The sequence below is a fragment of the Calypte anna genome, chromosome 3 (genome assembly GCF_003957555.1).
Source record: "Calypte anna isolate BGI_N300 chromosome 3, bCalAnn1_v1.p, whole genome shotgun sequence".
In the NCBI taxonomy this organism is placed as follows: domain Eukaryota; kingdom Metazoa; phylum Chordata; class Aves; order Apodiformes; family Trochilidae; genus Calypte; species Calypte anna.
The window spans coordinates 66886369-66957176 of NC_044246.1; the positions used below are offsets into that span (position 1 = coordinate 66886369).

General features: G+C 39.2%; 5 protein-coding genes across 10 annotated transcripts in view; 3 read left to right on the forward strand and 2 right to left on the reverse strand.

The window, feature by feature from the left end:
• Nucleotides 1-321: 321 nt before the first annotated feature.
• On the forward strand, nt 322-6398 carry FAM162B (family with sequence similarity 162 member B). The gene is made up of 4 exons (XM_030446960.1): nt 322-505; nt 1087-1198; nt 4485-4593; nt 4819-6398. The coding sequence occupies exons 1-4, from the start codon at nt 388-390 to the stop codon at nt 4915-4917; spliced, it is 438 nt and encodes a 145-aa protein (XP_030302820.1). The 5' UTR covers nt 322-387; the 3' UTR covers nt 4918-6398.
• On the reverse strand, nt 5739-25582 carry KPNA5 (karyopherin subunit alpha 5). Its single transcript, XM_030446956.1, has 14 exons — nt 25466-25582; nt 23249-23382; nt 21621-21722; nt 21446-21545; nt 20583-20677; nt 19673-19804; nt 18681-18769; nt 17477-17576; nt 15723-15886; nt 14717-14795; nt 13639-13764; nt 12355-12482; nt 10638-10816; nt 5739-9501 (listed from the first exon to the last, which is right to left on the reverse strand). Exons 1-14 carry the CDS (start codon nt 25467-25469, stop codon nt 9314-9316), a joined length of 1620 nt encoding a protein of 539 aa, XP_030302816.1. The 5' UTR covers nt 25470-25582; the 3' UTR covers nt 5739-9313.
• Nucleotides 25583-25778: 196 nt separating this feature from the next.
• On the forward strand, nt 25779-34888 carry ZUP1 (zinc finger containing ubiquitin peptidase 1). Of its 2 annotated transcripts, none has more exons than XM_030446959.1 (9): nt 25779-26063; nt 28477-28593; nt 29513-29622; nt 30394-30562; nt 30933-31121; nt 31467-31635; nt 32212-32363; nt 32736-32956; nt 34056-34888. In XM_030446959.1, exons 2-9 carry the CDS (start codon nt 28512-28514, stop codon nt 34101-34103), a joined length of 1140 nt encoding a protein of 379 aa, XP_030302819.1. In that variant the 5' UTR covers nt 25779-26063; nt 28477-28511; the 3' UTR covers nt 34104-34888. The 2 variants fall into 2 exon arrangements, with proteins under 2 accessions (XP_030302819.1, XP_030302818.1); XM_030446958.1 differs by lacking the exon at nt 25779-26063 and adding an exon at nt 26761-26920.
• A 9456-nt stretch (nt 34889-44344) lies between these two features.
• LOC103531664 (amine sulfotransferase) lies at nt 44345-57663 on the forward strand. 2 transcript variants are annotated; one of them, XM_030448415.1, is made up of 7 exons: nt 44345-44424; nt 47887-48056; nt 52374-52582; nt 54802-54928; nt 55522-55616; nt 56360-56540; nt 57324-57663. In XM_030448415.1, exons 2-7 carry the CDS (start codon nt 47918-47920, stop codon nt 57443-57445), a joined length of 873 nt encoding a protein of 290 aa, XP_030304275.1. In that variant the 5' UTR covers nt 44345-44424; nt 47887-47917; the 3' UTR covers nt 57446-57663. The 2 variants fall into 2 exon arrangements, with proteins under 2 accessions (XP_030304275.1, XP_008495569.1); XM_008497347.2 differs by having other exon boundaries at nt 44351-44428.
• Nucleotides 57664-59226: 1563 nt separating this feature from the next.
• The window catches only part of RWDD1 (RWD domain containing 1), a 12050-nt gene continuing 468 nt past the window's right edge, over nt 59227-70808 (reverse strand). For 2 of the 4 annotated variants that reach the window (XM_030448048.1, XM_030448050.1), the window contains exons 2-7: nt 69289-69354; nt 67582-67712; nt 66476-66619; nt 65390-65522; nt 63784-63846; nt 59227-61659 (exon numbers count right to left, since the gene is read on the reverse strand). In XM_030448048.1, coding sequence (XP_030303908.1) covers nt 61547-61659; nt 63784-63846; nt 65390-65522; nt 66476-66619; nt 67582-67712; nt 69289-69354 — 650 coding nt within the window. In that variant the 3' untranslated portion in view covers nt 59227-61546. The remainder of the gene's footprint in view (nt 61660-63783; nt 63847-65389; nt 65523-66475; nt 66620-67581; nt 67713-69288; nt 69355-70808) is intronic. The other 2 variants (XM_030448051.1, XM_030448052.1) reach the window with 1 other exon arrangement.

Sequence of the window (70808 nt, forward strand, 5' to 3'; positions counted from 1 at the left end):
AGCTGAACTAAACAGAAAATTAAAACATCTGAGCCTCCTGGAAAAGGCAAAATGACCAAAACACCGATGCCGGCAGGGTCTGTTTGTGCCCATCTTGCGCTGACTCCTGATGCTGAACCCCCCGCCAATGCTTCTTTAACCGAGTTTCGACTTTCACGTTGAAATTTCTAGGCTAGGGACGTGACACATCAGTGCTGTAGGTGAGCAGGACAATTCCTCAGGACAATCGGTCCCCCTTTTCAGGCTGCCGCCCCTCCCCGTCTTCCCTCCGGGCGCGGCTAGAATGGGTAGGCGGGGCGGGGGCGGTGCCGGTGCCTGCCCGGGACCGAAGCAGGGACCGGGGTCCTTTACCTCCGAGGTAGAGGGTTCCTACGTGCTGCCCTCACCATGCTGCCGTCGCGAATCCACCCTGGGCGGTTTCTGTCCGCCGCCCCGCTCCGCCGCCCCACGCGTGGAGCCGCTGCTGCAGCCGGGGAGCCCGCACGGGGCCCGGGCACCGCCCGCGGTAAGGGGGGATGCGGAGGGGATGGGATCCGAGGCAGCGGCTGGGGGCGGCGGCAGAGGGAGGCTGGGGGTCCCCAGGGCGGCCCGCGAGTGGGACGGCAGCTCGGGTGGTTCCGTGCGTTTCCCCGCTGGCTTGGGTGCCCACACCTGTAGGATGCGGGGAGGTCGAACCAGAGCCCCGAGACACTGATTGCGTGAGGGAGTGTTGCAGAGAAAGCATGGAGGTAACTCTGCCTGGCGGAGACGTGGATGTTTAGTTCTTGAGTTAGTCTTCCAGAGACTGGGGTGGGCAGGGCGTCTCCCCTTCCACTGTTAGAATTATAGAATAATTTTGATTGGAAAAGACCTTTAAGATCATCAGGTCCAACCATTAACCCAGTACTGCCATGTCCCCACTAACTCATGTCCCTAAGCACCATATTTACATGGCTTCTAAAGACCTCCAGGCGTCCTGACTCAACCACTTAGTTCCCCACACAGCCTGTCCCAGCGCCTGACAACCCTTCCTACCACCCATCGATCTCTCTTAGTGCATGGTTTGACCAAGTGTTTGGTTGTTTTTTTTTTTCCCTAATCTTTAAGCTGAGCAGGCTCACAAAGTGGTTGCAAGCTACAAACCTTCAAAGTTTGACAAAAAAATTCTCCTCTGGACTGGACGTTTCAAGACAGAAGAAGAGATTCCTCTAAGGATCCCGTAAGTGTGCTGCTCATGTCCAAGGGGAACATGGAGCTGAAGGGAAAGCGGTGGCGTGATTCTGATCTAAAACTTTTCCACACACTTTGAACCCATCAGCTTTTCAAAACTGAAAACTTGGAACAAATTAAAGGGCAAAGAGTTTCCTGTCCTGGTTAGAGGTTAAGATGAAAAAATGTTCCTTCCTGGGGTCCCCAGAGTCTGAAATTAAGAACTGGATCCATCTGAGGAGATAGCCTTGGTTACATTTATGTACTGAGTTGTTTATTTTGCTTATTCCTGAGTGTAATCAGAGAAGGATGTTACTGATGAATAATATTTTTTTGTTTATAGCTACCACAAACTGTTCTGAGGGGGCTGTAACTGAATGATTGCATCCAACATATTGATTTAATAATTAATTTGAGAAAAAAATAGAGATGGAGGTTATGAGAGAAATATCCCCCACTAAGGAAAACCAAATGTTTGACATAGCCTTAGTGTCCCATTTTCATTGACCCACTGGACCAGATGGTCTTTGAAGGTCCCTTCCCACCCAAACCACACTGATTCTATGGCTCTGTGACTTGCTGAAAGATAGCATCTCCCAAGGTAGTCAGTCACTGAACACATGAAACCCTTGTAATTTTAATTGCTGCATATTTCTTAGGCTGTTTGATAGTGTCTTAAGAGATCTCTCTCCAGGACACTACTTTTCATCATCACAGTTTATCCCTGTCTTGAGTAGTGCATTGAGTGTAAGCAGTGGATAGAGCCATGTGAAGCAACACATACATCCTCAGCTTGTTCCTGTTCATTCCTGACGGTATCATTGGTGTTTGCTGAGCTGGACAGTAGCTTTCCACTGTCTGCCCATCTTCCCTTTGGAAAGGTTCAGACAAGTATCAGAAGCTATAAAGGCTCTTCAAGCCATCAGGAGGAGTTTATAAAGACACATTTTTCAGTCTATATACGTACATGCACACAAATTGCTTGTTTCTATGCAGGAGTTGGCTTGCCACGTGCATGTCACCACTTTTTTGCTTTCTGGATGAGCAAAGTCTTTTGCTCAGAATTGTAAGATCATAAACAGTAATATATTACAATAATTTAATTGAGAAACAATGGAACTTAACTGTGTCTCTGCTTTAATTATTAAAAAAAAATTGCAAGACATAGCTTCTTGTGAACACATTCTAGCTGCTGAAGGTAGATTGTACTAAGGGTCAAATCTGCAATCCATATTCAAGGTTCCCGGTGCCTTGTGGTTTTTTTCTTGAAACAGCTGTTGTTGACTGCAGGAAAGGCTTACCAAAGAGTCCTGATTAAGGATTGAGTAGCTAAGGCCCTAATGTGTAATTAGGGAAGAACATAATCAGGTCTGTTTTTCTTAAAGCAGAGGCAGAAAGCAAGGAGAAAGTGAAAATCTGCTTGAGGAGACTTTTGATAAGTGCATTGTGAAATATGATTAGGCTAATAAGCCAGACTAATAACATTAATGGTGTTGCTTTTGTTGCTACAAATGGATTAGTGGATTAATGATTTTATGTGCTAGCCTGATGTGCGGTGTATTTTAGAAATGATGTTTACTGCTGTAAAAGCAAAAGCAGTTACTTGGTACTGCAGGTGTTGTCATCTACAAGAAACGTGGCAGGTTCAACATGTGCATGTTGGCAGAGAAAGGGGTAATATGGCACAGCTGTCCATCAAACTTGCCCTCTTCTGTTGCATTAAGCCTTCACAAGAAGCACTGCAGCCCTCAAGCCCTCAGCCTTGAAGCCGGCTTCCAAGGGCAGAACTTTCACTATAAAACCCAAGCTCTGCCCCACACCACCACCACTCATCCTCTTTAAAGATAAAGGTGTTTTTTTGAAGAGAAATAATGACAAGATCTTTATTCACTACAAAAAAATCAACTCTTTTTCCAACTCTCTTTTTTATACATCTATCTTTTAAACCATTCTTTTTATTATCATAGAATTATCATATTTGAAAGGAACTTCTAGAGATCATCTAGTCCAACTCTCCCCTGCTTACACCCACATTTTAGATAGACATTGATAAGATCTCCTCCTGCCCAGGTTGAATAGTCCCACTTCTCCCAACCTTTTCTTGTAAGAGAGATGCTCCAGTCCCCGAGTCATCTTTCTTGCCCTCTGTTGGACTCTTTCCAGCAGTTCTGTGTCTCTCTTGAACTGGGAAGCCCAAAACTGGACACAGTATTCCAAATGGGACCTCACTAGAGTAGAATAGAGGGGGCCTACTGGCCACACTTTTCCTAATGCATCCTAGGATATATCCTTGTTGGTAATAAGGGCAGAATGCTGGCTCATGGTAACTTATTGTTGAGAAGGCTCCAAGGTCTCCCATTATATTTATATTCTGTATCTTATGAGTAGATATATTTACCCATACAAATCATTCCCACGTGATGTATGAAAGGAAAATAATGCACAGCCAACATTGTAATGAACATCGTAAAAACAGTACTCCCAAGTATAATTATCTGACTCAGAAAATTTTGTCTCAAGGTTTTGAGAGTATTTTAGAGATTTCTTACCCTCCTGGTCTGCAGGAGGGCACAACTTCCTGCTCCTTTCTCAGACTGGAGAATGTGAACAGGAGGCACGCCAAGGCAGCTTGCCAGGCCATAGGGTGCCTCTCTTGTAACATTATTGCCAGGCATCAGACAGCTTTCCTAGGATGCATCCAAGGAGCTTTTGCCTTGGATGACCAGCAAAAATCAGTGTAGATTGTTCTTGTTTAGGTATGTTTCTGTAATAGTGAAAAGGCTGACATCAGCTGCATACTTTAAATAAAGATGCTGCTTCTCTAAAGAAGTAAAAACTCCAGCAGTACAAACTGTTTCCATCATCTGTCCAAGTATGGGAAGTCCCTATCCTACAGCATCCTACCTTCCATGCTATCTGAACAGGTTAGACATGAATAAAGTTTATTTCAAATTAAAGGAATTTGTTTTCACCCATATCTGGTTGACACCACATACATTTCTCCATCCGTTTAAAACAGATAAACTTCCTTAAATTTCTGGAGCTGAAGGTGTGACTTCTAGTATATTTACCCTGAGTATTTAAGTGCAACAACCATCTTAAATTCATTAAATGTTGCTTTTCCACTGTAATTGGATTAGGGCTAGGATACATGAAGTTCTTGGGTGCTACATAGCCAATCATAGGATGATTGAGAAGCAAATTCTATTATTTTTCAATGTTGATATTAATCTGTGATGCTTTGAAGAGACACTTCACAGTTTTGTAACAGTTCAATTCAATTATTTTAATTGCAGGCCAGAGATGCTAGACAGGGCAAGAAACAAAGCTCGAGTTAAAGCTTGTTACATCATGATTGGACTCTCAATCGTTGCCTGTTTTGCAGTGATTGCCTCAGCTAAGAAGGTAAGTACAGCACTAGTCAGTACCCAGCTTACTTAAAAATGATGGAATTCTGTGAAAAGCACACAAACCTTAGCAGCAGTTACTTACTAGTGCCCTATTTCTACCTAACCCACATTGTTCCTCTCACCCCCAACATTCAGGTAGTTCCTGAGACTGGGTAGTTTTCCTCACAGTGTTTCCCCACTCCTACTATGCTGCTCTAAAGAACTTGTTTTACTTCCACAGGCTGCTGCTCGGCATGAGTCCTTAACAAGCTGGAACATGGCAAAGAAAGCCAAGTGGCGGAAAGAGGCGGCGATAGCAGCGGAGTCGAAGGCAAAGTAACTGCATGAGATGCCAAACATCTCCGTAGGAGCAAATATTAACTTGCTGCGAGGGCTTAGTGAGCTTATTCACCAATAAATAGAACAACTGTAGTATTGCACATGCTGAAGCCAATAAAGGTAGGCACAGGATCACAAAAAGAAAGTGAGGGTCTCTATTATTAGAGAGACACTCAAGGTACTCGTTGCTAATTATTAATGTTTTGCACCTAATTAAAAGCAGTAATTAACATCAAAGGAGATGAGGTACTTTCCTCAAAACGTCAGCTATGGGGGGAGCCAAGTTTCCACTATTTGTCTTTAAAACTTTCTTCCAGGCGTATCTTGAGCTGTTACACAGAGCCGTATGGAAAAGGTAGCTGTATTTTTCAATGAGAGCTTAAATGCAGGGAAGACAAAGCAGCAATGAAGGTGTGAAAGCTGCACAAATAACTAGACTTATCCAATTAATTTTTGCAGTTCTAAATAAGGAACAGTAATCAGTCAAAATATTACAGATCTATGAGAAGAGCTTTGGAGAAGTGAGGAAAGGGGAAATGGCCTGATAATCTCAGATTCTCAAGTCCTTACAAATTTCATAGGAATACCCAAAGAAATGGTCAGTTCTTCATGCAAGATTGAGATTATCACACAAGCGTATGTTTGGCAAGATATTGACAAAACACATAAATTCAGAAAGTTTTCTGTCTGGTGACAGTTCCTAGTTTTACAATGCACAAATCAGCCAGCTTGAATTCATCTGCCTTAACACTATATTCAAAATGGCATTAGTGTTTTCTTGTTTAAGAAGCCACACTTACTGAAACACTAAAAAAAATACAATTAGCCTCTGTAAAATAACTTTTATTGGTTTCTGCATGGTATTCCAAGATTTAACATTCCATAATATTGCATACTACTCATATGTGTTCTGTTACAGTAACAGGCCTTTAGCCTGAATTTAAAGATGCACTATTACTATCTGGAGTTAGTGTAGATATTTTAGTTTCCACACATTATATAAAGATTTTGTGCCATGAATAACTGAAATTTCTCATTCCAGATTTCAGTGAACTTTTGAGGTCACAGTTGAACTTCACATATAATTGGCAGACCTATTACAAAAATCCTCAGCAATACAATTTAGTAAATTTAAAGCAACTGAGAACTAACCACGAAGGAGAGACAATAGTGCATCTTTTAAAAAATTTTATTGAAGACAGACCTGACAATAAATATTTTCCAGTTACAAACTTGTTCTACAGCTAACTTATATCTGTGCCAACATTATTACTATTTTCTGATTGCTTCTAGCAACAACGTTTAAAGCAAATACTAGAAAATGAAAAAAGCTGTATGAACCAGTCCTCAGACAAAAGTGCAACAATGATAAAATTGGATATGATTCAGTGTATTGAGTAGGGAACTAAAAAAAACAAAACCAAACAAAAATCTTATGTTTGCATAGTTGCATAGATTAGCTAGTTAGTACTCACATTTAAGCAGAACAAACTTACCCTCTTAATCAAAACCAAAACCACAAACCCGAAGCCCCTGTATTTTTAACCATACTGTGTAACTGACGGGGCACTTCAGACTCCATATACAATACCAAACTTGAGAGATTTTCTTCTTACAGGTTGGGGTTTTTTTGGTGGTTGTTTTTGTTGCTGTTGTGGGGGTTTTTCGGTGTTTTTTGTTTGTTTGTATTTTCCAGTACACACAGGTTTCATCTCTTTAGGCATTATCACCATATTCATACCCTACCTGCAAATGACTACACCAGAGCTGACCTTAAGTCATCATCTCTGGTTTTATTTTGCTCATTTATGTGCTTTTAACAAAGCACGGTGTAAACCCAGTGATAAAATAGGAGAGGCCATCCTGTATGTTTATCCTTTAAAGAAGAATTTTCACTATTATTTTTAAACAATTTTAGGGTAATCCAAATGTTGAGTTTAAATAAGCCCATTCATTTTAATTCCCTTTTAAACTGTTACATTTAAATGTATCAGAGGCATGAAATCTACTTTACCTAAACCCATAAAGTGCAGTCACTTAACTGTTCACATATACAGAATAGTATATCCACAAAACTGAAGACATTCTTTCAAAAACAAATACAATATTGTAAATGTCCCCTCTTTTCTTCATTTTCAAACCTTTTAATTAAGATTTTTATAATTCAGATTTGGTTTAAATTAGAGGGACTTAAAAATGCAGTTTTTACAGGGTTCTCCAAACAAGAAGCAGGCACAGCTGGTTATGTTATCAAAACAAGGTTGTCAGAAACAATGGAATACCCTGTTACCTGAATAATTTTCTTACACTAGAAGAACATTTAAATTCAGCATTTGCTAGTAATCCTGGTAGCTTTCCATGACTGTTACCCTGTACTTTGAACAGACTGGGGGGAAGGAAGGTTGGTGTAAGAAAACCTAGAACTATGAGAGTAAAAAGGGCACAAATACAATCTTCTAATATTGTATGAAAATTTGGCAGCTGTACTCAGTATCATCACACTAATCAAAACTGTTGTATGCTGTACAAATCTAGGTTTAAAGTGTCGTTTGCTAAAATATCTCATTATTCAGAGTCCATAAAGTAACAGCACTCCTATATACACTTCTTACACTTCTGTCTTCCACTAAAGAGACTTCAGAAAGGTTTCTTCCCTCCCAGTTACATTTTAGTCAAAACTGACCATTAATCTCAGAAAATCCACTTCAAGTCCAACATTCAATTACAATATAGTATATATTGCTGTAAAATCAAAGTGTAACATCTCAGAATCTTAAATTGCACATTAAAAAAACCTTCTAAATATAAAATGGTACTGTAAATGATACCATCTTTAACCTGTATTTTCCAGTGCATTAAGATATTGTTTAGTGACAAGCACAGTGCCATGGGGAAAGTAATTTGAAGTTTAAATTGCAGCTTTTTATGAAGCATGAAATGCTCTCATAACCCAGGAGTTTGATGTTAATACATTAATTACAGGTTAAAAAAATATCATACTTTGGCATTAACCCAAAGTATAAATTTCTCCAAATGAGATATATCACTAATATGCCAGAGACACTACTTAATATGCAAGTCCAAGCAGAGCATACATTATTCTGTATTCAAAACTGTTAACGTAAATATTAGAATTCTATTTCTTCTAGTGTTTAACAGCAAACACTGTATATTGTAAAGCCTATATATTTAGATGACAGTAACTTCTAGTTAGTTTTGGTGTTCACATACTTAATGCTATTTACAGTACAACAAACTGTTCCTCCATCTGGAAAGAAGTGATCCACTATTCGTTCTTCACTGCAGTATTTTTATTGTCTTACCAAAAGAAAACAGTTCTTTAGCTTAAAAAGTAATTCAAGTGGTGGTAGCATGTTTGGTCAAAAAAACCCAAAATAAAACAAAACACAAAAATCATCCACCTACTTTCTAAACTTTTAAGAAGCTATTGTACTAGAAAGGCAAACATTGCAATGTATCTCAAACTAAGGTGGTGTTACCATATTTTGATAGGAGACAGACATAAACCATCTGCTTGGTGATTTACACAAATGACCATGTCTGTCTTTCAGAATCACACCATTCATGTGGTAACTATAGCAACTGCTTCCACAGCAAAATATTGTATTTGTGGCTGACTTTTAATGCCATTTAGCAGCTTTAATTACAGCCAGCATCAAATGACCAGCAAGCTCTCTGCTGATTTAAATTTGAAAACCTCTAAAAGTCCTCTTTCCACATAATTCAGAAAGCTTTTTCATATATTCAATATTATATTAGCATTATATATGTATATTTATTATGTCTTTAAATACATTTTATAAATAAATTCCAACAATGTGTTGTAAAGCAATTAATGCATTAAAGTTTCACAATTTTAAATAAATATTTTTCACATTCCAATTCAGCTTCTTACAAGCTCATCTTTATTTCATGCCTTAGTTCTGAAGCAATGTTTCTGCTTCAGTACAAGAGGTAGATTTGATAGACTGGGCAAGTCAAGCCTACTGCCAAAAATGCAACTGTCAGTAACTGTATTGCTGATATGCAGTTTGAGACTACATGAAAAATTCAGAAACACTACCAAAGATCCTACCAAGTTTTAACTTAACAGTTCTTGTTAAATCACAATTAATGCTTTACTCTAGACATGATTACTCAGTCGTTTTCTGTACATATGAGATAATGAAAAACACAAATACAAAACCAAGAACAGTTGTATCTAACACAGTAGATAAAAAGTGCATGAGCTGCTTCTTCATCTATTTTTGCAAAACATATCCAACTTTTCCTCTAACTTTGGCCATAACAAAAAGACCTCTGGGGGGGGGGGGGGGGGAAACAAACCCAAAACCCTACAAGCATTTACATTTTCTGCTCATCTTCACTTCAGTAGTTTACAGCTGAAACCCATCCATTGGAGCCTCCTGCTGTTGAAACACAAACTGCTGCTGACTTTCATCCACCTGAGGTGCAATACTGGAGTCCTCTTCTTCAACGCCAAAGTAATGTTCTATGAGTTCAAAAGCCTTTTGGTAGATCTCTTGGTTTTCGTGCCTCTGAAGAAATTCAATTTTATCAAGTCCTAAAACCAAAACAAAATATATTCAAAATCTAGTTGCTTAAAATGATGACAAATTCAAAGGAAAACAGCTTATAATATGAGAACTTAGTGGTGCTTAAGATAAAAAAATGCAACCCCGGATCATTCTCAATTTAGTATCACCAATTCTTAATTTCTTAATTCATCATTTCCTAACCTATAGTCTTCATATTCTGAAGCATTTTCTGCTGCAGTGAACAAATTTTAAAACTGTGGTAAAAGAATACAACTCAAGTAAGGATGAGGCTGTAGGATCTACAAAGCAAAATGCCATGCACACAAAAAAAATTGATCTGTATAGAAGTAGGAGAGGATTAAACTATTTGCTATAGCAATTTCCAGTATCACTGTTTTCTTTTCTTTCACTCTTTCAGTCTTCCCCAACTCTAAATTCTGTCCCTATGATAGAGTCATCATTGGGCACAGTCTGGTATCTTTTTTTTTTTCAAATTTAATTTTACTATTTGAAGACATTAGCTTTTCAAAGGCTTGCAATGTGCAAGGTAGAGGACATAACCTCTGCAGAATGAAGTGCTTAGCAGACAGGTTGATTCAAAACTCCTAATTGTTTAAGATAATCAGTTTTCACTTCAGTTGCAGTGGGAAGACCTCAAATTAACCATTCTGGTGACTACTGATGCCAAAAGCCATGGGCATGATATGTTCAGCTGCTTCCCCTGCTGAACTTCTGCTCTACAGCTTCAGCAGCCTATGCTTTACTGGCCATAGAAAAGAAGAACTTAGATAGTTAAAACTGTGAACAGACTCAAATAGAAAGACTACACATTAAAGTGATAAAACTACATGTAATTGACTGATGAACTTATGCAAACCACAGCTCCAACACACTAGGACATTTGTGTGTTAACTACTTCTGAGAATATTTTTCTTGAGGCATATTTTCACAAACTGACCACAGACAAAAACATCCACAGGTTTTTCACGTGTAACCACTTTTCCCACCATGTTGCATTACTTAATTTATGATGCCTTTATGTCCACTTATGACCGAAGTAAAAACTCTAATATTAAACTTGCCAACAAATGATTCACAATGGTTTTGATTTTACAGCCTGAAACAAGGAACTGATGGTATGGAGATTACAAGAATTTCTTACCATATGCTTCCTCTATAAGGGCACAATAAGGATTAATGCCCAATCCATTTTGCTTAGATTCTTGTTCTCCAAGACGCAGAATATTTTCAAGTCCATTTAAAGCCACCTGTACTATTTTTGAATCCATCACAGTCAGGAGGTCACAGAGAGGCTTGGTACAACCTAGTGCTACCAAATACCTTTATAACAGCAGAAAAACAGAAGGGGGTGAGTAGAAAAGAGACTGATAATCCAGCAGTTTATTCTGACATGCCCCTCTATCAGCTCTTAATTTTGCTAAAAGTAGCTGAAACAACGAGTCCTAAAACAGAGTGCAAAGATGACCTTAGTCTGAAACAATAAATGTTCTAATTTATGCTAGTGAAAAAATTTAATGCATGTATTCCTAACTGCAGTTTGGAATTTATAGTCTTCTTAACTCCTTTTCACTTACGATCTTCAGATGGGTTTAATCAAATAGAAGGTATTTGAAATTTTGTAGTGGCAAAACCATCAAGTGAGCATGTCAGAAACAGACAAGAACACTGGACACTGCTCTATACTAACAGAATACACAACAGTAGACCATTATGATATTAGCATTACCTACTGTAATTACTGGACATAATTGTGAATACAAAACAAACAGTATTGGGATTTTGAGTGTGTGCAATCAAAATGAAGATAGTAACATTTGCTAGCATCAAAAGGTCACTTAACTATAGTTTATTTAGTAGTTTTAAGTTATCCTGCAGTTAGTACCATGAGGACATTTAAGGGACTAAAATTTAATGACACAGAATATAAGCTGTGTTTTGTGACAATAAACTGTCTCTGTGGTATCACATGCACATTTACTATTTAAAGAGCCTGAATTAAAATTTATTTAAAATAGACTAGATTTTAAGATGTTACATTATGCAAGCAATCAAAATAATAGCAAAAAAAAAACCCCTGAAAAACCACCAATAAACTTTCCATACCTCTGATAATAAACATTTGATGGTTATAAGAAAACCAGATAGTTTACATTTTAAATATATCAACATGCACTAACTGCAACAGATCTCCCAAATGTTATAACCAAAGTTATCACGACACACTCATTTCTTGGTTTCAAATAATAAACTGTACTTTTAAAATCCATTTATCAACTACTGATTCAAGCTGACCACTATGCTGACAGTATTCAGAGAAATCAGAGAGCATTTTCTTCTAGTTATTCCAGAAGTCCAGTCTTTGCCATGCATAAATAGCTGCTAACATGAACTGCAATCAAACTCAATTTTGAAAGGAAGTTTAGGTATCTGCTTTAATATCATAATGCAGTGAGTTTAAAATACACGATGAAAACACTAAATTCCTGACGTCTCTCCACAAAGAGATGCAATCCCATTGCATACTTTTTCTAAACAACTCTCCCCAAATTTTCCATTTCCAAATACTGAAACTGTTAAATAACTCTTGCACTTATGGTTGAAAACATAGTATCAACTGTACCACATAATCCTGTGAAAGCTTTAAGTGCAATACCACTGAAACAAAGCAGTATCAGCCAATTTCTATTAAGCATGTATTTCACTTATTTTCCTGAATTTCTACATGTAGAGTCAAAATTTTAAGGAATCACTGCTGTGTTTAGGATTTCTGTAGCTGTTTGTCAGTATCCAAATGCCGAAATAAAAATGCCTCACAGAAGATACTTAGGCAGAAAAACCAGTAATGTTAACAAGCTCACCTAATCTGTTCAGGGGTTCCTCCTGATGTTGCATTAGTTATAGCCCACGCTGCTTCTTTTCTGGTGCGAAATTCAGCTTTTTGAAGAATTTCAATTAATATTGGAAAAATATTTCCATCTATAACAGCCTACAAGAGGAAATTACAGTATTTTATGATAATGAATAAAGATTTAGTATACACACAGAAAGAACATTAATAGCCTTCACTACAAGGGTCAGTGATGCCTGCTGGTATCAAAGCCATGTTTGTTAGAACACACACCATTAACTAGAACTTTAAAACCAAATTTCACAAATATTCCAACATAGCACTGCAGCAGCCAGAGCACCATCTTTGTTGATTTCTCTGTCCCACCTGCACAGAATACTGCTTACTGGATAGGCCCATTTAAAAATCACATGACACAATCACTAAACCTGAGGACAAGCCCCATAGCAAAACTCCACTTTGACCATTTTATTCAACTTTGGGACCTCCAAAGAAAGAACATGTCTATAAGTGGAAACTATATTATATACATATTTAAATATATATTTATATTATGTGCTATATAGTATTTATAATACACATCCATTTAAGTCAAGAAGCTGTATTTTCATCCTGGCTGAAGTATAGGGAAAAATATCACACTAAAACTTGTATTCTGCTTCAGAATTTTCATTTTTGTCAAACAGAACATTTTCAGGTAACTCTAGAAACCTGGACTAATAGTCAGCATTTAGTAGTCTCCACAACAATAAAACTCAGTATTGATGACATCATGCAGGCTTTTTATACAAGCAGAACATTCAACACTTCCAAAATGGTAGAATTGTTCACTTTTCACTGGACTAATATGTGCAAGATGTTTTGTTTCAACTTTAAAAAAAAAATGCTTATTACTTTAGAGATGTATATTACAATGCAGAAAATCTTGAAAAGAATATTCCAGATGATGCTTCCACAGCAGAAAGTAATAACTGTTAGTATCAGTTCTAAAAGAATATTTTAAGTATCTTTCAATTTGTTTTATATCCATCAACCAAATCCCTTTCAGAGAAATTAATCAGTTTCTTCAGTACAAATTGTGACAGTTATGCTTAAGGTATCATTTGATGAAGTTATTTATAACAGTATTTCAAAATTCAGAAGAAAACATTTAAGTTAGTTCTGTTTATAATTTTATCTAAAACAAATAATGCAGTCAATGCAGTACCCCCTTATTTCTCCCTGTGAAGGAAAAATCAACCAAACTAGTAAAATGAAAACAAAACTAACCACACAACAAATGTACAGGCTTTACCTGAATCTGAGCTCTGTTTCCTGCAGTAATATTAGAAACAGTCCAACATGCTTCCTTTCGAATAGATTCCTTGGGACTACTAAGCAAGTGCAAGAGACAGGGTAATGCAGAGCAGTTTAGAATTACCTAAAATAATTTGAGAGTACATACATATCTATCAGCTTGTGCAATATACATGTATATATATAGATAAAAAAGTACTTTACAGATAACTTCAAAAGAAGCAGATTTTGCAGCATATTTATAGTATACAAAGGATCATAGATAACAACCTGCAAATTGAAGTGTTCAGTTTTCAGTGGACTGTCTCTTCCTTGACACTCCAGTTTGTAAGAATCTGCCCACAACTAAGTTCAGACCAGAAGACTAAAGACTTAAGACTAAATTAAGGCTGCTTAAGGCTGGAATATGAATAACTGAGAATAACTGAGAAGTGTACATCTAATTTGTATATTTATTTGATCATCTGTTTTTGAAGAGACAGATCTTTTCTAGTTAATTCCTTAGCAGAATCCTCTCCTGTAGGGCCCACAAAGTATGTGATTAACTTATTTCTTTAGTTGCCTTTTACATTAGTTTTGTCAGCCTTTTAGACTCCATATTCTTTAAAGCAAGATGTGTCTTAGTATTTCCTGTGTTGGGTAAAACTAAATTTCACCGCCTAAAATGAAAAGATAAATCTTCAGAATAAATTGCATCAGTAAGACTACCACATCCAAACTCATGAAGAAATCAAATATAACCACTGATTATGGTGAAAATCAAAGTGAAAACTCTGACTGCATTTGAAGGCTTAAAAAAATGGAACAATAATAAATAACTGAATATCCACTACACAGGGAAAAAGTTAATTTCACTGTGGATGGGGAGCAACATTCAAGATATCACAAAGGAATAAAGCCATCCACTACATACAGTGTTCTAAGCAAATGTTCATTCTTGCAGTAATTTAATATTTAAAATAACTGCCTAAACTGACTGTCAAATTAACTATACAGAGATTTTTACACTGCAATATGCAGGTACCTCTACTACACTTTTTTTTAATCACAATTTTTCTTAAATCAATTAGTCTTACCTGTGTTTGGATATCATCTCCAGTAACAATATTTCCAACTGCTCTTAATGCAGGGGATACCACCTTGTAATCATTATGCCTGGAGACAAATATTAAATTGCTTCATATTATCAAAATCTTAAAGTATAATTTTGTATTTTCAGTGAGCAATGGCTACTACTTAGAGTAAACTATCTGCCCAGAAGATCCATTTCACCCACCCCAAGTATTATCAAACATTATAACCTGCATCATACAGTAGACATAAAAACAAAAGGGGGGGGGACGGGACTAGTAGCTGTATACTAAAACTTTGCAGTCTCCCTTTGTAAGAAAATTCTCCTTTATTTTAAGTCAACAACCCTAGAAACCAGTACACAAAGCTAATATTCAAATGTCCCAGTTGTAGCAGAAGGAAATCTTTTTGTACTGAAGTAGCAAGAGAAGAAAAAGCAACCTCAACCTTTCCTGATAGCTATACAAATGAGCTTTGCTGAAGCAACTGTGCTGAGCTGCCAGTACTGGGAACTACTACCCCTGACCTACACTGCCCATGTGGACACACATGGGAGACATTTAGTCTCCCTTTCTAGGAAAATAATGAACCATAAAACAAATACACTGGAACAGTACAAAAGTGGCACAAGCCTGCCTCTGGACTTTGTGACACCAAGGACTGTGTATTGCAACTACGTATCTTAGAAAGGTAAGGAAACAAAATACAATAATGAAATAAAAAGAAAGCTGAGAAATTAAAACTCAGACTTCACCTTTGTATTTCTCCATGTAAATGCAGTGCTGAATTAAATTTTAAAGAACATACACTTTGAAGGAAACTTTTTTATTGTCTATCTCAGCAAAAATCCCAGAAACCAAGCTCCCTAGAAGCAACTGAAAAGGTACCAGACTGAATTCCTGTTAGCCACTTCTCAGAAAATAAATTCAGATTTGAGATGAGAAAAAAAACCTCACCCTGAATTCATTAATATTAGCAGTACTATAAGACATTTATTTGATAAAGACTTACATCAGCAACTCTACCAATCTTCGACACACTCCAGAGTCAATAACAGCTTGAATTTTATCATTGGGACCATCTGAAAGGTATGAGAGAGCCCAGCAAGCATCTGCCAATACATCTGGGTCACTGCTAAACAACAGTCTTGATAAAACATTTAAGCAAGGAGAAACCTAAGTTAAAGAAAAATAATGAAAAGAATTAGGTGGTTTGTATTTTTTCAAGTAGAGAACATTCTGCAAAAGCACAGAGGTGCAAAACTTACTTACTGCCAAAGCATGTGAGCTTATTAGTGAATAAGGACCCCATTATCCAATTCTAACTGGCCTACTGGGTAAATTTTGATTCACAGAATACTTATTAAGAGATACTATATTAGTTAATTAAGTTGTTCATCTTAATTAGTATTTGCTAACCAGGTAACCAGATGATCAGGAATTACTGATGCTTTTTTCTAACCACTCAGGGAACAAAAATTTCAAAGCAATACCCTATGTCTGTCATTGTAGGAGTACTGGAGGTTATTTGTAAGGATCAATTTAAAATTGCTTTACCACAAAGAAACTTAAGAGTAACACAGAGGACTCAACATTCACTGAACCAAATAAAAGAAGCTATAGCTGACTTCAGCTCTCACTGCAAACGTAGCCTCTGGTCTTAATTTCTACCACGTTTCACTCAGAACCAAATCAACTAGACTGTCTTAATACCACTTGAAACCTGACAGTTTCAGCTCTACAGTCTGGGAATTTCATACTCTTCGTAGAACTTAACTGTTTATCTTGGATCAGTTTGCAGTTCAGCCTGTGTCATAAGTTCAGCTGTTGCTACTGAGAACAGCAAAAAGCAAAGGAGCTGCTCTTCCTAGCAGCCATGTAGACAGCATCCTCTGCTGCTGAAGCTAAAAGTGTTTAAGCAGCAAGACTTTTTGCTGGTTTTCACTAGGAGAACAAAACACTACTGGTGGATATAACCTAGGCAGAGCAATTGTAAGGTGATCAATTATCTGACACTCAAAAATTCCCCCTTTTTTGTTATTAAACTCTCTGAGAATTATGAGAGTAGCAGTGACAGCAATTACTATTTCATGAGGTAAGCTACAAGACATTTAAATTCTCTCTAGATTATCTTTAATGATCATTTAGTCTCTTCTACCAGAAGACCTGATGTTCAGTTCCATCTTTTAATGTCACTAACCTCACCAGAAATTAATTTTAAACTGAAAATAAGGAGCTAATACTCTTGCTAGCCTCTACAGTCTTACTATCTTTATAACCACACACTGTAGAGAAGGAAGTTAAGGGGACAGCATACAAGCAAATCACCTCTGTCACCTTAGTCTGATGTAACTGCATCTGAGAGAGCAGAAAAATTTATTCCTGCAGCATGTGCTCACAATCATAAAATAAAAAACACTGTCATTTTAAAAATGCTTCAATCATAACACACATCCTCTAAAAGACATCTGGAGAAAACACAGTGCCAAGGGCTTTAGTCCTGAATGGATTATTTGCCAATCATTTCATAACAGTGAATGACTGTTTATATCTGACTCACTACAATCTTAAGCTTTTAGGTAACTTAATATTATTGCTGATAGGTGTCAAAGTAGACAATTTTGTGCAGATATGAGAAAAAGACAAGAATGTGATTACATCAAAAAGATAAAATTCAGTCTATCTCCAAATTCAAAGATTTTGTGTGTCATAATATATTACAAATACAAATCATCTACAGCTTTATAATGTCTCAAAATATTATACCTTACTGAAGTCTGGGGGTGGGTTCTTTCCTCTACAGAGATTTGAGAGTGCCCAGACTGCATTTCTAGTTGTTGTAAGACGATTTGAATTTGTCAACAGTCTGTCAAAGAGAGACAAAAATTACAAAAAAAAAAAAAATTTCTAATTGAAAAGGCAAGTCTTTTTATATCTGTTACCAACACTACACCAAATCAGGAAAAGAGATCCTTTTATTGGGCACTACTTTAAATTTATTTCTCTACACAGCTTACATGCTGCAAATATTTTAGAATTAAGTGAGTATGAACGGATTGCTTTATGTGGACATCTCACTCTCAAATCAAGTACATGCATATAATGCAAAACCATTGCTCATCTGAGAAGTCACACAACTAATCCTTCTTGATGGTCTTCAAAATGGGCTAGGAAATGCAACCCTCCCTGGAACTAACTTTGATGTTTTCACCCAGACACTTGAATTAATAATAAAAACTTTCATAAAAAACTTAAAACATGTTCAAAACCAAACCAACCAACCAAAACCAAAAGACCAGAACAACAACAACCAAAAAAAAACAAAAAACAAAAAAGACAAAACCCACAAAAAACCAAAACAAAACCCACAAAACCACAAAAAAACCCAAAACAAACACTTCACTGTTTTCACTGAATAGAATGCAAAAGATTCAACATCTGAAAAATCAGGTTCACGTTCAGATACACAGCAAAATGTCTATAACTGTTAATTCTTTAAATCCTTAAGGAATGCAATCACATGCTCCTCTATTACTTCATGCTATTCTATAAAAGTTTTAAAGCATTATTTTAAGCAACAATAAACTGAACAAGATTTGTGCTGCGTATTTTTTTCCCTGTGATGAAGCCACCTTACATACTATTGTAAGAGCATAGTAAACACTGCAATAATGTTCCTAGTGAAGAGAGATCTTCCTGGGGAACACAGCTCACGCAACAACTACTTTGCCAGCTGGTCACAACAGGTAAATGGATGGATAAGAAGGAATGAAGCTTGGAGCTACTGGACAAAGGTGGGGAAAACAGCCTATTGTCAAGGCTATCCAAAACACAATAACAATATAATAAGGAAAGAAACATTCTCAGTTTAGCAAAAAGTGTGTGTATCCTTTTCAAGTCAATTTTAAGTTGAAGTTTACAGTCATCTACATCCATATACTGTCTTAAAGTGTTAATTTACAATACTTACTCCAAGAGGGGTGGTAATATTCCACAGTTTAAAACAAAGTCTCTGCATTCTGCATTATCACCAGCAATGTTACCAAGAGCCCACACTGCCTTAAAAAGCAAAGTATCCAAGTGAATTCATACATGATTGCAAATCAACTTTTACAGACCATCTACATATTTTTACAGTAAGTATTACAGAATCAAAAAAGCAGTACCATTATATAATATTTCAGAAGACTACTGATTTCTAATTGCATTTTTTGTGAAGGCACATAAAGTCAACTACATACACTTCAAATAATAATTTCAAGGAAAGAAAGTATGTTATGAAAAGGTGTTGATCCACGTGCTTTTCAATAGAGTGATACATGTGCTCTTTTTAATAGTTGTGTTTGCTCACTATGTGTAACAGATTCAATAAAACTGTCTCAAAGCTGCAAATAATGCATGAGGAATAAAAAAAAATAATGAAGGTCCACTATATACAAACATGCTAAAGAAAAGCCAGTCAAGTACAGCTTCTCTTAAGCATAAACAAACAAAAAAACCCAAACACCCAAACCAACCAAGCAAAAAAAAAATGTTCAGGAAAATACTAACGAAGATGTAACATGGTAAGATTGAAGAGCAAAAGCATATAGGAAATAAAGCTGCGAGATAACTTGGAGGACAAAAATCCACATTGTTTTATTCTACTTTCTTTCTATTACAGTGTTCTAGATTCTGTCTACCTGTAAATGCTCAAACAGAAATTAGGTGCTTTCTTCAAATTACTCAGTAACATGAAATAAAAACAGGTTCAAAGAAACATGAAAGAAATCAGAGGGAAGACATAAAAAGAAAAAAAAAAATAAAAACATGAGGGAAAAAATACATTGAAGGTAAATTTTTGTCTCACTGGAGCCAGATCAACGGGGTAGCAGGCAAACAGAGCAACTTCTCTAACCACACACACCCCAAAAAAGAGGTTCATAAATTAATTTTGTAATAAAACACCCCAACAAAAGTTACCTGCTCCTGTACATCTTCATGTTCTGAACTAAGCAATTTAATAAAAATTGGAACAGCTCCAGTTTCAATTACAACTTTGGTATGTAGAAAAGTTCCAGATGCTATGTTTGTCAATGCCCAAGCAGCTTCAAACTGTTGAGGAGCACAAACACAACCACATTAACCACTCAGCATTAAAGCTTAAATTCATGAAAAACAGTTCGACATGAGAGTTGCAGAGGTTAATTTTCTAGCTTTTTACCTTTCCACTGAAATGCAGTTACTACTATTATTGTACTTTTATACAACAGATTGCCATTGACGAAAATCTCTATTTAGTAAGTACCTTCAGTATTTAAATTATTTTAATGTTTTGGCTTAGAGCACTAATAAGAAAAATTGTAAACCTCTATTAGTAAAAATCGACTCTGTTTACTCTACATTAAGTCAATTGTTCTCAATGTACACAAGGCCTAAGTGTCACTTGACAGGCTACCAAAAGTAGACAGAGCAAATTACTGTCGTAAGTTATGTAGGTTTCAAACCCTATCAGGTTCCTGTATTTTTTATTCTTCTCTTCTAATATTTCAACTGAAGAGTACTATAATGTAGTCAACGTAAACAAAACAGATTCTGATCATATATCAATGCTGGTAATTTTAATATACCAGTCTGAAAACATTATGCTTCCAACACCCAAGTATTTCAAGTATTTGACCAGGTGAATATATAACCCTAAAGACTACTATGAAATTCATAAAAGTAAAGTCACAACTTCAGTGGCAATAACTGACATTTTAGACAACTAAAATTTACATCTTTGGTGGTTAAAAATAATTAAATTTTGTTATTAAAAAACCCAAAAGACATGCTTTCCAAAGATGGGCTTCTAATCCCATTCCAAAACCCTATCAGCACCAGCCAAACTCACTTGCAGAGTGTAATTCTCATTCCTCTCCAGAAATTTCACAAATCTCTGTACTACTCCTGGTTTTTGTATGACTTCATCTATAGGCGGATTAGGCTCTAGGGGATAAAAAACATATTTGTGTAAGTCTAACAAAAAAGACCAAATTAATTAATTTTTTTCAGTGTGACACAAAGCATCAATATGATTCCCAGTTTTTATAATCATTTTAAGCATTCAATCATTTTAATCTCAAATGAAGAAGCTAATTTTTTTTTTACTTTAGAAGACTGCAGGACGTGCTACAATGTAGTAAACACTGTATTATATATAATAATAGCAACACATATTATTATCCACTGGCATATTAGTAAATCATTATGTTCCCTCAATTACAAGCTCAGGACAGTGGAAGAGCAGTGTGAGTAGATGCTACTTTAAATTACCATGCATACCTTTACCTATCATGCTATACAATTACCAGCATTAATTTAAGACCACATAGCTCAGCAAAACCAAGTTACAACTGTACCTTGGCAGCCGTACAACTTTTCTCCCCTCAAATACAGAACAAGAATCAGAAGCTGTATCACTACAAGTACTGTAAGTAACATTAGTGCTCAGTTAGTTACTGCTTTGGACACTTCAATCAAAGCATCCTTGCTTTTGTTACTTTGTCTGAAAGACTTAATATTAGAATAATGAAGCTTTCTGTATTTAGCCATTAGGTTGGAATAGATTTGGAAGGGTTTCTCTATAAACAAAACCAGAAGTTTCAGTAAGCACTACTTTCAAGTAAAACAAAACTAAATGTTAACTGACTCTGGTATGAGAAAAATCGTAATAACAACACAAGGAACAAAAAAAATCAGGCAACGTTTACATACCTTTAGATAGCAATTTTCTGAACTTCTGAGTTGCTGTGAGTTGCTGATCAGGATCATCTGAGAAAATCATCTGCACCATATCTACTGTAATAACTTCTTCCTAAAAATGAAAGGAAGATTTGTTACAGCTAATTCAATGCATTGAAAGATAACATTCTAAACACACTCTACTCACCTCTGGGATAGGTACAGTAGAGCTGACATCAGGATCCTGAATTGGACTTTCTACCATAGATTCTTCATTTCCTGGGAGAGAAACGTTTCGGCGCTTAAACAGCTAAACAAAGAAGAAATGTTGAATTGATCAATTTTCTTTTGTCTTTAATCCAGTACTAAACTTACAGCTACCACAATCAACAATTCTAAGAATATTACATCAGCATCCTTAAAAATAAATATTAGAATTTCAGTCCATTGACCAAGATTTCACCCATAAGCATAATAATGAAACCTCTGAGTTAAACCTAAAAAAATTTCTGCTACTGCACATGCATAAAACTGCAAAAGAAACTCCATGTTTACATGTACCCACAGGAACCTAAACCAAGGCATTCTCTCTCTTGTTCAACACACTTCTGGACTGGGCACAATCCTGGACACCAAACAACTGCAGAATCCTGGACACAAACAAGGTTTAATTCCATTTAAACCCATGAAGGAAGTAGAAAAAACATTTCTCTTTTGTAAGACCAGCCATTCTTTCTAACATTTAGCAAAGGAACAGAAGCTCTTGGTCGAAATACATCAACTGCTTTTACTTAGGCTACTAATCTATCTACCACTTGTAATTTCTTCTGGAGCAAAAGCAGTCTCATCTCCATGCATAAACTTGTTCTTCCCAGCTCAAGAAGAGTTTGAAAACACCATTCTAACAAATTAAGATCAAGGAGAACATTAACAGTACTCTCATTGTTACAACAGTCAGCCTGGAAGAGGGAACACCCATTATTTTCATAATTTATCTAGGGAGTATTTACTACAAAATACATCAACAGAAACTTTCAGTAGGAGCTGCAATGCAGTTACCCGTTCACAGGCAAATGTTCCAGTAATCATACTACTTCTTACTCTTACCTCTCTGGCTCAACTAATTTAAACTCTTTTTCCTTGCAGTAGCGCCACTTTCCCAGAAGAAGGGTAAGCATTCCCACCTCAGACTGCAGATCAGTGCCTGGGACACTCTCTGGGTAGTGGGAGATGAATTTAGCCACTTTAGATAGACCAAGCAGAAAAACAAGCTATATTCCTTACTTTCCTGGCAAGAAACTACTAAACATTTTGGGAAAAGAAAATACCGCAAGCCACTAAATTATGCAGTGTTCCACATACTCTGATCACTAAAAATTCAATAAGGACCACTGCAAATTTGTATGTAATAATTTAGAGATCGGTAAAGTGGCTAACAATTAGTAAGTTACTGCAGAAAAGCTCTTAGGCAATTTCAACAGATGGTTTCACAGATGAAAAGAATCCTCTCCCTTCTAATAGTAAAGGTTTGGCCCAAACTCTAGGAAAAAATGCATCTTTTCTAATCCTTATCAGAAATAAGACTATCCTTTCAGCCCAAATCTACACTAAGGATTGAACTTAAAACATAGGTTGTGTGCCCCTAGTGACTTAATAATGCTTCTGTTCACTTCTTTTGTTTTATGATTGTATCAAGAAATGTATGGTGCTCCCCAAGGCTGCACAGAAAACACACATTCAACCTGGTGCTGCACAGGAGTCTGCTCAAGTCCCTTGAACTTAGCTGAACTTAGGTTTATAAGCACTTCACACTTAGCAGGTTGCCAAGATACTTACCTGTTCTTCCCTTTTCTGTTTCCGAAGCTGGATTCCTTCCTCCTCTCTTCGTCTACGCATTTCTTGGGGATTAAGCGCATTATTCTTGTAGCTTTTCATTCTAAAGTTATCTTTACCCGGGCTTGCCATGTTGTCTATTAGAAAAAGAAAAATTACTCCAAAAGGCCAAACTTTGCAAGGCAAACCCGCCAACTCTTGTACTACAGAGGTATCCACAGCAACAATAATATATTCCTGTAACTGCTTGCATACCCAGTACAACAAAAATCTCTAATCGTAGAATCTTTACCTAGATAAGCATTTCTAAACCACAGAATGAATGACAGATCAACTCAGGGATCAGATATAACCTCATTAAATGTCATAATGCCACTGCAAAAAGAAATCATGTATCTCATGAGCAAAATGAAAAACAAAAAGCCAAAAGCCATGAAGTTACCAAATTCTGATTCTGTCTGTCAGCATGCAGAGGAATTTGCTTCCTCCTCTCATAAAGGAATTATTAAAGTATTAGAAACTAACAACAAATTCGAGAATACCTGCAGTAATTACTGCATTATTTTTAGAGGCCTATCTTGCAAACACAGTGTCTAAAGATTATGCTGCCTTTTCTTCTGATCTGTATACAGAAAAAAGTGCACAAAAATAAATCAGGAGTCAGTAGCATGCAAGTAGGCCTAGTCTGTTCCATTTTCAACTAAAAAATTGACTGGCTTATTCTAATTAACAGTTCTTTTGATGTATTAGTGAATTAGAATCTCTCATTTCAGTTGTGAAAAGATAAAAGTGACAAACATGATTCTGTCACTGGAATGATCAAACTGACTGACTGAAAAAGGCTGTTAACAGCACGGTGCTATTTTTTAAAGCTAAAACTTTAGCTTTTATTTGAGAAATAGCTGTCAAAAATATGATTTAAGATTTGTCTGAAATTCTTCCAAAACAAGAAAACATGCATAACATTATCCATACTGCACACAATTCTCTATTAAGTTCCACACTGAGACTTATTTTTAATAGATGAGCGGTAACAAGGACTGCTGAGCAACAAACAAGCTATGAGGGAAAAGCAGTCTGCAGACACCAACAACACACCCCAGAGGACTCAGCAAACTGTTTCACCCAAAAACATTTGCTTCACAAAAAACCCTTAGTAACTTCTGCCATCACTGGACCAAGATGCTAAGCATGACACTGGCTAGAGCGATTTTCTAATAATTGTCAGATAATTTTTTTCCAACAGCACTGCTAGTTTCACTAGTCCTAGTATATCACCACTTCCTTAATCATTCATGCCTTGCTAATTTAATTAGCAATAAAAATGTCAGGGCAAGCAAACAACCAAGCGAGATGTGTGTATTCAAACTAGCCCAGTTTAGGTCACCAGTTCTGTAAAGAGTTACAGAAGCGCATCTGCATGGAAACTCTCATCAAAAGTGTTTTCAAGAAGAAAAGTTTACGACTTCATTTGCCCTCCAAAGGTTTTGGCACAGACATTATAAGGACAGAACGATTGCCAGTCCCTGACGTTTTCAGGCATCACAACTTCTGCATCTAGATCCAAGGAAGTCTCGGTTCCTGTTCTGCAAAACTACATTCCTTTCAGGACTAAATCCCGCCACCCACCTCACATCCTGCATCTCGCCCACCTGCTGTGCGTAGACTAAGCCCTATCCTACTAATACTTCATTTCTCCCTCCCTGCCTACATAAAGCTCCCCAAACACAGAGCCCGCCTGTGACACTGCCCCCTCCCCAACCAGCCCGCCGGGCTGCCCGCAGGTTTCGCAGCGGCCGAGATGCCGGCGCAGGCCCGGTCCAGATCCCGAGTCCCCTTGCCGACTGCTCAACCGAGGGGACGCCTACCCCGGCCACAAAGAGCCACTGACGGAGCTTGCCACCCGCACTCCTCGAAGAGGAGAGTTGGAGACTCCCCTCCATCACCAGCAGGGCAGGGAGTGGGGCGGCCCTCAGTCTGAGGAAGCGGCGAAGAACAACACGGGAAAACGCCGTCCCAGCACCGACTGCCCAGCCTGGCGGGGACCGAGGTTGCCGTACGCGGCAACGCCCCGCTGCTGCCAGCCGCCCCCGAGCAAGCAGGCGACCGGCCTGCAAGAGGGAGCCTCACAGCAAGGGACACCATACCCGGCACGGAAGGCGGAACACAGCCCCTCTTCCTCCCCCTACCCGCCAGCCCTTAGCGGTCTCCCGCCCTTACCCATCGAAGCGGAGACGCACGGCACCCACCGCCCTCCGAGCGAGAAAACCCCACTCTGGAGCGCTGCACCGGCGGCGGGCCCCGACGCAAGATGGCGGCTGCCGCCCCGCCGCACGCCGCACTAGCCGAGGGGCGGGCTCCGCCTTTCCCAGCAGCTTCTGCGCGGGCAGGCTCCCGATCCCGGGAAAAGAAACTACAGCTCCCAGCAGGCAGCGGGCAGGAGGTGAGCGGTCAGCGGCCTCTCCGCCCTTTCGTTTCCCGGCCGTTGTCGGTGGGATGCTGGCGTGCGAACTCTGCGGGCAGGCGCTCCCCTCGGGGGCGGCAGCGCCGGCGCCGCGGCGGCCTCTGCCAAGAGCGCACCCGGGCCGCCAACCCCGCTGCTCGCTCTGCTGCGCTGCCGCCCCCCGTCCTCCGGGCAGCGACGAGCTCTGCCGACACGTTGGAGACACCCGCACGGAGCCGGCACCGCTGGGCGCTCGCTGCCCCGAGGTCGCTGAGGAGCTGCCCCAGTGCCCCTTGTGCGGGCAGGTGGTGGGGCGGGAGCTGGAGACTCACGTCAGGGCGCGGCACGGGCGACTGCTGGGGACATCGGGCACAGGTGAGTGACGGCGGGGGGGGAGCGTTTGGGGAGTGGAAAAGAGGGGTTTCCCGCCTGGATCCTGCATAGATGAGCTGGCTGTGGCCTTCCGAGCGGGGAGTGAAGAACCGGCCTTGTGGCTCTTGGCCGGTCGGCCAGCGCCGAACGGCCCGGGGGGACTGCCCTATGCTGAGGGTGCTGCCGGAGTGCTGTCTCATCCCCTCGGGTGAAGGCAGAGAGCGCCAGGACGGTGGAGCATGGAGCGGTGATGGGAAAGGGTAGAGAAGAATTGCTTGGAAAAGGACCGTGAGTGAAGGCGATGGGGACATCTCCTGAAAGTGTTCTCCGGAGCAGAACCAAAAATAGTAATGCAGGCGAACCTGCAGTATTTTGCATGGCTTAAATACACTACCGGTAATAAGGAGAGCAGATTGTAAAGCTTTTGTGCGATAGAATCATAGAATGGTTTGGGTTGGAAGGGACTTTGGAGATCATCGAGTTCCACTACCCCTACGCCAGGTTGCTCAAAGCCCCATCCAACCCGGCCTTGAATGCTTCCAGCTGCAGCTTCCCCAGGCAACTTGTTCCAATGTCTTACCATCCTTACAGGAAATACATTCTTTTTAATGTCCAATTGAAATCTACCCTCTTCCAGTTTGAAATCGCCACGCCCACATTCTGTCACTGCAGGCTCTTGTGGAAAGTCCCTCCCCAGCTTTCCTGTAGGCCTCTTCCTGCACCAGAAGGCTGTTATAAGGTCTCCCCAGAGCCTTCTCCTCCAAGCTGAACAGCCCCAACTCTCTCAGCCTGTCTTCATAGGAGAGATGCTCCTGATCTCTGATCAACTTTGTGCCCCTCCTCTGGACCCCCTCCAACAGGTCTGTGTCCTTATCATGTTGGGAGCCCCAGAACTGAACATACTTATCCAGGTGGGGTCTCACAGGAGCAGAGTAGAAGATAGAGAAACGTTTTTCACACATTTGACATAGGTTTAGGTTTCACTTTGCCTCCTGAAGTCTCACCTTTGACAGCAGACAATTGCACTGCTTGTTAGAGTAATCTTCAGTTTGAAGTAGAAACTTTGGAAAGATCCAGCACCAAAGTATTCTGAAGTACGAAACATTGATTTGGAGACCACAAGGATAACCGGGGGATTAAATTTGGAGTAAGGGAAATAGAGACTTATTTGAATACTGTATTTTATTTTAAGCGTGGTCAGGATTTTGTTCTGACTGTCTAAAGTTGCTGGTAGCTGTTTCAGAAACTTGATAACAGCTAGCGGGTAATTCTCTTAGAAAACTAGCATTCTTGATGCAACAAGCCATGTATACTGACAAGAACAACAAAATGTGGTTAGGATGCAGATTTTGGAAGTATAATCAAAGACATTACATAGTCTGTCATTAAAAATATGTTTCTCTTTTTAAAAAACACAGCGAAAGAGATCTTAGCATTGAATGTTGTCTGACTTCTGTGGGTCCAAGTAATGCAGAGCTTGAATAAATAACTTGCCTGCATGCCAATTTCTGTTTTTAAAATAGTAACACAAAGGTGGATTTGGGTTTTTTTATGTATAGTGTATTTCAGGAATCTGTATGTTTGCAAAATGTTCCTGGTGAATTTAGGTTATTGTACCATTAGGTTTCCCTCCAGCCACTCATGAACTTTTAGCTTGGGCAAATGCTTTCCAGGAACAGCTAACGTAGCATATTAATTGCTGTGTTTTGTGAACCTAGGAAGTGTGCACATAACATCTAGGGACTCAGTAAGAGGCAGTACAGATGGAGTCAGCCTCTTTTCTCTGGTGCCCTGTGACAAGGCAATACACATTGTGCAAGCTGAAATACTACAGACAGCATTTAAATCAAGAACACACTTTTGACTGTAAGAATTTTGACTTATTAATTTAACCCTGTTTTGAAGGACTAAATGATCTTCAGAAGCCCTTTTGAACCTTACCTTTTCTATATGGTACTCTTCAATAATAATAATAGTAAAACTGCAGAAATAATATTTATTTGAGGAGGTTCAGAAAGACCAACAAAGAATGACAGTGTGTCTTACTTTGTTCAGCCCACCAACTTGTGTATTAAGTGAATATAAAAGTTTGTAAGCAAATGTTCTGTTAGGAAGACAGATCTTTTAATTAACATTCCAGACTACACATTAGCACAGCAAATTGTGATCTGTAAGCAAAATGGGGCAAAATTTGCTTAATAGAAGGAAATATGCCTTAAAATTGTCAGTATTTAGATACAAATTCTTAAATGGGTAAGAGAGTAACAGCTGTTTAGAATTTGCTGCCTTTCAGTGAGGAATTTCAATGGCAACATGAAATCACTGTGTATTTTTCTTTGACTATATATCAGTAAGGGGAATGAATCTTACAAGATCCAGGAATTGCATTAATTAAGACACTGTGTTTCTTTTTCAGAGACAGAAAATTGTGAGCAGCTGTATGAATGTCCAATGTGCAGTCTTACTTGTACAAACATTCATATTCTTGAAGAACATGTGAATTTACACTTAGAGGAACATAGCTTCTCAGATGGTACGTGAAAGGATTCAGACTTGATGATACTTGAAAGCATTTACAAGGATTTGCATGTTGCAGTATAGAATCTCAGGCATAATTTAAATATTTCCTTTTTTAAGATGAAATCTGGATGCATCTGTAATGAAGTTAACATAGTTAATAGCAAATCCTATCACTTGCTTAAGTGCTCTACTTAATTGTACATGCTAAAAGAAATATTAAATACATGCACTGTGTGTTAGCCAAAACTAGAACTTTGAGCAAAAATGTTAAAAAGAAAGCCATACTATATCTTTTCTAGCTCTTTAGAAGGTTATATACATGGAATTTCAAGTGGCACATTCGAGTGTAATGAGCTGAAAATCTAGAGCTTATTAAAACTTCATTCTTTTCTCTTTTCTCTAAATGCTTATGCTGATTCATTACTCATAGCAATAAAGTAAAGGAATCAAAATTAGTTTTTAGTATTAGCGTGGCAAATAAAATCCAAGAGATTTCCTATCCAGTTCTCTGATCCTAAATTTGCTTTTGTCACTTTGTTAGGAGACTGCTGGCAGTGATCTCGAAAGCTGGAAAGTGTATGGTTTTCAAGAAACTGGGACTTTACATAGTAAACAAACATAGAAACATAGTAAACAAAAGCTGTTCCCATAGTAGTAGAGGTACATGCATTATTTGCCAAGTAATTGCTTCTGTAACTGCATAAACTTTGTCCAAATCTAGAGTCTGAGTCTTAACAGACTGAATGCAGCCAATCAAGCTTAGTATTTTTTGAAAAAAGATAATGTGGGATGTGTCTCCTAAAGCTCATGCCCTGTTGTATGTATGTATGTCTGCTTACAAAGGAGTTTTTAAAAATTAAATAAATGATTCATCACATCACTGTGAACCTCCTGATCAAGTTCTCTCTCTTTGGAATGTTATTAACGTATAGATGGAAACATAAGAGATCTAGAACTGGCTCAGTGGCTCCAAACTGAAGAAGATAAACGGCAGAGATCAGAAGAAGAGAAGCGAGAGAGGGAAGAATTTAAAAAGCTGCAGGTACAGTAATGTTTGTAAATAGTAAACTTCAGAACTGTTGTGCCCTTAGAAGCTGAGTATCTTGGAACTGTGTTGACCTGGAATGTTTGTACTAGGTCTGACCTGTGCAGACAGAGAGGTTGTTTTTGAGGTAATGGCACAAGAGCGGCTTGCAGGCAAATGCAGGCTCTTAGCAGCCCTCATCCTGACATTGATGCTGGGCACTCCTGCCTTATACTACTTGGCTTTACTGCTTAAAGTGGTGTTGGCTCAGGATGGGGTATGTTATAGTGCTCTCACCAGGGATCTGGCACACCTGATGTCATCTACTGTTCTCCACCCAGTTCTACTGCTCTGCCTTCCAGTGCAGCCTGGAGCATACTGCCTGGCAGAGTACCTGAGCATCTTGTCTGTCCTCTTCCTGGACACCATCACCTGTTTGAGTGACCACTCCCCTGCCAGTTTCTGCTTCCTTCTCCTCCCCACTTGTCAGCCCTGATGCCTCATTACCTGCTTGCTGACTTCTGGCTATTGACTGCCTCCATGCCAATGGCTACCTGTCCAAGAGGGAGCAGAAGGATGTAGCTGCTCCTCCAGCTGTGGCTTTCCTAGCCCCACATTCCTATTCAGAAGTGAAGCTTGGCTTTCAGCTCTGATACAGCATAAATCTGAAGTTTTTGTATCACACTTTTCACTATATTTGTGTTACTGATTATGCATGCAGCTTCACAAAAATCACTACAGGTGAATTTTAAAATGTGATTTAGTTAATGCAAATTCTATCCCTAACAGAGACAGTATGGCTTGGATAATTCTGGAGGGTACAAGCAGCAGTTCCTGAAGAGTATGGAAAGGGAAGTTGATAGAGGAAGAATGCAGCCTTTTGAATATCACAAGAGAAAAGCAGACATGATGGAATGTTTGGCTTCTGGTATAGATGATGGGAAAACAAAGACCTCAGGTAAAAATGCTGAAGTTGTGCAACAAACACTGTACTTTTTAGACCTGGGATGTAATGGTTCCTGTGCATATCACAGTTCATAATGTATTCCAGGCTGTTTAATTTAAAATAGTCATTGTGTAGCAGCAGTGAAAACATAGCTTGACTTTCAAAAGCTTCTAAGTACGTGCTTTGTCAAAGTAAAGACCACAGAAACTAAGCAGGTGTTGTGTCCACTGATTTTGTGATTTGGGTTCTGGATGTTATGTAGGACGACATAGAAGTTTTAAAATAAACTGTCGTAATCTGTATCTGTTCCAAGCTAGGAAAATAATGCTTTTCTGGCAAATTTTCATTTGACTGATAAACTTTGTATATGGTAATCTTCTAGGAGTCATTGAAGCATTGTGCAAGTACTATCAGAATGAGAACAAAGATGTGAAGCGTGTATGGCTTTCCACAGGAGTAGATCACTTCCACTCATCTTTGGGCGACAGAGGCTGGGGTTGTGGATACAGGAATTTCCAAATGCTCCTTTCCTCACTGTTGCAAAACAGCTTGTATAATGACTGCTTGAGAGGTATTTAAAAACATGCTACCTATTACTTTGGATGACAACCTACTGTTTAATATTTTGCTCTTTCATTTGGGCAGCAAGGTTTACTAAGTAAATGAGACCAATTAAATGCTGGTTATATATATATAGATATATATGCATTATATGCATTATATACATTATATATTCTCTCTGTGGAGAGAAACAGGGGTGAATACTGGCAAGGCATGGTGTGATTGCAGTTTTAGCTCTAGGTTTTTTTGTGCATCTTTGTAATCAACTGCCTCTTATAAAAGAAGCTGCATACCTTTACTTTAAATAGACTATTTCAGTAGCTGTAACCACAACTGAAGAGCTTTTCTGTTCCAGATACTACACTAATTCCTAGTATACCAAAGATTCAGTCCATGATTGAAGATGCCTGGAGAGAAGGCTTTGATCCGCATGGAGCATCTCACTTCAACAGCAGATTGCGTGGCTCCAAAGCATGGATAGGAGCATGTGAAATTTATTCACTGTTAACAAATCTCAGGATAAAGTAATTATTGTTTTTTGTTGTTATTTTTAAGTGCTGGTGAAGTGGCTTTGAATTTAACTGACAAGCAGACACATAAACTGAATAACTACTTAGATCATTGAAACTTGGTGAAGAATTATGCTACGTATGCATAAAATCAAACATTGTTTAAAACTCAGTTTTCTTGGAAGCTTCTTCTCAAGAAGAATCAGAGTATGCATAATTCTGAAAGTTGTAAATTGGATTCCCTAATGTATGTAAATCACATACAAAAAGGTCAAAAATTTCAATTTTTACAAGCTTTACAAGTTCTTGTTAGACTGAAGACAGTAGACTGTTTCTTTGCTGTGGAATAAATCTTCCAGCTTTGAACAGTATATATTGCATTGCTTTGTAATTATGCACCCCCTATTCCCCTATTTAAAAAAAAAAACAAACCAACAACAGCAGTAGCAACCACTTAACACCTGTTCTTGCTGTGTTTGTATAACATTCTTGGTGCAGGAGGAAGGGACTCCTCACTGTGAGAAGCGAAACAGTTTTAACAAACAACCTGCTTGAAATTTTATTTTTGCTTTCATTCTAAATGTTCTGTAGGTGTCGAATCATTGACTTTCACAAACCAACTGGTCCCATGGGTACACACCCTCGTTTATTCGAGTGGATTTTGCATTACTATTCTACAGATAATGAAGGAGGTGCAAGGGTAGTGTGTACTTCCAAACCACCTATCTACTTGCAACATCAAGGTCAGTATCATAATATGCCAGTTTCTTTCTGTTGTCTGTCTTCATATGTGCTGCAATTCAGAGCAGCATTTTACATTTCTTCTTTAAATAAATATGCCTTAAATATGGCTTTAAATATGCCTTTAAATAAATGCCTTAAAATAAAGGCATGGCTTTATTTCCTGTTATTTTTTTCTTTAGTAAGAGCAATGTGAGAGTTTGTATTTTTATTGAATGAAGAGTTGAATAGGATTAGGATCTTGACTTTTTGACAGCAACTCTCTACTTAAAACTACCTCATTAAATTTCAAGTCTCATCTTCCTTGATATGAAACTGCATAGTAAATAGGATTTATATGTTTTTATAATACTGAAACTGTATTTTGAAATTAGGTCATAGTCGTACTGTTGTTGGAATAGAAGAGAAGAAGAATAAAGCCTTATGTTTGCTACTGTTTGACCCGGGTTGTCCTTCCCAAGAAATGCAGAAACTGCTAAAACAAAACAGTGGTGGTACTAATCTCAAACTACTTCGGAAATTTGTGGGTAGCTTAAAAGAGAAGCAGTACCAGATAGTGGCTGTAGATGGTGTACTCTCATTGGAAGAGAAAGCTGTAAGTATCTCGGAAAACAGTGTCTGTCTAAGAAAATTTAAAAGAACTTGGCATCTTTTCTGTCATACGAGTATACATCTGCATATATGGCTGTGGGGGGAATATTTTTCATCTCTTCACTTTCCTTGTTTTCTGCTTTCTGCTTATTCTGTGTGAATTGAGTAATCAGAGGGTATCAAAACCATAAAAAGCTTCACATGTAAATGCATGTCACTTTGATGTAATTGACAGCTTCTGAGTCTTCTGTCAAGGCTGCAGATTTTTTCATATGTAAATCAGGCTTCTTTTCTTTTAATTAGCTGACAATATTGTCTCCTGACATGCTGTGGGCATGTGAGGTATTTACAAAGTATTCTTGATCCAAAGTTACGTTCAGGGGGGGTTTATTGCAATTTTGTAAAGTTGTATGCATAGATCCCAAGGCCTGACCATCCAATGTCTCCTCTGCTGGGACACTAGAGCTAGTGCATTCTGTGTTCTGAAAGTATTTAGAACTTCTATTTAGGACACAGCTCTGAGCAACTTATGTGTTTGAGCTGTTATAAATCCTATCTACATGTTTTACTTTGGACATTGTAATTTTTAAGACCTTAAAACTTTTCATCTGAATGCCAGATACAAGTTGTGGTTTTTAAGGTTTCTCTTCCTTCACTAGCAGCACTGTTCAGCAAGTTCAAGCTTCAGGACAGACTTATAATTTAACTATTAAGTAACCGGTGACCGAGTCACCTACTCAACTGTATTTAACAGCTTTATATCAAAATGAGGTGTTGTCTGGAGTGTTTTCTGGTACAGAACTTGTCAGAAATAGTAGTGAAACACAGCCAGTATCTTCCTTCTGCTGGACACAGTAAAAGGAAATGTGTTGTATGGGATTTGTGGGGACTGTTTGGGTTTGGCTTTTTTCCTTTTTTTGAAGATTTGATTTATATTTGCAAATATCAATTAGAATTTTGTCTTGAAAGCTTTTATTTAGTTAAAATGAAATACAACCCATTTTACTCATTAAGCTTATTAAACTCTTAATTCAGAAAATTCTCTTAAAGTGGTATTTTTGTTCATTAAAATATTCACTTTCCCTCTCCCCACCATTTTTTAGGCTCGCTGCTGTGCTTCTCAGATCTTAACATCAGAGAAGATTCCTTAAAGGATGCCTTTATTTACCTCTTTTGGAATCTGCTGGATGCAAAACATTAGACTTCTGGACTGTGACCCTAGCTCAACAATTTCTAGACTTAAACTATATCTCCATAAATGTCTGAGTGCCCTGTAGAAGCACAACACCTAGAGTAAATTTGTAGTGTTCATCTTCAGTCAAAACTTCTGCCCTGATGGATCTGTAACCCTGAACTAATAAAGTTATTGTGTTACAAGAAAAGTTGCTATTTTCCTAGTAGGTTAAATGACAAAGCAGCACCTACCACCCTGTGGCAAACTACTGCACCATAGTTAACTGTCAGTAAGTAGTAGATAGAGATATTGGAGTGCCCCTGTAAATATATTTATACTGACTCTGTCACCACTTCTCTATTTCTTGCCAATTTTGATCAACAAATACCTGTTATGCCTCAGCAAATTCTCCTGCAACTATTTGCAAGTACAGGGACAGTACAGTGATTTCACATAATACAATCTCTTCTGCCAGGGAACAGTTTACTACTGAACTTCTTTTCAGTTTTCTGGCTTGCCCAGTTTTCACTTGTAAACATGAACCTGTGTGCTTATGAGGTAAGTCAGTATTAACATTTGCCCCTAATAGTGATTCTAACTCTGATCCTATCTTAAACCTCATAGTTAAAGGTCTAAGATAGTGGGTGTCCGAAGTGGGGTGTGTGGGCTCTAGGGGCTGTGCAAGGCAATCCATTTATGAGATTTTTCTTTTGTACCATTAATAAATAAATAAAATAAATTAGAATAGAAGTGTTCATTTCACCTTCATGTCATCATTTTTTATTTCTATTTTTGTGTATGTTTTATAATGTGTATCACCTAGGTTTCAGAGGTATCTTAAAAGGACATTTAAAATGACTTCTGACTGGAGGCTGTGTTGTGCAGGGTTAGTGCCATTTAAGGCACTGGAGCTCTCTGGGGTGTTTGAGGCACCCTACTGTATCTAAGGTGTGCTGCTCTGCCTGACTGCAAGACTCATACCTCTGTGAAGTGTGTTGCAAATAGCACTAGGTACCTATGTTTAAGCAGCTGACATCCATACTATACCTAAAGTTTAAGTGCTTCCTTTCATTTAGATTCTCCTACACATTGGCATTTAAATGTAGATGTAGGACATTTATGATTAACCTGTTTCTCTCATATTTAATACATTCTGGAAATAAGAATTGGTATTTTATGAAGTAGTGAATGTCATGCTTTGGGCCAGGATAAAATGCATTTTCTCTCTTTTAATTTTACTTTCAGCTGAGACTCTTCTGTAGGTGTACTTGCTAAAATTAACAGCAAATTTCTCAGTCACTATCTGCCTCTAGGACTGATAACGCTCCATGTTCATAGTTACAGCTAGAGACTGGTGTGCAGAACCAAGGACACTGCTCTGTTCTGAGGAACATCTTGTGCTCTGGAAAGAGAAAAGGAGTAAAGGGGTCACACCTGCAACCCTTCAGAGGGAAGAGGACAAGATAAGTGACCAAAATTAACCAAAGGGGAAGTTTGATCCCATATGCATCATATTCAGTATAACCTTGAGGGATTGCAAAGGTCAATCCCTTTCACTTCAGGCCTTTTTTGCCTGTTCCTCTTTATTTACTTCAGCATCCTAGGAGGATTCTGTCCATTCATCTGCCTGTGGTCCTGATCCGTGCCAGCCCATATCTCTGTTCCTGCCTCCAGCTCCTGACTGCTGCTGGCTCCAGGAGTCCAGCCTGGAATTTCCCAGTGCTGCCTTGCAACCTTGGTGGTCATGTGAGCATTACTGGGAGGAAGAGGGGGAGAACATGGCATCATTTTGCTGTCTATTTGTATATATTTAATTGTTTTTCCTTTTTTATCATTAGTGTTTCATTAAAGTTGTGTAGTTGAGCTTCCACCCCATAAGTCTCTCTACCTTATTGTCTCTCCTTTCTTTATCAGGGAGGGGGATTAATAGAGAACATCTGTCATTCAGTTAATTGCTGGCCCAGCATTAAACCATGACAGTGAAACACATGAATGTGTGAATATATTGCAACCTGTAAATCAATGATTTTTCTGAAATGTGCATGAAAGTAAAAAAAAAATAATTATTTCAGTAGGTATGTAGAAGGGACTTGTAACATATGAAAGGGTTAAATATTTAGAACTCTCTAGGGGCTGAGGCTAGGGACAGAGTTATGGGAATTGGGGGACCATCATCTCCCACATTAGCCATAGTCTGTGTGGCACATTCTTAGGCCTTGTGAAGTGTTGCAGCCCTGCTGTCATTTAACCTCTCCCAGATAGATCTTCATAGAATCATAGAATTGTCTGGGTTGGAAGGGACCTCAGAGATCATCAAGTCCAACCCTTGATCCACTACCACTGCTGTTACTAGACCATGGCACTGAGTGCCACATCCAGTCTCTTTTTAAATATCTCCACGGACGGAGAATCCACTACTTCCCAGGGCAGCCCATTCCAATGTCTGATCACTCTCTTGGTAAAGAAATTCTTTCTAATGTCCAACCTAAACCTCCCCCGGCACAACTTGAGACCATGACCTCTTGTCTTGCTGAGAGTTGCCTGGGAAAAGAGACCAACCCCCCCCTGGCTACACCCTCCTTTCAGGGAGTTGTAGAGAGTGATGAGGTCTCCTCGGAGCCCCCTCTTCTCCAGGCTGAACAGCCCCAGCTCCCTCAGCCTCACCTCATAGGATCTGTGCTCGAGTCCCTTCACCAGCCTGGTTGCCCTCCTTTGGACCTGCTCCAGGACCTCAATATCCTTCCTGAACTGAGGGGCCCAGAACTGGGCACAGTACTCAAGGTGTGGCCTCACCAGCGCTGAGTAAAGGGGCAGAATCCCTTCCCCGGACCTGCTGGCCATGCTGTTCCTGATACAGGCCAGGATGCCATCCTGATCCCTTCTGCACAGTTCCCTCACCTCCCCGTGGGCTGAGGCTCTGCTAACTCCAGACAGGATGTTCTTTACCAGTGTGACACTGTGCCCGGATGTGTGAACCCGAGAAGCAGGAACTGCTGTCCAGCCCCACCACTTCATTTAGGTGCTTCAAATGCCATTTGGTCTCAGTTGGTGTTGGAGTGAAATGTTGTAATTTCCAAATTGCTTTGTATATTCTGCTTGATTCTTTTGTAATCACCGTAGGACAGCTAGGTTGTAGGGGAGCAGGAGAGTGGGAGACTCCATCCAGTTGAAGATGTTTCTGCAAGGGCTCTTGAAGCAGTGATTCCTGCCACCACCTGGACAGCAACCAATCATTCCAGATACTGGATTCACTGTATAAGCATGACCTTATTGCCAGAATCTCAATAAACTTTCTGGTGTTTGGTATTTAGGGAGGTTTGGTTGGTTGATTGGTTGTTTTTTAACAAGTATAGATAGAACTACTCCGTCAACTTTCCTGCTCTTCATGCAGCACATCCATTACTGATGAATCCTGGAAATGTGAGAGTTAATTTTTTTTTTTAAGTGGAGTAAATAACTTCTTTATACACCTCAGTAAAAATAATAATAAAAAATAAATTAAAACCTCCTCAAATATTAACTGCTTCTCAATTCCTTCTCTCTGTCTCCAGCACTCTTCCCTCTGATTTTTCCTTTCCCTCTCCTTATCATCTTCAAATCAGAAGTTCCCTGTTACTGCCCTACCTGGCTTATGAAATCCACATACCACAAGTTCACAGTAGGTCATACATTTATAGGTTATATCTGTCTCTTTTCTATCCTCTGCTTGTTATGGCAGTCTCATTGTTGGATCAGGGTAAAGGTTAGTGCATGAACAGGAGTGACTTCTTTCTTACAAAGAAAATACCAAGCAGTAAGTAGCAATAAGCTACTTTTACAACAAGATGTGCCAAAAGCACGTAAGCATGTGAGATGCACTTAATGATGTGTTGATAGTGGTGCAATGAAAACTTATCTCAGATCAAAGGAGGTTATTGAAATCATGTAGGAAAACTTGTCTAACCTGAACAAAGCTTTGTAACATAAGTTGTGACCCATACATAAATTTTTTTATGAAACCTAGGTAAGAGTGATTCTGCTTGTTTTGATGCTGTTCCCTTTTTTCTTTATGCTTCTTTCAGCTGCTGCCTGGAAATTCCAAGAAGGAAGAAGAAGAAAAAAACCAGGCTGGTCAGTTTGACAACGTGCTATTAGTTGGTTTTGTTAAAAAAAAACTCTTTCCATATGTCTATGCATTCTTTTATTTCTTTACCTGCCTTTTTTTTTTTTTTGATCACAGGTGCAGGGTGACTGACACTGTGGCATTTTCTGCATTTTACATCTCCATCTGAATGCTTATTCGTACATCTCTGGATATCAGAACAGTATCTTGTGCATTGTAGCTTTCACCTGTAGCAAGCACAATTGGGTGCATGAATTTACACCTGTGCCTGTAGTATGATAGAAAGAAGAATGTCCCAAAGTTTATATTGTTTTATTAACATTTCCTATAAACATTTAATTTATTAATTCATTATAAAAACCATTATGAATTTATACCAAAATAACACCTAAAAGCCCAAATACCTAGGCAAAGCCCAGGATGTTTACAAGTGCACACACAAAGGATTAATACACTTAGAATCTAAAAAGAAGACAAAACCAGCAGATAGACTTAGCCATGTCCCAGAGAAAAGGGACATAAGGAGACAGACAGTGTGATAGACAATAACTGGGCTGTTGGCTGCATGATAATGAAGGACTAATCAAACTCTAAAGTAAAATCACAGTGTTCAAGACTTATCCCTGACAAACATGCTTGTTCTTAGATGTTCAGCAGTTTACAATGGGGTAATATTTTTCATTCCTCTATGGACAGCTGTGGCCACAAGATTACAGCTCTAGTTTCTGTCTGTTGTGTCACTATATTATATATAGTTTGTACCATCTTATCTTAAATTCAGCAGATAAAAGCCTGTGACCTTTGCAGTTCTTTAACAACCTGGAGAGTCTGTAGAAAAAAAGTCTGAAAATTTGAAAGACTAAAATCACCATTAGACCACCACGTCATTTAGAGAAGAATAGTCTCAAAATATACGGACTAAGCAAATAGAGATTTTTCCACCAATTAGTTCTAATCCAGAGACATCAAGAATTCCTCTTTCCAAAATACAGCCTTTGGCACTTAACCTTGTTCAAAGTGACACTGAGGGCTAAAATGCCAAAGTGCTTTGATAATGGTCTTCAACAGAATATAGTGGGATATTTAATGTTACGCTACTCCAGCCTCCATCTACTCCTTCCTTTGGAGGATCTGAGAGATGCTGTGTTAGAAATCTACAGCTCTGATGAAAATAATCTGAATAAAACATGAACCAGAACATGTTGCATTTGAAGATAAGAGAAAATTATCACAAAGTAAGCTATAAGGTCTTTCCAAGCAGTTTGAAAGAAGGTTTTTATTCAAATGGCAAACAAGAGTGTCAGGCTGATATATCAGAAGTTGAATAAGGCTAAAGGGAGAAAAACAGAGCTGTAAAAGGCAAGTGCTTGTAAATACCTTGAATAAAAGGAAGTGTAACGGGTCTAAGCAAACAACATTAAAAGAAGATAAGCCATCAACACCATAAATAGTTCTTGAGAAGGTGGAGGCTTGTGGTGAAGATACAGAAAATTTAGAGGGGAACAGCCAAGACAGAAGTAATAAGTTATCTAGCTGATAATTTTTGCTATACATACAAAAAAATTGGGTAGATGATGTAATGCTTTCCAGCTACTGGTCATGCAGTTCATCAATCCCTGGCCTTTTCAAGTTTTTGTTTTGTTTTGGGTTTTTATTTCTGTCAGAACATGTGCACACAAACACACAAATGTGAATAAATTACATCACTGACTGAGACCACTGGCATATTTTACCATAAGGCAGGAACTGCAAGAAGATGGGCCCAGAGGGCTGTGTGAAAGAGAGAGTTCAATGTTTAGCTCTAGACAAATTAAGTAGCTAAACTTTGTTAAAGGTGAGAGTTTTAGGCCTAATTCAAAGGTGATCTTGTCATATGATTGGTTTTGTCACATTTATTAAGCCACACAGTTTTTACAACATTTAATGCTTATAATTTTTAACATTCTTCTCAATTTTCTCTTATCTTTTAGAATTTAAAATTTTAATATTTTAAATTATTTTTTTAAAGTCTGTATAGACTGTTGGCCTGTTTAAAGAGCTGATATTCATTATGAATATTTTGAGAACTCTGACCTTCATCAACTCATAATCTGCTGAAGCAAGACTTCAGGATCTATTAAGAAATTAAGCAAAAAATGTCACAAAAATTATCTTTTCTGTATTATATCTTGTCCTGTTTCTCACCCATCTCTTATCAAAATGTTATTCAAGATTCATCCCATTTCCTACGAGCTTCACTCTGTAGAATTACTTTGTTATAAAGACTGAAAAAACTGTTTGTTTGTTTGGTTGGTTGGTTGGTTGGTTGGTTTTATCCATACTAGCTTGTTTTCTAGTTCTTTTTTGATCCATTTGAAAACAGCTTGAGAATTCTGTTCACAGATGTTCATATTCATATCCTCTGGAGCATATGAGCCAAGGATCAAGTACTTGCAGCTAATCCTCAGCTTAGTCACTGAAATTTATATTAATTACTTTGCTTTACCTGAAGAAAAAATAACAAATAAATGAAAACGAAAATGTCTTAATAATACAATAGTAGAAAATCCAAAATTTCTTTCACTAAATGGTAAAACTTCCTTGTTTGCCATTACATATCCTTTGCTGAGGAAAATTAGATCAGTCCTCCTTGTGACTGCTTATACGCTTTGTCCTGGCAAAATCTCTGTTTCCCATAAAATCATTTGATGGGAAAGTGTATGATTCTCACTGTGCAGCATATACATTTAGGGGAGCTTGGCTTTTCCACCATCCCTATAACTCTTTCCAAAACTTCTCAGGCTTCACCATGTTCATTTTTATGCACTGTAAGACTCACCAAACTCTTCCTTCTTTCTAGCCAGAAGACTTTGAGGACAAAGCACAAACTAATGGCTATCAGAGAGAAAACTGTCTGTCAAAGGAAGAAAAGATGAACCCTCAAATTAGCAGCACTTGTTTGAGCATCTGTGCTGTAATTCTGCTCTGGCGCATTAATGGGAATACATAAACAAAACTCTCCAAACATCTCATCTTCCAAAGACTGTTTTTACAGTGCTTCGGAATTGTTGTAGCAAGCTAAAATTCCCCTGCCACTTTGCTGAACTTGGGAACTTGGACAGGAAACACATTCAGTAGTGAATGACAGGAGTTAAAGAAAGGGGCAGACAGCATACACCAGTGACAGAAATCCTGTGGGAGAGTGCAGACACAGTATTAATGAGAAATGACTACATTTAGCCTTCAACACTGACTGTGGCCTTTAGGTAATGCTAACTTCTGAGAAGTTTACCTACTAACTTGGATATCATGTACTTTTGCCATGGGTTTTGTGCAATAAAAGTAAATACTAGATATTATTGGTATGTAAGAGTACCTGAGGCATGCTTTTTTTTTTTCCCCCTCCCCCCCTATGTTGGTGGGCAGCAATCTACTCCTATGCAGATTTCTAATATGTGTTGAATTGGTCTAATTTCATTTGCACTTTTTTGCTACAGCATGAATGCATTTTGCAGTAACTTGTATGAAACTTATATGTGGAATTGGAATGTCTCACTCTGGACTGGAACAGATATTTTTATAGTAAGGATGTTTTATAATACAGGAGAAAATGTCATGCAGGTGAGAAGCAGCTGAAACCTGCTAGGCTTAGCTGCAGCAGGTTGTCAAACCCTTTTGTCTCATTTTATGGCCTTTCTTGGCCAAGAAATATGCAGTTGCTCTACTGTGTTGGGTACAACATCTTGCATTTCAAGTGGTCCTCAATACCCAGCCCAGGGGGGAATGGGAAGAAGCATCATGGGTGGACACCCTGACAAGAGAGGAGAGAGGGAGACATCCCAGCCCAGCCAGACAAAGCTTCCTCTCTCCTGAGTTGGCTGCTCAAGCTGTCCAGAGGGGCTGCATGACACAACCTTCCTGTTGGGTCTGTAAGTGTGTAAACATCAGAAAAAGGTTTTTCACTGTGAGGGTAACGGAGCTCTGGAACAGCTCCATTCCAGACAGAGAAACTACACAGAGAAATTGTGTAGTCCCCTCTGGAGACATTCAAAACCCACCTGGATATGTTCCTATGTGGCCTGCCCAAGGTGCCCTGCTCTGGTAAGGGGGTTGGACTCGATGATTTCTCGAGGTCCCTTCCAACTCCTAACATTCTGTGATTCCATGTGCCTGATTTAGGAATTTACAGTTTGATTTTGTAATATAGGTTGGCAGGCAGGAGACCTGTCTATTGTTTGTGTAGGGAACTTCAAAGCTAAACCAGTTTGCTGTCATCGTGGAGGCTTGTGAGACTACCGTGACTGGCACATACAGAAATGTATTGGTCTGAAGTACCTGAAGAAACAATCAGAAGAAGATGTAAGATGACAATAGCACTGAGAACACTGGTTTTGTTTAAGTTATACCATAAGCCATACCCTTTCCCAGTCTCCCACTGAACTTCATGCAGCTACACCTACAATATAGATATGCATCAGGTATTTGGATACCAAGGTTAATTATTAATATTGCAATGGACTATCTACCCTGAAAATGTTAATATATGTGAAACCTAGATTCAATTAACTGAAGATGGTCTTCAATTCAGAGTTACTCACGAGCAGGGTCAGATCCTCTAAATTTAGAATACTCTTTACAGTATCCTTAGGATTCATGTGCTTTCCACATTTTTTCATGTGCTTTTTACAGCCTGAAAGGAGGCTGTAGCGAGGGGGGAACTGGACTCTTTTCACAGACGACCTTCAACAAGACAAGAGGACACAGTCTTAAGTTGTGCCAGGGGAGGTTTAGGTTAGATATTAGAAAGAATTTCTTCACGGAGAGGGTGATCAGGCTATGGAATGGACTGCCCGGTGAGGTGGTAGATTCTCCGTCCCTGGAGATATTTAAAAAAAGACTGGATGTGGCACTCAGTGCCATGGTCTAGCAACTGCTCCGGTGGGTCAAGGGTTGGACTTGATGATCTCTGAGGTCCCTTCCAACCCGGCTAATTCTATGATTCTATGATTCTATGATTCTATGATTCCCAACTCTATCTCTCCAAAGGCCAAATGGTTTTATATGCTATTTCTTTTCACTGGGTAATATAAGTTCTTGCCCTTACTCCCACCTTTTTGGCTCTCTAGCTAGTTTACGAAGCTGATGTGGGACTAGTTGTTCAGAGTGATGTGCCAGAATAGAGCTAGAATATCTGGTGAAGAGCCTTCTCATCTAATCTATGAATCAATAGATGTCTTTCATTGTTATTAAACACTTGGCATAGAAATTGCAGTTACAAAAAGCTAAGCATGCTTGATTGCAGGAGGAAGCAAATCAGAACAGGCTTAATCTTGCACAATAAGGGTTTCCTCTGTGGTGAAAAAAAAAAAAATCAGCCTACTCCTCTTTCTAACTGATTTACATGCTTACTAACCTGACTCTCAGTTATGCAAGTTTGGAGACTACTTAGGGAACTGATCTGGGTTAAGAAGTATTCCTATACAAAACACAATACAGACTCAGGTAACAAAATTTTCTTTTTTTGCAGTGCTGTTGAACTGCAGGTTCCAGTGAGAAATATATCAGGCATTATTTTATTTCTGTTCTAGAATACCTCACAGAAAACTTAACAAGAACACACACATATGACTAACCCAGGTTACTTTTTCCAGGCTCTTGGCTGAGACCAGGTTGGACCGGTCTGAACAATCATTTTGATAGAGTAGTGGATTCAAGCTGTTCTTAGAGACTACTGTCCCACATAGCCTGGAGATAAAAAACTATTTAAGCAGACATTAAGCAGAAGCTGACAAAAAAACCCCACAAAATGAAACAAACAAACAAACAAAAAAACAACCAAAAAAACCCCACCTAGCATAAAACAAAAGTTGTATTCATTTCAGCTCTTCTCCAGTCTTCCTCAACAATGTTGTTGATGGGGGGGAAAAAAAAGTAAAAAAATAAAGAGGAGAAAAATCAAAACGAACATTTAAATAATTTCAAGTGTCCTCTCTGCACTGCTTTCACAGTTTTGCAAGTTATATGAGGTCTCTAATCTCTGCCTGTGTTAAAGATAAGCAAATATTGAAAGCAAGCCAAGCAGCACAGCGTCCATGGGTTCACGTCTCAGTTAAAAAGGAACCGTGGCAGCTCACACGTCTCCAGAACTACTCAGAGTCACCGAGCTGGAAGGAAGTAGCCACGTCTCTGTGGCACCGAAAGGAGAGCAAGGAAGGAAGTAAGTAATTAAGCCTGAAATTTTTAGAATGTTAGATCTGTGATTTAAATTATTCTATTCCCCTCTCAGTAAAATACTACTAACTGCATGTAGACTTCTTTGTAGACCATTTTGGCACGTGCTTGAAAGAGAAAGATCCTGACAGGATTAACTCCTGTAAGGAGAGGAGATCAGGCCAAGCTGTTTGTGTGATTTTACTTAAAACTTGTAATATATGTTAATGAATTTGCGACTTTTACTGTATAAATACCCTAGCCCTTTCCCTTAACCCTGGGAACTCTTTGTCCAGCTTGAGCTGGGAGTTCCCTGGATCCAAAAATAAATACCTTTGCTGTTTAAAGGCTCAAAACTCTGTCTCTAAACAGTTTTGCTGGCCTTTTTGGGCTTCATGCTAATTGAAAGAGCTGCAGAGAACGAGGGGCTAGAGCTGGTCCTTGGCTTGAGAGGAGATCAGCTGTCCAGAGCAATGTTCTCTCAGTGCTGGTCCTGGAAACCAGACTCTCTCATGGGTTTTCTTCTGTATCATTCAACAACAACAACAAAAAATAGGTCTCAGCTGTGAGATATTTAACTAAGCAGAGAAAAAAATGTGCAGTAGTTATGGATTTAGGCTTTAAACTGGCAAACACCATTTTTTCTGCATTTGAAGTCAGTTTTGAGATGCATTTTTGAAATGGATAGCTGGCTAGTACAAGCACACCTGAATGTTTTTTCTCTCATCATATACACTAGATCATTCATAGGCTTTCCAGGAAGTATGGCATGGTATATTTCCATGGTATATTTCCATGGTATATTTTTCCATGGTATATTCAGACATCTGTAAAAATAAAGCAGAGCAATAACTTTTGTCCCGAGTGATATAAAACCTCATGGTTTTTTGACAGAACAAGATCAAGAAGGTTTCTGTATGCTGTGAATTGAATGTGTACCCTTCTCTTTTCCTACAAATTCCTTGCTCTTTCTCCTGTATCACTAACACACTTCACTCATTCTCCTTAACTTTGCATTTTTAGGACTTCCCCAGCTTTGTTATCATCGCAACTCAAATTTAAAATCCCCTGGGTTTCTAAAGGTGCATTTTTCTCCTCATTCACGGGAGGGTGGTTTCAGCTAGTGAAAGGCAGTCTTGGACTTGAGGCTGAATCACCTCATGTGCTCTAATGCAGGCAGCTCCTTTCACCATGAGGTGTGGCAGGCAGCCCCTGCCCACAGGCACCGCAGCGCTCAACCTTCCCCTCACTCCCCTCCCTTCTCTCACTGCCCTCACTGCCCTGGCCATGGCCCATACCACCAGCACAGTTCAGCTTGTTTAGTTCAGAGAAGAGGAGGGTGAGGGGAGATCTGAATCCTCTCTACAACTACCTGAAAGGAGGTTGTGGTAGGGTAGGAGTTGGTCTCTTCTCTCAAGGAAATAACAATAGGACCAGAAGAAATAGCCTGAAGTTGCACCAGGGGAGGTCTAGTCTTGATATCAGGGAGAATTTCTCTACTGAGAGAGTAGTTAGGAACTGGAACAGGCTGCCCAGGAAGGTGGTGGAGTCACCATCCCTGAAGGTGCTCAAAAACCATGTAGATGTGGATGTTTAGGACATGCTGTAGTGGGCATCGTGATTTTGTTGTTGGTGGTTTTATTTTGTCTTGTTTTGGTTTGGTTTTTTTCCCCTGGGCTGATGGCTGGATGTGATGATCTTAGAGGTCTTTTCCAACCACAACCATTCTGTAGTTCTGTGATTTGGTTAATCTCATAAAACAAACTTTGAGACAAAGTTTGTCTCAAAACTCGGTAGCACTGAATGCCCAAGGGGCTGTTTAGATCAGGGGCTGCCAAAACCTTTGCCACATCTGAGAGACATCTGTGTGTCCCCCTGCAGCCACTGGAGGTAACTTGGGCACATCTACCAAGGGCAGGGTGGGCAGTGGGTGTCCCTGGGGTGGTAGAGCCTGCTGCACCCCTTCCCCTGCCAACCAGTCCCAGCCCAAGCAGCCAAACAGCAGGGATCCCCAGTGACCTCTGGGGCATCAGAGCAGGAGGGCAGGTGGAAGGGCAATGCTCCCTCCAGAGGCACAGCTGCTGGCATGGTTTGGCATGGCATGGCAGGACAGGGACACGTGGGGAAGTTCAGAGAGCAGGAGGGCAGAGCCCCATTTCCAAGGACTGCCTGGTGAGGGGAGCTAAGATCTCCCAGCTCCTGTACTCACACAACTGGCTGATTCAGCAAATCTAGGCAAGGGTCATATCCTTCTGATGGTGGAGCAATGGTGATATCTGGAGGGTGGAACACTGGCAAACGCAGCAGTTCAAGAGGGCATGGGAATGGTCACATTGCAAGGGGAAGGCAGGAGACAAACACCCAGACAAATTTCCAGAGACAAAAGCCTCTCTTCCCAAATCTATTTTAACCCACATAAGATAATGCTTGTCATACCAAAGTGAACTTGTTTGTGTAATTTCTATATTTTTTAATACATATATTATATAATACTATATTATAATGTTATATATAATTTATATTCTTATTAAATTATTTATTCTTATTTATACCATTTTATGATTCTATTATTTCTACCAAGGCTTGTGCATTGTATTATGGTACTAATATATAGCTCATCTACAAAGCAGAGAGGGAGAGACTGAAATATCAAGCTCACTGAAATCCGTGGTGGTATCATTCAGCGTGCAGAACAGACACAGAACAAAGCTTCCAAATCTAAATGCTCCATTTGTCTCTGACTCACCTACAAGTATCAGTCTCTTTGTTACTCTTCCTATGATTCCCCAAGCATTTGCTTTTCCCTAGTTACCACAACAGTAGTGATTAATGTCTTTTTCTGGCAAATATACAGCAATGGTTTTAATGAGACACAAGACAAGAATCTCAAGAAAATGGTAGGTGTGTTTAAGATAATAACGTGTTTGTGATTTCCCATGCTAGTTTACAAAAATTATGTTTTCTATGGGAGAAACAACAGTAATGAGACAGAGAAGAAGTAAAAGGAGTCAGAAATTGCATTAGGACATTCTGTACACAGTTTCATTCAAAAAATTCAGAATTAGAACTTGGTAGTTAAGCTAAGTCTGTTCAAGAGCTACTGACATTCCAAAGAAAACTCTAGTCAACCAGATCCTAGAGGAATCTTAGCAAATTATGCTTACAAAGGTTGCCTTGAATTACACCAGTTTTTACATGCATATAGCATACACCTGCATGTAAAGGGTACATGCTTTTTTTTTTTTTTTCATTTGAAATACACCCTGAGTATTGTTCTTATGAAAGCCTGAAAGTTAATTTCAGTGTATTGCTTCCAGAATTTAACTGAAATGCATTTTGTTAAAATTTGCCATCATTGAATTATTTGTTTAAATTACTAATTTGGTTGATTTGTTGTTTTGTTTTTTTGGTTTTTTTCTGTGAGATGAGAACCAAATGAAAGCTGTGACTTAATGTTTTCTCATTGCAGAGTATCTGCCTATAAAGACAACAGATTAAGGATGGAACCATCAAAAGAATATCTATTCAGTTACAAAGGGTTTTATTTTTCTGTAACTACTACACCTGAGTATGTAGCTTCCCTGGAGGATTTTGAAATCAATGATAGTGACATATTTATAGCAACTTACCCAAAATCAGGTAAGAATAGAATGTTTCTAAAGGGGGGAAAACAGCATTTATTCACCCATCTTACTATGGCAATGCTTAGGCTTGATAGTTATGCTTTTAGACGGGCATTGTCTCTGAGTATATGCAGTGTACTATTAAGTACAATTCCTTCACAGCCCTGGCCTGTCCAGCCAGACACAAGATTCTTGCTCATGTCCAGCTAAATTGGTCTACCTTTTTCTTGGACTCAGTCTTGCAGGTGTACTGAGAGAAGGCTACAAAATAACCAAACTGACCTCCTGAGTCTCACAAAACACTTAAGTTTCAGTAGAACCAGGTTCATCGGTATTGGAGATGGTTGTGGACTCTCTGGAATGATTTATGGGCTCACACAGAAGATGGTTTGGGGGTTGCTGAATCAAAATTACAACCAAGCAGGAGATCAGAGCAAATGTGAGTCAATGATAGATACCATATTTCAAGGATAATGAAGTACTATTTACCTACCGAGCAATATAGAACAGGATTGTGATGAATTCTGCATTCCTGTTTATGAGATGAATGCAACTGTGCAACAACCTGGCTTCACCATGGTCTCAAATGAAATCTAAATTCTTGACATGATTAGATCTGCATGTTTCCAAAATAGGTTCACCTTGTGCTCTAAAACTGGTCCACACATTTTTCAAGACTGCATTTCTTTAGTGGTTAGCAACTAGTGAGTTGATCATGCAGTGATTTATGATTAGGGCCTTGACATCTCTAGTGCCAATCTGTGCTTGTACTTTCAAGGCCTCTGCTATGCTGACTGTATAGATAGATGAAGGGAAGGCAGTGAATGTTGCCTACCTTGACTTCAGTGAGGCTTTCAACACCATCTCCCACAGCATCCTCATAGGCAAGCATAAGAAGTTTGGGTAAGATGAATGGACAGTGGGGTGAATTGAAAACTGGCTCAAAGATAGAGCTCAAAGGATTGCCAGTAGCGGCAGAGTCTAACTGGAGGTCAGTAACAAGTGGTGTTTCCCAGGGGTCAATACTGAGCCCATCACCCTTCAATGTATTCATCAGTGATCTGGACAAAAGGATAGTGTGTACTCTCAGAACGTTTGCTATGATACAAAACTGGGAGTAGTGCATGAGACACCAGAGGGCTGTGCTTCCATCCAGCATGACCTAGAGAGGCTGGAGAACTGAACAGAGAGAAACTGCATGAGGTTCAACAAGGACAAGTGTAGAGTACTGCACCTAGGGACGAGTAACCCCATGCACCAATATAGGTTAGGGTACCATACCTGTAACACCAGTACCTGCTAGAAAGCAGCTCTGTGGAAAAAGACCTGGATGACCATGAGCCAGCAACGTGTCCTTGTGGACAAGAAGGCCCGTGACTTCCTGGGGTGCGTCAAGAAGAGAATGGCCAGGAAGTCAAGGGAGGTTATCCTCCCCCTCTACTTTGCCCTGGTGAAGCCTCATCTGGAATACTGATTCCAGTTCTGGGCTCCCCAGTACATAAATTACAAGGAACTACTGGAGGGAGTCCTGTTGCAAGATGAACCTCTCTTAGGGCACAGCACTCTGAGGTCCAACAGGTGTTCCAGCAGAAGGGCAAAAATAGTGCTCTGAGTCTTTTGCCCTCAGGACTGGTTAGCCTGGCTCGGTGCTACTGCTCCAGATTCAACTGACCTCCCTGCTGGCTTGCTCAGGACTGAGCTGAGCCTGTGCTTCAAGCCTCGCCTTTTATTGGCCCCCTAATCCTGCTCATGTGCAGTTGGGGCCCACCCTAATCAGGCACAGGTGGTCTTAACACAAGCTCATGCCCACTCCCTGGTAATCAGTGGCACCTGGTTGCCTCATTTCACTACAGAGTCCAGCACAAAGCCATGATGATGATCAGAAGTCTGGAGCATCTACTGTATGAGGAAAAGCTGAGGGAGATGGCCTGTTCAGCCTGGAGAAGACTGAGGGGGGGTTCTCATTAGTGCTTACAAATAACTACAGGGATGATTTCAGGAAGATGGGACTGGGCTCTTTCCAGTGGTGTCCAGTGACAGTACAAGCAGCAATGATCACAAACTGGAACACAGGAGGTTTAACTGGAACACATGCTAGAACTTCTTTACTGCAAGAGTAACAGAGCACTGGAACAAGCTGCCCAGAGAGGTGGTATCTCTGACCCTAGAGATATTAAAAACTCACCAGGATGCTATCCTGTTCAACCTACTCTAGGTAACCTGCTCTGGCAGGGTTTGGGATGGGATGATGTCCAGAGGTCCCTTCCAACCCCTAACATTCTGTGGTTCTATGATTTCAGCTTGGAGAAGAGGAGGCTGAGGGGAGACCTCATTACTCTCTACAACTCCCTGAAAGGAGGTGGTAGTGAGAGCAGGCTGGCGTCTTCTCTCTGGTGACCAGTAATAGGACAAGAGGAAATGGGGTATAGGTCCACAAGGGTTGGTTCAGGTTAGATATTAGGAAAAACTTCTTCACAGAAAGAGTAGCAAGGCATTGGAACAGGCTGCCCAGGGGGCTGGTGGGGGCACCATCCCTGGAGGTTTTCAAAAGATAGGCAGATGAAGAGCTATAGTGGATTTCTTAGTGGTATGGGTAGGGTATACATCTGGACTACATGATCTTAGAGGTCTTTTCCAACCTTGATGATTCTATGATTCTATGATCCTCTCCTGTTTGTGCTCTTGGTAACAACTTCCAATATTCTTTGGTTTTCTTCAGCAGCCTTCTAGACAGACTTCAGATAACGTAACCAGTGTTTTGTTAGCATGCATCAGGGTCACTGAATATCTTGCTGGAATTCACTACACATTTAGAAAGACATTCTTGAGCGAAGACCTGAAGGAATGGCAGGTGTGGTTATGGTGAAGACAAATGTCATATGAGAAGCCTGTGCATGGGTCCTGGGTGACAGAGCAAGAGGACAGGGAGCCCAAGTGATGCTAGCTCTTCATTGGGCAGCACTGGGTGAGCTGTCCAAGTAGGGCAGAGAGAAGGGCAGTACTTAAATAGTAAGGACATTATGGCACTGAGATGAGCACATCTTTGGAAGTAGGAGTGTCATGTTGCAAAGTGATAGGCTCCCCTGGGACAGGAAGAAGTTGGAAGACGATCTTAAACAATAAATTGCACAGAGTGTCATCTGCCTCTCATTCACAAATTTTCCTCTACCCTGTCCCACCATCCTCTTCCTTCAGTCTAAAGAAGTCTAAGTAACTTCCAATCCTTCTGCTGAGCCTCTAGCACTGCACAGAAAAATTGTCCAGGTCAATAGGTTGCTCTGCTCCAAGGAGAGCAAGACAGTCAACACAGCCATGAAATCACTGAGTGTTGTTCCTCTGAATCCTAGGGCTATTTCTCTTTCTTGCCCAGTGGCTTTACATCTACAACATGCATGCAGTCTAATCTCCAGGACCAAGAGTTTCTTTCCCAAATGAGGCCTTAACAAGTAGGCTTCAGTTTCATATTCCTTCTTCTCTGTGCTTGTTGAGAGTAACCCATAGCAATAACTCAATGCTTTTCTGCATTGATTCGAATAATTTCAAGCATCCATCTTTACTGGCCTATGGTATAAAAGGGGGAAGCACCCAGTGCTAGTATAGAGATGAGAAGGCCAGAGGACCTGTAACTAAACAGTTCTGCTCATTGTCCAAGTGGGTAATCATTTTGGATTTGCCTCCCACCATTACCAGCTGGCACATGAACACATAGACTGGCACGGTGGTGGGTCCTGCCTTTCTTGTTCAGACTTGCCAACAGCTGTGACTGACCTTGCCCAAGGAACTTTAGAGAGCCTATTGCCAAAAGCTTTTGCTTTGTAGGGGTTATTTGTGCTTTACAAACTGGTGTTATCAGCTTCATCTCAGAACATCTCACAACACTGCAGGAGTTCTTGAAGCAAAGGTCTTTTCTATATGGACTAAGTATGTGATATTTTTAGGTGCATGGCTCAGAGAGATGCAGCAATTTGTGTTGCCACAAGAGGGTGAGGACAGACCTGATCTATGTTATCTTGGGTGAAGGAACCACGGGTTTAATTGCAGGCTAAGTCTTTTCTGCAGGGATGCAACAAAAGTATGTTTCCCTTCTGCATTTAACAGTCTCCGATACAATTTTTTCATTAGAATGGGAGATGGTATTTCGATTTACAAAGTGAAACTCATCATAGCTGTGCAGAGGCTTTGTTAACAGCAATATACTGTCTTTAGTTAAAAAACAAACACAAAAAAAAACCCAAAAAAAAACCCACCAAGCCCCAAACAAACAACCCCCCCAAACAAATGAAAAAAACAATCAAAATTAATCAAGGTACAAATAAAAAGGTTTCCTTCTCAGGAACTGTATGGACTCAGAACATTATGAGCTTAATAATGTATGAAGGCCACCGTACTGGAGCAGAAAATGTGGACATCATGCAGAGAGTCCCATGGCTGGAATACAATATTGGAAAAACAGATTATACGCAACGTCCTCTGCCTCGTGTTTTTGCCACCCACCTGCCTTACTACTTAGTTCCAAGAGACCTGAGAAACAAAAGAGCACATGTAAGTGTTGTTATTTCTACAATTTCCTTAAAACCAATCATGCCAACTTGCCTCAGTGAATAAGTCCAAATCTCATCTTTTTTCTTCTTTCAGTTTCCCATGTCTTGGCTTAAATATCACCTGCTTCGTGTATGTTTGGAGAACAGGGTCCTTCTAAAGTCCATTTCTCTTCTTTCCTTTTGCCAAATCTCTCAGCTTCAATACTGTTAGAGAGGTGGTGTAGCTAGGACAAGGGGCAATGGTTTTAAACTGGAAGAGTGTAGACATTTGGGAGAAATTCTTTAGTGTGAGGGTGGTGAGACACTGGCACAGGTTGCCTAGGGAAGTTGTGGCTGCCCCCTCCCTGGAACTGTTCATGGCCAGGTTGGATGGGGCTTGGAGCAACCTGGTGGAGTAGAAGGTGTTCCTGCCCATGGCAGTGGGAGTGGAACTAGGTGGTTTTTAAGGTCCCCTCCAACCCAAACCATTCTCTGATTCTGTGATCTCAGTATGGTCTACCAGGTTCAAAGACTTCAACTGATTTTCCCTTTGTGAAAACATCTGTTTCCAGTGAAGTCTGAAAAGGTCTCCTACACTGAAAATGTGAGCAGTATGACACAAAATACAGACAGGAATTGTGAGAACTGCCTTTTCTTGCTTCTCAGTGCTGTGAGTTTCTGAGTACGATTCTCCATCATGAATTGTGCAATAGCTCAGGGTCTGTCTCACATGGAAAATAACTCCTTAGAGACAGGTATAACCACTTGACTAGAAGAAGGCTCAAGGACAGAACATGGACATATGGGCTAGTCTGAAGACATTAACGGGATTCATATTTCAACAGCAAACCCAAAACTGCCTTATCTGTCTTTGCTCCATGGCAAAGGATCTCATACTTTTCTGCTAGTTTTAATTATAGTGGTCCTAATGACTTCTGCACTTCCCATCCCGATTCCTGATGTAGAGTTTTCCACATCTGAGTGAGCAGAGAACTGTGGCAGAGCTCTGCTGTCAGGGGCTATGGAGGAGAGCTCTTAGTGCTGCCACTGTCTTCTCCACAGATTGAGATGTAGTGGGAAACACAAGAGGCTCACCGTTTTCCTCTCAGTACCAGTGAAGTTTGGTAGAGAAAGCTTACATGCAGAATATTTGAAATCCAAATTATGCCCAACAAGGAATGAGAAAATTGTCCCAGAATCACACAGAGAACACTGCCAGAAAACAAGGAAACCGCTGTGAGGGTGATCTTTTCCACCTCTGCTTGAATATGTCACTCATGTTGTTCATATTTTGTATCAAACCATAAAAATACTTTTCTGTGATTTCAGATCAGAGCTTTTGTATTAGGCCTCTACTGAGTTTTCTTGCAATGTGTTGAAGGATCCTTATTTTCTACAGTTGGAAACAATGGTTTTGGGTTTGCTGGAGATAATTAGATAATTTTTCAATTAAGTATGAACAAGAAGCAGTCATGTTAGCAAGTTAGAAAGGGAGTCTGAGAGCATGATTCTTCTGTCTCTCCCTGCAAAAATCTGTAACCTAATAAGGGCGACATGCCAGGCTCTGTTTTCTCTCCCTAATTAGACACTAAATGTTAACAAGCAGAAACTTAACAGAAGCTGGGACATGCTGCCAGTTAAGAGGCAGAGGAGACTGCCCATCTTACTAATGGTGCCTGAGGCAGCAGCTCTCCTGGTGGTCAAGAGTCAGCAGGAGCCAAAATAACCTTTGCTCTAAGAGCTCCCTCTTTTAAGACACCAGTGCTCCTTCTGAAATGTCATTCAATATTTCCCTGCATGCTGCCTCTGGCATAAGGAACACAGGCCAGAAGCTGTGGTCAGAGAATACTGATTCTGTCAACACTACCAAAGCTGGGATTTACAAGATACTCTTATTTATTTAATTGTGACTGTACACAGAAATGAAGCTGGATTGACTTAATGATTTCTAGTGTTGTTATTGCAACTTGACTGCTCTGTGCAAGTGAACGGTATCACTGAATCCTGTAACACTGATCCTGTGAGGAGAGTTAGCTGCAGGCACTGAACAGCTGCAGAAATATCAATACCTATAGACAAACTGACAGCGTTACATTATCCAGAATTTACCTAATGTGATTTGTCACCTTCAAACTCCTATTAAATACTTTTAGTGGGACCTGTATGGAAAAATGTACTGCTGGTCAGAGTAGTGGAGTCCTTTAGTACCCCTGAGACTAATTTTTTTTTATTATTTTGCAGATTATTTATATTACCAGGAACCCTAAGGATGTTATGGTTTCTTACTACCACTTCTCCAAATACATGAATACGCTAGAGGAAATACCGGATCTTAACGTTTTTATGGATAGATTTTTAGCTGGAAAAGGTAAGGTATCTTTTTTACTGAGAAGCCCAAATCCTATTGCACAACCTCAGACTGAATGGATGTTAATTATATCAATAAATATAAATTAACAGAATCCCCACCTGTGCTGTAACCTGAATCCAAAGCTGCAGAGACTGAGCTTGACACCATTTTCAGATTTAAACTGGTTAAAAGGAAGTAGCATACTCATGGCTTTGCTTCTACCTAACAACATGTAGGCAGCTTATTTTTTCTGAATTGGATGCTTATGCAGAATAGTACCATTATGACTGAAAAGCTAATCTGTTAACACTTTCCACACTTGGTTAGTTGAGCTGAACCTGTAAGAATAGACACTGGAGAGCAAAGATGGAGAAGTAGTTTTTTGCTTCTGCCAGTATTAGTTGAGATTAGTAGAAACAAAAGGGAATTTGCCACATAATCTCAGATAATTGTTACAAAGACTTAAAGCATGCATCCCTCGAACTGTCAAAAAATATTACTTTAAAAAACATTTTCAAAGACCTAAATGATTGATAAATCTACTGTTTTACTGATAGCTGTTAATAATATTTCTCTTTATTTTTTCTGCTTTAATAATTTCCCTTGTTAAGTCCTTGGCAGTTCATGGCTGGATCATGTTGTAGGCTGGTACAATCATGCAGAGGATTTCAATATACTCTTCCTTACCTATGAAGAAATGAAAAAGGTGAGATCCATTAGCATCACTGTATTCAACACATTCTCTTCTATTGAGTAAATTTTTTGACACTTTATATTGAAAAGTGGTTAATCCACTGTGGAGTAGATTCAAATTGAGACTTCTGAGATGAAAAGTCATTTGTCTCATTTGCCATATCAATTATTAGACAATTATTAGCTAAAACACTTTTCAGTGTGACAGAAGTTATCTTCAGTCCCACTCCAAAGAAAACCTTTCTGAAATATCAGGGAACAAAACTTTCACAAGTATTTTCAACAGGAATGTCATGTTTATAAGGACAGTTCCACTGAAGAAAAGAATTAGTTAAGGGAGAGGCTCAAAGTACTTGGGGAGCTCTCAAATTGCTGACCAGAACTTCCTGCTTGGTGGCTTTGTGAAACTTCTAGTTTCTCCTAGGTGGCTGTCCTTGTCATGGTGGGCAGCCCTCAGAGTGGCCCAGCCATGGCAGCACAACCCACATCACATCCCACTCCATGGGTTGCTCAGTCTTCAGAGCCTGGCACTGCTCAGGTCCACCCCCTCACAAGGACAGTAAGACTGACAAAACCCCCACGGGCTGAGTGCCTACAGAGTGACAGGAGTGATTCCAGGGGTGACTTTGCAAGGGCATCTTCAGTGAGACACAGATTTTTCACCCAATTGTATGTCCCTTTTTTATTCTGTATTCCACTACCATATGCATTTATTTCTTTGCATCAACACGACTCTTCAAAGTAACATTATTGTAGGATCTCAGAAGCGCTGTACTGAAGATCTGTAAGTTTGTGGGCAAGAAGCTGAGTGAAGAGGAGGTGGACAATGTTGTGAGACAGGCTACATTTGAGAACATGAGAAAGGATCCCAGAGCAAACTATGAGAGCCTGCCAGATGACCTCGTAAAAAAAGAAAAGGGCAGTTTTCTACGAAAAGGTAAAGTAGAAGCAGTCTCATGCAACAGCTATTAAATCCACACTTCCAGTTGTAAAATAAGCCTAGGGCTTCTGGTCTCAGGTGGAATTCTCCATTTTCAGAAGGGAGAGTTCAGGTTAGAGGCAAATTATATTGGTAAGAGCAGTTTTGATGCTAGGACATCCGTGACTGTACTTTAGTTGCCTAAAGATAATAAAAAGATCATGTTTTACCAATTGTAACACAAGTTATGAGTGGCCTGCTACCTACAGGAAAGGATTTAAAGGTTGCACTGAGCCAGGGTTAAGATAATACTTTTTTTTACTGTTTCTTACTTTTCAAGGCAATTCACCTTAATTGTGTGAGCATAGACCTACTTGGCCAACTACCCTCTGAGCCCATATGTGACACCTGTGGGCTCCTGGGCATTACTAACATGTCCACTTGATGATAGAGATGATCTCCAGGGACTGAAGAGAGTGGTTCCTTGAGAGAAAAACTAGGTGTTGCTTTTAATAATTTCTTTTTGATCTCAGCAGAATCCATAAAACACCAGAACAAATGAGATGAATAACTTTGAGAAGTCAGGATTATAAGTCTATAGGTCTATAGGTTTATACACAGCACCTAGATTTGGAAGCTTGCCCTCAAAAGAGCACACAGAGGCTTACTTGGCAGGCTAGCCACAGGGAGATGCTAAGGATGACAGGAATTGCTTCCCCAGACTAGAAGTCATGGCTTCCAGAAGGCTTTGTAGAGGTGCACATTCTGCTTCTCACCTCCCTTTGCTGCCTCTTTCCTCAGGCACTGTTGGAGACTGGAAAAACATCATGACAGTGGCACAGAACGAAAAGTTTGACAAAGTTCTTCAAGAGAAAATGAAGACCCTGCCCATCAAATTCATCTGGGATATTAATGAAATGTAGGCTGGTTTTGAGTTTCATCATCCTTTGGTGTTTATACTAGATGGACATATCTGAAGCACTGAAAGAAGAAAATGCATCCATTTTCAGCTATGTTATAGAAATAATAACAATGACAACTCAGTCAAAAAATGTGAGTTGTCTGAGGAAGCTACTCAGTTCCACCAGTTTTCTGTTTGCAATTTTACAAGGTATTTTAATAAACTTTCTAAGTAAACCAACTTTCTTTCTTCATGTTTGCTTTTAATTTCACTGACTCTGATAACACCAGATTTGTAGCAACCAAGTCAAGATAGATTGGTGTTGCTAAAAGCTTCCTGAAAAATGTTTCACTGGTGCATTTTGTGAAGCTTCTTTTGATAGAACCTTCAATGTCTAGGCTGTAACTAGGGTTGACCAGCTGTGGTATGGTTAAGCTCTGATACATCTGAGTTCCTATTTCCTTGGTAAACAGCAATACTTAACCATCTGCTATCAAAGCAACCTTTATGTTGCATTCTCTGGTGTTGCTTGTTGACTGCCTAGCACACACTGTTAAGTTCCTGATGCATCTGTAGGATTTTTTTTTTTACCTCCAATACTTTCTCTCCATCCATGATATTTTGCATCCACGATACTAAGCCAATAAGTTGAAAAAACTTTATGTGACTTATGTAACCACTGCTTCTCCTGACCTCTGAGTTTGAACTTCCTGCAAGGGGACCAGTGACCTTTTCCAACTGTACATATTTACCTTGGCCACAGAAAAGGTAACATTAGTTCAAAGCCAGAAGCCTAATGCAGCCATTCTGCTGAGTTTGCTATGAATACAATCAGAACTACTGATTATAAAGTAGGACCTTGATCTTTACTCTTTTGCCAGCAACAGGAACTCCCAGCACAGTAATAAAAGCCACATAAACCTCATGCTGCCCTGTACACCACAGCCCAAAGAGATCAGCTCACCCTATCAGTTGCAGGTTTCAAGAACATACAGGGCAGCAAGTAAAATTGAGTTCATGACAATAAATGAAATTACATCAAAGCACTGCACAGTGTTTCATAGCCTGTCAAATTCTTCAACACATGAGTGAGCACTCCCATGACAAACAACTCTTTCTTGCAGGACCCAGGGCATTAGCATCTTGCATGCAGGCAGTTCATTGACTGCTCCAAGAGGCTCTGAATTTATCTCAGCAACCACACAGTTTAAAACTGGAGGCAGTCTGATGGATATTCATCTCCTAGAAGGCGATTCTCCTCTCAGGAAATGTACTTCAAGCTTCCCATTTTTGGCCAAGGAAGGAAAGAAGGAAGGAAAAATAGTTTCCTATCCCACTATTAGGTGTTTTGTGCTTTAAACCAGATCATAATGCTTTTGTGATTGGGGTGCAAAATCCTGAGCTTTGCAACATGCTGAAGATCTTACTCCTACAGCATCCTGTAATTTTTAATAGAGCTCAGGCAACAACTATTCTAAAAGTTGTGTATGATTACAACTAAATTAGCTCTGGTTGTAGTGCCATGTTGCACCTCATCATATGCTCCCTACACGCATTACAGTGTACACTTTGGACTTTGAGAGTTAAAAGCAAGATACAAGCACAGCTATCACCACCATGACTTTGAATTACTAAAATTCCATCTAAGTTAATTATTGGAATTTCATTTGATTAATATGAATTAGACTTCAAGCTAATGCAAATTACAAAAATAAACTTTAAAAATCTTACCTAAACTTCTTCCACCAAAAGAACCTGATCTCAGTCCATTTCAGCAAACTAAAACACACAAACACAGCTGAGTTTATTCTCAAATTCCCTTTTATTTCACAGATGTTAATTGCTAACAAAACTAATGATTCCAACATTCAAATTGAGCCACTGAGATTTGGAGGAAAGGTCTTTAAACAATTTTTTGTCACTTCCACCCTTATTAGTTCCTCTGCTTTGAAAACCAAGTAACAGTGAAAACATTTTCACATTTTGACCTGTTTGACATAATTCTACCATTTTTAAGCTATGCTTTTAAAGATGCATGAAAACCAATAAATATGTTAGTATGAAAAGAGACTAGAAAATCTCATTAATCTAGAAATACAATTTACAAGAAACTTTGTTTCAAACATATAAGATTCTTGTTAGTGACCCACTTGGAAAAGTTCCTGATTACCACATTCTGCACTGATTACACACCATTGCTGGAGTCAGTCCAGATGTGAAAAGAACTAATTCACCCCTTTTATGAATGAATAAACACCACTTTTAAACATACATACCTGAAAATGGAAAGCAGCCTTAGGAGTTAAATGCTTTTTATGCAGCTGACTTGAGATATACCAGAAGAAAATTAATTTCAAAGCGGAACAGTGGCTTAAAGCACACTAGCAATTACACAGGAAGCTGGATGTAGTCACTAGGAAGCTTTCTATCCAACTTATCTTTGGAAAAGTCAGATTTAATATCACATTAACTTAAAATTTTATAATCTATTTGGTAACTGCTGGAACACAGATCCTGCTTATTGCTTTGAAACATAGAACATTATCATTGAAACCTAGATGCCTGTCTAGAATTCTTTATAGCCAAAATTAAAAAGATCAAATAGGGGGCAGTAGGAACAAAGGCACATGGTTAATTTATAAAAATATTTACAGAGAACTTGAACATTTATTTCCATCTACTAGAAACTTACTCATCTTGAGTACAAAAAGAAAAGACTACCAAGCACGTTAAAGTAGATCATCTTTAACAGATGTTCTCAAGCTGAGTGAGCAGAGATTATACACCATTAAATTATTTCTGGAATAAAATTTCTCATTTTGAATATGGAATTTCAAAATATTAAAGTTCATAAATTTATTATTCCTCTAAGCACTGTGATACTTTAGTGCAATCCTCTTCAAAGACCGAAGCTGGCGCATTTAAGGCAGTCCACTAACAGTATTTTAAAATTCAGTACACAGTGTTGAATAATTGAGGTGGTTCTCTACTTGGTGAGCAGTCTTCTGGAACCTTCATCCATACCGTCAATCTTCTAGCTGATGAAGTTTCAAACACAGCATGTTTGAACACCACAGTTTTCACTGTATTTGGGGCATTTTGCAGGTGAGAGACTGAGTCTGACATTAAGCCATTTGCTCCATAAACAAATCTGCCAGATGGGGACATCCACTGATGCTGATCTGTAGGTTGACTGTGCATTGTGCCAACCTTTACGGGCTGCCAACAGGATGCTACTGAAACACCCATTGCATTCAAACCTCTAAGGATGCTATAAACCCTGGTACTGCATTCTGCACTCCACTGGTAGTGTTTTGACAGTCTGTCACCAACAGGAAACTAATTTTCCAAGGGTGGTTTTTAAAGCCAAAAAACAAACAAACAAAACCCAAAAAAGCAAACAAAACACAACAAACCCTCTCTGAACAAATCAACTAACCTTTTTAAGAGGACTTAATCTCATTCCGATTTTTTCCAGCCAACTTGAATTAGTAATTTTGAAACTGTTATCCCCAGCCACAGCAGAAGTTTTAGCTCCAGTAGTACAGAAATTATTTCCATTTAACTTTAATAAAACTACACCTTACTAAAAGGTGACTAGTTGATAGCTGGGACATAAGAACCGATCATTACTCAAATGTTATAAAATTCCATAGAATAAGAAAAAAATAAAAAAATGACTGCATAGTATGTGATCCCTTTTATTTATCAAAGCTGCCCATGTATACTCTAGGTGGAAGACAGCAGAAAAGCTGCTGAGCTTTCATATGCAGGTGTGCTTAGCATTTGCTATAACATTGTTCCATCTTGCTGGCTGTCACATTTCTCCAAAGGACAGCTACAGAAATGGGAGGGAAAAAATAAGAAAAAATAGAATAGCGTTTTCAGGCAGAGCAATAGTCCGCAAATACTTCATTTGAAATACTAGAGTAAATTTATTTATTATGAAAGTCATCAGAAGACAATTCTCCTAGATTTGAAATATTTTGTTGGGTTTTTTCTTTGAAAAAAAGAAAAATGAAAACTCATACACATTACTAAAACCACAGATGCTGTGGCTTTTCTCCCTGCTCCTTTCTCCTTAAATGTGGTCATAATGATTACAGAGCCAGTTCAAAAAAGACTAATCACTATCTAAATTAACAGGGTTGTAGTCAGGATCATCCTCCTCATCCTCCAACTCTAAATCATCCATTTCTTGGAATAAAGATTCATCAACTTCCACGCTGTTTCCTGCTGCAAAGAACAGAAAAATAATTTATTTTCATGCAAATAGGAAAACAGTACCTAAAAACAAAATACAAAACACGTCTTCATATTCATTCATTCATCAGTGTCAGTAGCTGTTAACTTACTTGGCTTCTTACACAGAAAATAGGTACAGTAAAGGAAACACCACAATTATGTATTTTTACAGCTAAAGTGAAGCTGTACCAATAGCCAGTCAAAATGCCATACAGGCCTTCAAAATCCACTGGGAAGGTAATGCTTATAGTTCCCAGAAGCAGGGATTCTATCAAAATAGGAGCTCAGGACCCCACAGCTGGAATAGTTACAACTATCATGGCCACAGAAATGAACAGCTTATTAAAAAAAACAAAACAACTTTATACATTTCCTATACATCTGTTTCTTTTTGGATTTCAATTTTAAAAGCAAGAGGAAGCTTTGCATTCTTTCACATTTTCTTCTGAAGGAGAGAATGCAGACTGAGGGACAAAACTTGAGGCCTACTGAAATTTTATCTGTACCACCAGTGACACCCTCTGGCCACTGAATACAGTTGTGCACTTTCACTAGATTTGACAGCCTTAATAATCCTTAAAATCAGAGTCACACAATATTAAGAGGCTCGAAGGGACCTCTGGAGATCATGTAATTAAACCCCCCCTTCCAGGGCAGGTTGACCTAGAGCAGGCTGCACAGGATGGCATCCAAGTGGGTTCTGAATGTCTGAAGAAATGGTGACTCCACCACAGTCTGTTCCAGAAAACTTCTCCTTATGTTTAGATGGAACTTTGTATGTCAAGTTTGTGCTCACTACCTCTTGTTCTGTCACTGGACACCACTGCAAAAAGACTGGCCCCGTCTTCCTGACACCCATCCTTTACGTATTTATGAGCATTAATAAGAAATCTAAAAGCTAATGCCATTACCCTGCTTAAGGTGTGAAATTAGCATTACTACAGGGCACTGCAATACTAAACTACAGTTAATAACCTGTGGCATTTATGACAGAATGCAAACAAGGATAAGAACAGAAGTTTCTAACCACTGACAGCAATAGGATTAAAAGTTAATACATTAATCCCAAATCACTTGAGCACAGAGGTCCATTTCTCCCTCGACACAGCCAAACGTTCCACTTACAACCCCTCTTCACTTGAGAAATTTTGAAGGAAGACAAGGTTAAGTTATGCCCCCTAAAAGAACCTGAACTCCCCCAAGACTGGAATTTTAAGTTTATACTCACTGATGCTCATAAACCACCTTTTCTTTTGTTACTTGCAGAGAAAATTCTTGACTGTCTTCTGCATGTTTTGCAATACCAGTAGATAATGCAACTATATTAAAGAATTGTCTCAACTCAAAATCCCTCTTTTAAATTAGAATACTAGAAGATAGTATAGAAAATGAATTTAATTAATGTTCAGAAGTTCAAAGAGGAGCCAGAACTTCAAGACTGATTGAAATCAGAAGAAAGAAGGCTGACTACTAGAAAATAAGGGAAAGCAGGATTTGGATACATTCTTTTTGTTTTGTTTTGCTAGGTTTTGTTTTGTTTTCAGCCCAAGCACTTAACAGAATCACAAAATACCTCAGTTTGTAAAGGACTCACCAGAATCAATGAGTCCAACTCCCTGCTCCTTGCAGAACTACCTAACACTAAACCATATGACTAGAAGTGTTGCTGAACTCTGCCACCATTGGTGCCATGACTGCTCCCCTGGAGAGCCCTTTACAGTGATCCTCTAAGTAAATAAACTTTTCACTGTGTCCAATCTGAGATTCCTCTCATGCAGTTTCATTTAGTTTCTGTGTGTCTTGTTGCTGGACACCAGAAAGAGAAGATCAGCACCTCCCTCTCTGCTGCCTCAGAGGAAGAGAAGCAGCAGAAATAAGATCAACTCAAGGTCAAAGCTGCAAATAAATATGCTTTAGCATCTTGAAAATGTTTTGTTTGTTTTTCAAAAAAGTTAGAATCCCATCTTTTCAATCTGCACAACACCACTTCTCAGAAAGTTCTTCCAATGTAAAAGTGATACTGACATAAGATATTAAGTCAGAAGCATAATACAGATTTTGCTTAGGAATTGCAACCTAAGTCACTGTCTTTCAATTGTGGAAACAGAAATTTACCTTCCTCCAAGAACTGGATGTCAGAGGTGTCAAGGTTGTGATCCATTTCAAACAGCTGTTTACCTAGAAATTAAAAAATAATAAAATAAAGATATATAAGCAAGGAAACTTCCGAAATAACTACCCATCTCAGGCAACGTTACATATATTTTTAGCTTTTCAAATTAACCTACTTGAGCATCTTTTTTTTTCAGCTGCTCATGTCTCTAAATTCTCATTTTTTGATGGTTTATCCAGAATTGTTCCACAGCAACAGGCTTCTTCCTCTTACATGTGACATGGGCCACTGCTCTAATGTTACCAAGACTTTAATAATGGATATACACTGTACCGCCCCCCAGTCTCTGTTCAGTCATTACTGCATTAGCCCTCAACTTGCATTCCTAGAGAAATCTCTCTGTGGGAACTCGAAAGGAAGGTAAGCTGCCTCCTCCATCTTTTTGCATATGTCCTGCTCATTCACAAAGCAACTTTAAAGATCTACACTGATCACCAGCTCCTACACAAACACATCTGTGAAGGATATATCACACCAGACAAAGCAAAGCTTTTCTAATTGGGGGGTAGGGGAAGGTCAAAACTCTTTTTACATAAACGACTCATCTTCCATCTACATTTGCACTGCTTATGCAAGCTTCAGCCAATAAAACTGATTTTGTTCATGGTAAAACATTTAAGACACTGTTTACTTCTACTGGGGTTACATTCATGATATTACTCCTTTCAGAAGGTAATCAAGTGTGTCCCCTGCTCTGTACAGTTTTTATGAAACTTTATACCACTAAAATCTCAATTGCTGTCAAATTTCATCAAAACTAGCCAAAAGTTTCAAAAGGAGGAGAACAGGTAACAGTGATGCAGAATTATCACTTTCTCTGGTAAAAAGGTTGAAAAGTATATGCAACATCACAGGAGAACCAGAAAAAAGCCAAACTATGGATCATGTGGAGGAGGATGCCTAGGATTTAATTCCTGCCTACAGGTTCTCACAGGAAAGGTCATATCCTCTCCATTATTGTCCACTGAATAGAGAGTTTGATGTCTGCCAGACAAACTCTGATCTATAGAACACAGAACCCAAAATTACTACTATGATAAGCTCTTTCCCAAAATACAGAGCAGAGGCTAGCATTCTCACTAGCCATTGTATGCTCATCACATGCAGTGGCCAGCCTCTGAGTTGCTCCAGTCCAACAACAGCATCCCTAACTTCTATATCCACTTAAATAACCTGAATTCACTGCACAACCAAGTCCAGTGCAGGCCAAACCAATAAGCTGTCTGTTGCAGAGTCTTCTTGTTGCTTGACAAACCCCACTTCTGCCAGAACAATGCTTGTCAGCAGCAGCTCTGTGTGGTATAAAGTCTGGCATAAAACTGATGAAGCTTAAAAACCAGTTTGGGAAACTTCATGACTTCAGAAGCAATCTTGAATCTACTAGTTTTCTATTTAGCCCAAAATCAGCACTCAGAAAGACTTCATGCAACATGAAGACAATAATAAAATACTGCATTAAGAGTTTACTACCATCATCTTTTGGTGCAAAGGTTACTTCTGGGCTTTTCATTATAGTCTGGTAAAATTGCAAAAACTTCAGGACCATACCGCTCAATTTATTTTTTCCTGCTTGTTCTTCTTCTTTCATTTTTTTCCTTTTTATTTCTAGGAGTTCTGCATCAAACTTTGCTTTCCAATTTAGGAAATTCTCAATTGTAACAGGAGTGCCATGAAAACGTTGCTGAAAGAACAGAAAACAAGGCTGTAAACACAATTTGCAAAGCTGTAAGTGAAGATGAGCATTCTCTTAAAAGTTACAACATTCCAGAAGCACTTCTTGCTGCAAAATTAACCCTAACTCAGAGAATAAACAAAACCCACATTCTCATAGGGTTTTTTTTTGTCATGGGACTCTCCCTTCAGTCTTGTACTGAGGTGAAAACTCTTACAGAAAAAACCCACATGCTACTTTGGGACTTAAAAGAGTGCAATAGCTAGCTAATACACCTTATCCTGAAGTAGGCAGCAGCACTTCGTATCAATTCTTAAGTGCAACAAACATTGAACTAGTTCCCATTAAAATACATTAACACTTCTATCTTGTTGAGACAGAAAAATTATTTCTTTTTCAAGCTACTTTTCTGCCATTTTCAGAAATACTGAACCTCTCAAGTCCTATCATCACCTAGCTACCTCTGAGGAAATGAAGAACGAGTAATTGGAGTTATCACAGCACATGTCCATCAATGGAAGAACTATTCCATGTAGAAAGGACACGTGCAGAGAGGACAAATCAGCCTTGAAGACTAGTCTCATTGCTTCCACCCTAATCACTCAGTCTACCCAGGAATAAAAGATTCTTCAGACCATGCAGCATGTGTGAAACATGCTATTTCCCACCTTTATTTGTTCTCCATTCCCCCTTGCCTTTGGGTACATCAACTTAAGATTTCATTTGTGAAAAATCCCTGCCTTAGAAAGTAATGCTATAAAAGACAGTGAATGTGCAACGTCTCTGAAAAGACAACTTAAGAGATTTTTTTCCCTCCATTTTCTAAAGTGCACTAATGAACCTTCTAGTCCTGAAGTTTTAATCACACCAGCTCCCACTGCAAACTAGAACTGCTCCCGCATCAAACCCACACATTTAAAAGAAGTGGGAATTTTTTTAGATAAAAACATTATTTTACATACTTTCTCTTCTTCTTCTGCTTCTCGTTCTTTCTGTTTCTTTTCCTCTTCTCTCCGTGTTTTTATTTGATCCACTATTTCATTTAATTTTTCCTGTACTGCTGAGACTAGAGTGAAGATCATTACCATTCCTAAATTTTCTTCTGCCTACAACAGAAACAAGGCAACCTCAAATAGGAGCATCTCAAACCTTCAGCAGCTGGGTACATAAATATGTTTAGGTAGCAGTATGCTGTGTAAGTGCAGATAACACAGCTGAGACACTCTGCACCAGTATCAGAAGCTCACTGTAAAACTTAAGTCAGTTGGATAGTTACTCCCAAAAGGGTGTGCAGCAAAACAAGAACGATAACGTCCCTGTTTGGGTTATCAACATATTACAGACATCAGGAAGGCCTTTTTTCAGAAAAAATAAACCCATAGTAGAAATAGAACTCCAAGATTTGAAGATCATAAATCTGAAGAGACAAGAGTCACTCAGAATTTTCTTTCCTGAAATGGCTTATTCCTTAAGCCCACTACACGCCCCATTGTAACTGTTTGACAGTTTCCTAGGAAAAACAAATCACACCAATGGAGAGAAGGTTATATGAAGTAAACAAAAAGGAATGTCTATTGAACATATAGCAATTTAAAGACAGGGAAGACTTGTCAAGAATTCCTTGAACAAAAAAAGTTTTCTTCTCATTCTTCTACAATTCACTCTCACTGACAGCAAAGGCTAAAGAGGTATTCTCCAAGTATACCACCCAATAGCTGCGTTATTAAAATGAATCAAGAGTAAATGTATAATTTTTTAATCTTTCAATATAAAATTAAATCGGCTTATTTCCACAAATATTGTATATACTGTGAAACCTTAAGCTAGAACTGCAAAAGAGGGGAAGCTCCGGAGCACTTCCACTTTGTTGTTGTACCTGTTCACTCTGAATTAGCCCTGTATTTTATCTCAAATATAATTTATCTCAATAATGTCATTTACCAAAGTCAGTCTCTACTCTATGGAATATGTTCCAAATCAGGAGTACATACTTCACAAAGCAACTAACACGAGAGAGAAATTCTGGCTAAAACGTGAAGCTGAACTGAGACATTTCCATTTTCCTTACCTGTTGTTCTAGCAGTTTTATTATGTCTGTGACATCATTATCATCGAGATTCTCCTGTGATACTATTTCATAAAGTGGAGCTTCATCAGGATACTGTTCTCTATAAGTAAATTTAAGAGTTGTTTGGACAGCTACAAGAGAAAAAAACATCCACATATGTAGTGAAATGAGGCAACCAGGTGCCACTAATTACCAGGCAGTGGGCATGAGCTTGTGTTAAGCCCACCTGTGCCTGATTAGGGCAGGGCCCCAACTGCGCATGAGCAGGATTAGGGGGCCAATAAAAGGTGAGGCTTGAAGCACAGGCTCAGCTCAGTCCTGAGCAAGCCAGCAGAGAGGTCAGTCAAATCTGGAGCAGTAGCACTGAGCCAGGCTGACCAGTCCTGAGGGCAACAGACTCAGAGCATTATTTGAGCACTTCTGCTGGAACACCTGCTGGACCTCAGAGTGCCGTGCCCTAAGAGAGGTTTGTCTTGCAGCACACATATTCTTATGGCAGTAACTTTACATAACTCTAAACATATATTTTTCTATTGCATTATCAGCTTAAAGATTTTAAAACATAAAATACTTTTGCCTTTAAGGAACAGTTGTCTTACACAGATGTTAAAACTATACAAACAGATTGAAATAAAACGGAAGAATTCGCAGAAGTTAAGACAATGAAGTTTACCTTTATATAAACTATTACAAGCAATTAATGTCTGAAAGGTCTTTAGAAAACTGGAAACCCTTCTGTGGTAGAGTGAGTACTAGAGTAACAATTTCTTTTACATCATATCCCACTTATAAATGTGGAGAATAAGAGGAAGAGTCCTAAAAACAGAGCTAGAGAGTGTCAGAATATTAGGGTGTTAAATCCTGGCTGAAGGGTGTTAATGCCTGGCTGAAGCAACCATCTATGTGTTGGGCACCAGTGCTCCACATAAAGAGTATGACAAGGACAAAACATCCAGTACAAGTTAAAAAGCAGAGAGCCACCAAAAGAGAACACACTCAACTTGAAGGCACCTAGAGCTAGGATAACATGGAAAGCAAAAAGCAAAACAAATTCCTACAAATTCCTTTTGTGCATCCTGCCAGAATACCAGGGAGCAGCCCTCCTTCAGTTTCTCAAGACCCACAGTTCTGGCAGCCCAGCAGTCTCTTCAACAGACACCTGCTCCAAGCAGGTCTTGCTCTATTAAGAGTGAAGGAGGCAGCAGCATTTTCTGCCTTCTAATACAGTAACCCAGAAGAGTGTTTCTGAAATTTAGTTGGAAAATTGCTTGCTTACAACAAGAGCGTGCAGCCACTGATATTCAACAAACACAAAGGGACTTGGGACCCACAGCTCTTTCTTTCTGTTCCTTAAGGGCTGCATAGTCACAACACACAGGCTCAACTAAGTATACACACAGTTATCAGAAGAAGGAAAAAAAATAATAAAAAAGGCTGTAAACTCCTCTGGGAGTATCCCATTCTTTTTGAAGCCATGCTGCAAAGTGTTTGAGATACAGCATGTCAGAAAGCAGCCCTAGGGAGAGAGAAGATTTCTCCAAGTTGAAATGATCATAGATCACCAGAATCCTTGAACAACATTTTTTGAGGAATGCTTGCTGGATCAGACTTCTAAGAGGACTTTAAGCAGAGGTACATCTAGTTGTTGATAATATAATTAGGCTTACACAGAAATTCCTATACATGTTTAAGACACGATCAACTTACTTTCACCATTTTCTCCTGCTTCGGATGTCACAGTGATCGTGAAAGTCGTTGGTTTTTCTGACAATACTGTTCAAAGAAAAAGAGACTGTGAGTGATTCTTTAAATCAGACAACTACTTCTTCACACCATTAAAACTCCACTCTCAAGGACTAATGAAGCACGAAAGCCCTTGATAAAGTGTTAAGGGCTTTTTGGCCCTATTGATACTTTTCAGTTAACAACTATTTTGCATATGAGATGAATATGAGTTTACAGAGCTCTCTGAATGAAATCATGTAACATCAGTAATACCAGGAAGCTTCACTTTTGGAAGTTCCACTTTTCCAAAAAGTACAGATCTACCTACCATCAAACAATTGATGTCAGGGCACCAAATGTTTGTAGAAAGCTCATGAGGCTGATTTGCTTTATTAAGCTAGAGATGCGTGGTAAGTGTTCAGTGCACTCTTGATCCTGTACTATTTTTACAGTATGTCTGAACCTATTTCTTTATTTAGGACAGCTTTATGTACCAAATGCTTCTTTAAAAGAAAAAAAGAAAAAAAAAAAAAAAAAAGGAATACATAGTGCTTTCCTTCAAAAATGCACTACCTGAGTAATATACTAGAATGACATTGCAAGAATGAGACAGCTAGAAGACAGCTGACAAGCAGCTCTATAGAGATGAACAAAACACAAACCCTGTGATATAAAGTTTTGCAGACTAGAAACCTCATTGCACAATTGTGGGTTGCAGACCATATCCTCAAATAAGGATGACTCCATATCAGTACTATAACATTTGCCAAGACTTGTATATATGTTCTCAGTGCTCATTGATTTTAGCCAGACTGTTAAGGTACTACTACTACTATTGTTTTTACTTCCTCCCTGTTCTTTTGGGCATAAGAACATTGCATGAATGAATGGTAACTCGGAGTGAGCATCAGAGTAAAGGCTATATGAACGTATACTGCTCCCACATCAGAATCAGTGATTCAGCATCTTCAGCCAATTCATACACCTTTACCATAAAACTGAAAAACCTAAAGGATTGGCAGATTAATGCAATGGACAAACGTCTGTGTGATGATGTTACTGCCAAGTAAGATAACGTGGGGCTTTGTGCAGCACAGATACTGTGGCTGGAAGGAAACAGAAAACGCACACGATTTTCTCACTGTTAAAATTCTGTGGATACTGAGCATTACAAATTACGTCCGATTAGCTAGCATGGTAATGCTCCTAATAGTTCGATGGTAACTAGGAAGTCCTGAAAACCTGAGGAGCCAACATACCCATCACATTAAAGCTTTGGCAATGCAACATACTGCAGCTGGAAACTGAAGCTTCCCTCTGTTCCACCACAGATCTGGGATGGAATAAGGCAGATACTGGCAGTGGACTTAACGAGGGAACAGCATCTCAAAGTACCCCAAAACAACCCCGTGCTTCAAAGCCTTCAGAATCTGTTACCAGAAAGGGAAACTGGTGCTGAAATCCTGCCACAAGCCACAACCCGGGCTCAGGGAACAGGAACG

Coding starts and splice junctions, on each gene's coding strand:
- FAM162B (XM_030446960.1), top strand. CDS start 388: ATGCTGCCGTCGCGAATCCACCCTGGGCGGTTTCTGTCCGCCGCCCCG. Junction 1,199..4,484: donor GAGATTCCTCTAAGGATCCC/GTAAGTGTGCTG, acceptor TTTTAATTGCAG/GCCAGAGATGCTAGACAGGG. Junction 4,594..4,818: donor TGATTGCCTCAGCTAAGAAG/GTAAGTACAGCA, acceptor TTACTTCCACAG/GCTGCTGCTCGGCATGAGTC.
- KPNA5 (XM_030446956.1), bottom strand. Junction 19,805..20,582: donor ATGAGAATTACACTCTGCAA/GTGAGTTTGGCT, acceptor GCTCCTCAACAG/TTTGAAGCTGCTTGGGCATT. Junction 18,770..19,672: donor ATGAAGATGTACAGGAGCAG/GTAACTTTTGTT, acceptor TTGCTTTTTAAG/GCAGTGTGGGCTCTTGGTAA.
- ZUP1 (XM_030446959.1), top strand. CDS start 28,512: ATGTGCAGTCTTACTTGTACAAACATTCATATTCTTGAAGAACATGTG. Junction 31,636..32,211: donor TTAACAAATCTCAGGATAAA/GTAATTATTGTT, acceptor AATGTTCTGTAG/GTGTCGAATCATTGACTTTC. Junction 32,957..34,055: donor TCTCATTGGAAGAGAAAGCT/GTAAGTATCTCG, acceptor ACCATTTTTTAG/GCTCGCTGCTGTGCTTCTCA.
- LOC103531664 (XM_030448415.1), top strand. CDS start 47,918: ATGGAACCATCAAAAGAATATCTATTCAGTTACAAAGGGTTTTATTTT. Junction 48,057..52,373: donor AGCAACTTACCCAAAATCAG/GTAAGAATAGAA, acceptor TTTCCTTCTCAG/GAACTGTATGGACTCAGAAC. Junction 54,929..55,521: donor TAGATTTTTAGCTGGAAAAG/GTAAGGTATCTT, acceptor TCCCTTGTTAAG/TCCTTGGCAGTTCATGGCTG.